The sequence below is a fragment of the Triticum aestivum genome, chromosome 7A (genome assembly GCF_018294505.1).
Source record: "Triticum aestivum cultivar Chinese Spring chromosome 7A, IWGSC CS RefSeq v2.1, whole genome shotgun sequence".
NCBI lineage: Eukaryota > Viridiplantae > Streptophyta > Magnoliopsida > Poales > Poaceae > Triticum > Triticum aestivum.
Window position 1 is genome coordinate 552,481,611 of NC_057812.1, and position 71,927 is coordinate 552,553,537.

The 71,927-nt window shown below is 43.4% G+C and overlaps 3 protein-coding genes across 5 annotated transcripts; 1 reads left to right on the forward strand and 2 right to left on the reverse strand.

Annotated features, from left to right (window-relative positions):
• Positions 1-27,747: 27,747 nt before the first annotated feature.
• Positions 27,748-31,081, forward strand: LOC123148168 (nudix hydrolase 15, mitochondrial). The gene is made up of 4 exons (XM_044567533.1): positions 27,748-28,063; positions 28,993-29,135; positions 29,972-30,091; positions 30,432-31,081. The coding sequence occupies exons 1-4, from the start codon at positions 27,838-27,840 to the stop codon at positions 30,654-30,656; spliced, it is 714 nt and encodes a 237-aa protein (XP_044423468.1). The 5' UTR covers positions 27,748-27,837; the 3' UTR covers positions 30,657-31,081.
• A 248-nt stretch (positions 31,082-31,329) lies between these two features.
• Positions 31,330-36,245, reverse strand: LOC123148167 (uncharacterized). 3 transcript variants are annotated; one of them, XR_006473675.1, is made up of 8 exons: positions 35,921-36,240; positions 33,663-33,881; positions 32,902-32,988; positions 32,602-32,748; positions 32,487-32,513; positions 31,885-31,980; positions 31,515-31,781; positions 31,330-31,412 (listed from the first exon to the last, which is right to left on the reverse strand). XR_006473675.1 is itself a non-coding variant. In XM_044567532.1 (7 exons), exons 1-7 carry the CDS (start codon positions 36,167-36,169, stop codon positions 31,581-31,583), a joined length of 945 nt encoding a protein of 314 aa, XP_044423467.1. In that variant the 5' UTR covers positions 36,170-36,245; the 3' UTR covers positions 31,330-31,580. The 3 variants fall into 3 exon arrangements, 2 of the variants coding, with proteins under 2 accessions (XP_044423467.1, XP_044423466.1); XM_044567532.1 differs by having other exon boundaries at positions 31,330-31,781; positions 33,663-33,800; positions 35,921-36,245; XM_044567531.1 differs by having other exon boundaries at positions 31,330-31,781.
• A 13,155-nt stretch (positions 36,246-49,400) lies between these two features.
• LOC123148170 (UPF0481 protein At3g47200) lies at positions 49,401-52,068 on the reverse strand. Its single transcript, XM_044567534.1, has 2 exons — positions 51,200-52,068; positions 49,401-50,205 (listed from the first exon to the last, which is right to left on the reverse strand). Exons 1-2 carry the CDS (start codon positions 51,890-51,892, stop codon positions 49,501-49,503), a joined length of 1,398 nt encoding a protein of 465 aa, XP_044423469.1. The 5' UTR covers positions 51,893-52,068; the 3' UTR covers positions 49,401-49,500.
• Between the last annotated feature and the right edge of the window lie 19,859 nt (positions 52,069-71,927).

Sequence of the window (71,927 nt, forward strand, 5' to 3'; positions counted from 1 at the left end):
CGTTGTGCTGCATCATCCCCTCCTCCTGGGGGAAATACCGACGTAGCTTCAAGTGACATCAGCATGCATTATAGTACTTTGCTTCAAGGGATAATAAACTTTTGCAATAAGTATGTGAGTTCTTTATGACTAATGTGAGTCCATGGATTATATGCACGAGACCTTTCTGTAATTTGTTAGCCTCTCCGGTTCCGCGCATTACCCTTTCTCACTTTGACATGTGGTGCAAACTTCGCCGGTGCATCCAAACCCCATGATATGATACGCTCTATCACAGATAAGCCTCCGTATATCTTACTCAAAACAACCACCATACCTACCTATTATGGCATTTTCGTAGCCATTCCGAGATATATTGCCATGCAACTTCTACTGTTCCGTTTTTATGATACACATCATCATTGTCATATTGCTTTGCATGATCATATAGATGACATGGTATTTATGGCTCAGCCACCATTCATCATTTTTATATGTCTTACGCTAGATTAGTGCACATCTTGGTACACTGCCAGAGGCATTCATATAGAGTCATATTTTGTTCTAATATCGAGTTGTAATTTTGAGTTGTAAGTAAATAGAAGTGTGATGATCATCAAATTCATTATTAGAGCATTGTCCCAAGTGAGGAAATAAAAAAATAGGCCAAAAAGAGTCCACAAAAAAGAGGCAAAAAAGAGCCCAACAAAAAAACAAAAAAACAAAAAAAAAGAGAAAAAGAGAGAAGGGGCAATGTTACTATCATTTTCCACACTTGTGCTTCAAAGTAGCACCATGTTTTTCATACAGAGAGCCTCTTATGCTTTCACTTTCATATAACTAGTGAGAATTTTTCATTATAGAACTTGGCTTCTATATTCCAATGATGGGCTTCCTCAAATGCCCGAGGTCTTCATGATCAAGCAAGTTGGATGCACACCCACTTAGTTTTCTTTTTTGAACTTTCATACACTTATAGCTCTTAGTGCATCCGTTGCATGGCAATCCCTACTCCTTGCATTGACATCAAATGATTGCATCTCCATAGCGCTTTGATTAGCCTCATCGATGTGAGACTTTCTCCTTTTTTGTCTTCTTCATGTCTACCCCTATCATCATATTCTATTCCACCCATAGTGCTATATCCATGGCTTGCACTCATGTATTGCATGAGGGTTGAAAAAGCTGAAGCGCATTAAAAAATATGAACCAATTGCTCGGCTTGTCATCGGTGTTGTGCATGATAAATACTTTGTGTTAAGAATATGGAGCATGACAAGGCTATATGATTTTGTAGGGATAATGTTCTTTAGCCTTGATATTTTGAAAGGCATGATTGTTTGTTGGTATGCCTGAGTATTTATGTCTTTATGTCAATTTATAGACTATTGTTTTGAATCATTCGGATCTTAATATTCATGCCACAGAAGAAAGATTACATGATGAATATGATAGGTAGCATTCCACATTAAAATTTCTATTTTTATCATTTACCTACTCGAGGACGAGCAGGAATTAAGCTTGGGGATGCTTGATACGTCTCCAACGTATCTATAATTTTTTTATTGTTCCATGTTATTATAGTATTAATATTGGATGTTTTATATGCAATTACAAGCAACTATATATTATTTTTTGGGACTAACCTATTAACTTAGTGCCAAGTGCCAAGTGCCAATTGTTGTTTTTTTCTTCTATTTTTGGTTGTCCAGAATATGAGTACCAAACGAAGTCCAATTGCCATGAAACTTTTTGGAGATTTTTTCTGGACAAAAGAGGCCCTAGAAGCTTCAGGACGAGACCAGAATATGAAGGAGGAGCCCACGGGGCACCAGGGCGCGCCCAGGGGTGTAGGTGTGCCCTGGTGGCTTATGGGGCCCACATGCACCCTTTTAACCTAATTCCACCTCTATAAATTCTCTAAAACTAGGAAACCAATAGAGAGCCAATATAAACCCTTTTTCGCCGCCACAAGTTCCCGTTCTCGAGATATCCCATCTGGGGCCTTTTCTGGCTCTCTGCCAGAGAGGGGATCAACCACAGAGGGGCTCTACATCAACCTTGTTGCCTCTCAGATGATGTGTGAGTAGTTTACCATAGACCTACGGGTCCGTAGCTAGTAGTTGAATGGCTTCTTCTCTCTCTTTGATCTTCAATACGATGTTCTCCTTGATGTTCTTGGAGATCTATTCAATGTAATCACTTTTTGCGGTGTGTTTGTTGGGATCCGATGAATTGTGAGTTTATGATCATATTATCTATGAATATTATTTGAGTCTTCTTTGAACTCGTGCATGATTATTATAGCTTTGTATTTCTCTCCGACCTATTGATTTGGTTTGGCTAACTAGATTGATTTTTCTTGCAATGGGAGAGGTGCTTTGTGATGGGTTTGATCTTGCGGTGCTCAACCCAGTGACAGAAAGGGACATGCCACGTATTGTATCGTTGCCAATAAGGATAAAAAGATGGTGCTTATTTATATTAATTGAGTTTACTTTGTCTACATCATGTCATCTTGCTTAAGGCGTTACTCTGTTCTTTATGAACTTAATACTCTGGATGCATGTTGGATAGAAGTTGATGTGTGGAGTAATAGTAGTAGATGCAGGCATGAGTCGATCTACTTCTCTCAGACGTGATGCCTATATACATGATCATCGCCTTAGATAGTGTCATGATTATTCGCTTTTCTATCATTTGCCCAACAGTTATTTGTTTAACCACTGTATGATATCTTCAAAAGAGAAGCCCCTAGTGAAAACTATGGCCCCTGGGTCTATCTAAATCATATATTAAAATCCAAAAATATATTGTTGCACTTTTATTTATGTTATTTCATTTGTGTTTTATTTATCCATCTATCACTACGAGATTTAATCCTTGCAATTAACTGCCAAGGGATTGACAACCCCTTGTTTGCTTGGGTGCAAGTATTTGTTATTTTGTGTGTAGGTGTTGCTAACGAGTTGTTGCGTGGTTCTTTTAATGGACTGATAACCTTGGTTTCTAATCGAGGGAAATACTTATCTCTACTGCATCATCCCCTCCTCTTCGGGGAAATTCCAACACAACACACAAGTAGCAAGTTCCAGTGCGATGGCTATCGCTACTGGATTGGCACGTTGGACTCCGCCGACGAGGCTACGCGTGCGTACAACATCGCCACATGGCATTACGTCCAGTCGAGGCACAAGATGAACTTCCCGAAGTAGTGTTGGATGTTGAAGTAGACTTGGAGTAGTAGTACTTTGTGTGGTGTAGTTAGTGTCGGTGGGTGATACGTCTCCAACGTATCTATAATTTTTTATTGCTCCATGCTATATTATCTACTGTTTTGGACATTATTGGGCTTTATTATCCACTTTTATATTATTTTTGGGACTAACCTATTACCCGGAGGCCCATCCCAGAATTGTTGTTTTTTGCCTGTTTTAGGGTTTTGAAGAAAAGGAATATCAAACGGAGTCCAAACGGAATGAAACCTTCAGGAACGTGATTTTCTCAACGAACAAGACCCAGGAGACTTGGACCCCACGTCAAGACACGAAAGAGGAGGCCACGAGGTAGGGGGCGCGCCTACCCCCCCCCCCCCCCCAGGCGCACCCTCCACCCTCGTGGGCCCCCTATTGCTCCACCGACGTACTCCTTCCTCCTATATATACCTACGTACCCCCAAACGATCAGAGACGGAGCCAAAACCCTAATTCCACTGCCATAACTTTCCGTATCCATGAGATCCCATCTTGGGGCCTGTTCCGGAGCTCCACCGGAGGGGGCATCAATCATGGAGGGCTTCTACATCAACACCATAGCCCCTCCGATGAAGTGTGAGTAGTTCACCTCAGACCTACGGGTCCATAGTTAGTAGCTAGATGGCTTCTTCTCTCTTTTTGGATCTCAATACAATATTCTCCCCCTCTCTTGTGGAGATCTATTCGATGCAATCTTCTTTTTGTGGTGTGTTTGTTGAGACCGATGAATTGTGGGTTTATGATCAAGTCTATCTATGAACAATATTTGAATCTTCTCTGAATTCTTTTATGTATGATTGGTTATCTTTGCAAGTCTCTTCGAATTATCAGTTTGGTTTGGCCTACTAGATTGATCTTTCTTGCAATGGGAGAAGTTCTTAGCTTTGGGTTCAATCTTGCGGTGTCCTTTCCCAGTGACAGTAGGGGCAGCAATGCATGTATTGTATTGTTGCCATCGAGGATAACAAGATGGGGTTGTCATCATATTGCATGAGTTTATCCCTCTGCATCATGTCATCTTGCTTAAGGTGTTACTCTATTTTCATTAACTTAATACTCTAGATGCATGCTGGATAGCGGTCAATGAGTGGAGTAATAGTAGTAGATGGAGGCAGGAGTCGGTCTACTTGTCTCGGACGTGATGCCTATATACATGATCATACCTAGATATTCTCATAACTATGCTCAATTCTGTCAATTGCTCAACAGTAATTTGTTCACCCACCGTAGAATACTTATGCTCTCGAGATAAGCCACTAGTGAGACCTATGGCCCCAGGGTCTATCTTCATCATATTAATCTCCTACTACTTAGTTATTTCCTTTGCTTTTTTACTTTGCTTTTATTTTACTTTGCATCTTTATCACAAAAATAGCAAAAATATTATCTTATCATATCTATCAGATCTCACTCTCGTAAGTGGCCGTGTGGGGATTGACAACCCTTATCGCGTTGGTTGCGAGGATTTATTTGTTTTGTGCAGGTGGGAGGGACTCGCACGTAGCCTCCTACTGGATTGATACCTTGGTTCTCAAAAACTGAGGAAATACTTATGCTACTTTGCTGCATCATCCCTTCCTCTTCGGGGAAAACCAACGCAGTGCTCAAGAGGTAGCAAGAAGGATTTCTGGCACCGTTGCCGGGGAGGTCTACGCAAAAGTCAATATACCAAGTACCCATCACATACCCTTATCTCCTGCATTACATTATTTGCCATTTGCCTCTCGTTTTCCTCTCCCCCACTTCACCCTTGATGTTTTATTTGCCCTCTCTCTCTCTCTATCCTCCATCTCTTTCTCTATTTGCCTCTTTTTGCCCGCTTGCTTTTTGTTTGCTTGTGTGTTAGTTTGATTGTTTGTCACGATGGCTCAAGATAACACTAAATTGTGTGACTTCACCAATACCAACAACAATGATTTTATTAGCACTCCGATTGCTCCTCTTACCGATGCTGAATCTTGTGAAATTAATACTGCTTGGCTGAATCTTGTCATGAAAGATCCGTTTTTCGGCCTTCCTAGTGAAGATGCCGCTACCCATCTAAATAGCTTCGTTGATTTGTGTGATATGCAAAAGAAGAAAGATGTGGATAATGATATTGTTAAATTGAAGCTATTTCCTTTTTCGCTTAGAGATCATGCTAAAGATTGGTTTTCGTCTTTGCCTAAAAATAGTATTGATTCATGAAACAAGTGCAAAGATGCTTTTATCTCTAAGTATTTTCCTCCCGCTAAGATCATCTCTCTTAGAAACGATATTATGAATTTTAAGCAACTTGATCATGAACATGTTGCACAAGCTTGGGAGAGAATGAAACTAATGATACGTAATTGCCCTACTCTGTGTTTGAATTTGTGGATGATTATACAAAAATTTTATGCCGGATTGAATTTTTCTTCTAGAAATCTTTTAGATTCGGCCGCGGGAGGCACTTTTATGGAAATCACTTTAGGAGAAGCTACTAAACTCCTAGATAATATTATGGTTAATTATTCTCAATGGCATACTGAAAGATCTACTAATAAAAAGGTGCATGCGACAGAAGAAATTAATGTTTTGAGTGGAAAGATGGATGAACTTATGAAATTATTTGCTAGTAAGAGTGTTTCTTCTGATCCTAATGATATGCCCTTGTCTACTTTGATTGAGAATAATAATGAATCTATGGATGTGACTTTTGTTGGTAGGAACAATTTTGGTAACAACGCGTATAGAGGAAATTTCAATCCTAGGCCTTATCCTAGTAATCCCTCTAATAATTATGGTAATTCCTATAACAATTCTTATGGAAATTATAATAAGATGCCCTCTGATTTTGAATCTAATATTAAAGAATTTATTACTTCGCAAAAGAATTTTAATGCTTTGATTGAAGAAAAATTGCTTAAGATTGATGAGTTGGCTAGGAACGTTGATAGAATTTCTCTTGATGTGGATTCTTTGAAACTTAGATCTATTCCACCCAAGCATGATATCAATGAGTCTCTCAAAGCCATGAGAATTTCCATTGATGAGTGCAAAGAAAGAACCGCTAGGATGCATGCTAAGAAAGATGCCTTTATAAGAGCGTGTTCTTCTAGTTCCTATGAAAATAAAGATGAAGATCTAAAAGTTATTGATGTGTCCCCTATTAAATATTTGTTTTGCAATATGAATCTTGATAATGATGGGACTGAATATGATCCACCTTTACCTAGAAGGCGTTCCAAGAATTCAGAATTCTTTGATCTTGATGCTAAAATTGATAAAAGTGGGGTTGAAGAAATTAAAACCCTAGATGTTGCTAAACCAACTATTATGGATTTCAAGGAATTTAACTATGAAAATTGCTCTTTGATTCATTGTATTTCCTTGTTGCAATCCGTGCTAAATTCTCCTCACGCTTATAGTCAAAATAAAGCGTTTACTAAACATATCGTTGATGCCTTGATGCAATCTTATGAAGAAAAACTTGAATTGGAAGTTTCTATCCCTAGAAAACTTTATGATGAGTGGGAACCAACTATTAAAATTAAAATTAAAGATCATGAATGTTATGCTTTATGTGATTTGGGTGCTAGTGTTTCCACGATTCCAAAGACTTTGTGTGATTTGTTAGGTTTCCGTGATTTTGATGATTGCTCTCTAAACTTGCACCTTGCGGATTCCACTATTAATAAACATATGGGAAGAATTAATGATGTTCTTATTGTTGCAAATAGGAATTATGTGCCCGTAGATTTTATTGTTCTTGACATAGATTCCAATCCTTCATGTCCTATTATTCTTGGTAGACCTTTCCTTAGAACGATTGGTGCAATTATTGATATGAAGGAAGGAAATATTAGATTCCAATTTCCATTAAGGAAAGGCATGGAACACTTTCCTAGAAAGAAAATTAAATTACCTTATGAATCTATTATGAGAGCCACTTATGTATTGCCTACCAAAGATGGCAATACCTAGATTTATCCTTGCTTGTTATGCCTAGCTAGGGGCGTTAAACAATAGCGCTTGTTGGGAGGCAACCCAATTTTATTTTTGTTCCTTGCTTTTTGCTCCTTTTTAGTAATAAATAATTTATCTAGCCTCTGTTTTGGTTATGTTTTTTGTGTTTAATTAGTGTTTGTGCCAAGTAGAACCGTTGGGAAGACTTGGGGAAAGTCTTGTTACACTTGTTGTAAAAAACAGAAACTTTAGCGCTCAGGAGAACTGCTGCCATTTTTATTTGGAAAGTGCTATTTAGTTAATTATTTTTGCAGATGTTTAATAGAGAAATTCCTCACGTCCAGAAATTTATTTTAGAATTTTGGGGGTTACAGATCTTGCGCTAGCTACAGATTACTACAGACTGTTCTGTTTTTGACAGGTTCTGTTTTTCGTGTGTTGTTTGCTTATTTTGATGAATCTATGGCTAGTAAAATAGTTTATAAACCTTAGAGAAGTTGGAATAAAGTAGGTTTAACACCAATATAAATAAAGAATGAGTTCATTACAGTACCTTGAAGTGGTCTTTTGTTTTCTTTCGCTAACGGAGATCATGAGATTTTCTACTTTGAGTTTTGTGTTGTGAAGTTTTCAAGTTTTGGGTAAAGATTTGATGGATTATGGAACAAGGAGTGGCAAGAGTGTCCGTGTCAAAACCGGCGGATCTCGGGTAGGGAGTCCCGAACTGTGCGTCTAGGCCGGATGGTAACAGGAGGCAAGGAACACGATGTTTTACCCAGGTTCGGGCCCTCTTGATGGAGGTAAAACCCTACGTCCTGCTTGATTAATATTGATGATATGGGTAGTACAAGAGTAGATCTATCACGAGATCAAGGAGGCTAAACCCTAAAAGCTAGCCTATGGTATGGTCGTTGTATGATGAAGTTGTCCTACGGACTAAAACCCTCCGGTTTATATAGACACCGGAGAGGGTTAGGGTTATCAGTTACAATGGTAGGACATCTTGAATATCCGCATCACCAAGCTTGCCTTCCACGCCAAGGAAAGTCCCATCCGGACACGGGACGAAGTCTTCAATCTTGTATCTTCATAGTCCTGGAGTCCGGCTGAAGGTATAGTCCGGCTACCCGAACACCCCCTAATCCAGGACTCCCTCAGTAGCCCCTGAACCAGGCTTCAATGACGACGAGTCCAGCGCGTAGATTGTCTTCGGCATTGCAAGGCGGGTTCCTCCTCCAAATTCTTCATAAAAGTTTGTAAACACCAAGAGTAGTGTCCGACTCTGCAAAATAAGTTTCCACGTATTGCCATAGAGAGAATAATATTAACACAAATCTAATCTGCTGACGTATTCCGCAGCGTGACATCACACTATGGCCAAGCCTTTATTCGAATCCTTTTCACTTTTCCACCTCAGCATGTTTTGCGAGGCGGGTTCCTTGGCACGTCTTGTCAAAGCAGAGATCGTGTCCCCTTTATTTACGGGATTCTCATCAATATGGACGTGGGTAACCCAATCGTGCCTGTTAGCATGTCTTCTTGATTAAAGGCGAGTCCCAAACGGTTACGGGGAGGGCTCCTGGTATTCAACCTCTTATAAAGAGACCAAGGCCTTACTCCTTTTCTCCAATCTCAAAACAAGTTCGCCCGTCGCCTCGAGTTCCAACACCCTAGGCTCCAGATTCCAGGCGCTTCGGACCTTCGACAATGTCTGGTTCCGACCTTCAAGGCCGATGGATGCCCTCCTCCGTCACGGAGGAGGACGTGCTAAAGTTGAGAGAGGCTAAGTTCTTGACCGCCGAAATTTTGCATAGGCTGCCTGCTCAAAGGCAGGCTATTCCCAGTCCCCAGCCCGGTGAGAGCGTAGTGTTCATGTCTCACTTCCTTCGGGGGTTAGGCTTCCCGATGGATCCCTTCGTGAGGGGGCTAATGTTCTATTATGGGCTGGAATTTCATGACTTAGCTCCGGAGTCCATCCTCCACATTTCCTCATTCATCGTTGTGTGCGAAGCGTTCCTCCGTGTTACTCCTCACTTCGTATTATGGCTCAAGACTTTTGGAGTGGAGCCGAAGATGATCGAGGGACGGCACGCAGAGTGCGGAGGCGCTGTCATAAGTAAGAATGTTGATGCTCTATGGCCCGAGGGCTCCTTTCAAGAGGAGCTTAGCTTGTGGCAACGAGAGTGGTTCTATATCACCGCTCCCAGGAGCACCAAGTGGGTGGCGCCTCCTGCCTTTCGCTCGGGTCCCCCACCACGGCTAGCGTCATGGGTCAACAAAAGGATTAGATTGGGGGTTATCCAAAGACGTGCCCTTGTTGCAGGGCCGCATTAGGGATCTCTTAGAAAGAGACCTCAGCCTGGTCAAGGTGACGCAGATCATGCTGATTCGCCGAACACTGCCCGGCAAACGTCGCTCCCTTCGTCTGTGGGAGTTTAATCCGGAGGGACCACGAGCTCTCCAGCATTTTATGGGCGCAACGCCCGTGGAGATGTATAAAATGTTCTTCGGATCACAAGCAATGTGTCCGGATTTGACCGAGGACGCAGGTTTAAGCTGCAATCGCCTGGATACTCAAGTAAGTAACCTTGTGCCCGGACTCGCTATCCGTAAAATTGCCATAAATTCGCCCCTAAAAGAGTTGTCCTTTTAAACAGGAGTGGATAGAGAAGGCAAAGCTGATCCGGTGTCCGGCTCCCGTGCTAGTTAGGATGTTGAAGATCGTGCCTTTGGAGGGAAGTGAGGGGGAGGACAAGGAAACTATGGCCTCCTCGAAGGAGGCTGCTCCGAAGGGAAGAACCGACAATTCCTCTCCTAAGGGGAAGAAGAGGGCCGCCTCTGACGACCCGGAGACCATGGCCTCAAAGCAGGGGGAAAAGTCCTCGTCAGAGGGTCCGACGCCGGGGAGATCCTCGGCCGAACTATGCCCTCAAAGGGATCAGCCCTCCAGCGAGCCGTAAGTAGAGAAAGATTTTCCTTTAGAGGGATGAGAGAAATCCTTGCTTTTTATCTGAGAAGATTAACCGAAATTTTACGTTGTAGCTCGGACCTCAGCCCTTCTCAGCAGAGCTCGTCTTCGGGGGATCTTCTTCTGGAGATGATGGAGAGTGGAACGCCTCCCCCTGCCGTACCGCCTGGCGAGGCGGGCGACCCTGAGGTGTCATCGCGGAGGGTTTCTCCGAATCCAGCAGGGGTGGAAGGTAGCCATATGTCCCCCAAGGTTCTTCGCGTCCGTCCTTCGATGGAGGTCATAGGACGAGTCCGGCACTGTCCGATGCACGGTCGGAGGAGCTGATGATTCTGCTGGGCGAGCTTCTATCTCAGAGGAGCACCGTGCATTGATGGGTACGGTGATTGGAAGGATTTCGTCCGCGGGAAGCGGATTGCATGAGGCCGTCAGAAGTTTGCTGATGGGTTTTGAGGTACGTTTGATAATGTACTTCTTTGTCAGTTGCGCATAAACAAGATGCGCCCTGTGTAGATAGTAGCCCCTGAGACTCTGTGCGTTGTCAAAATTGACGGCGTGCAGAGGATCATAATCCCAGGTCTAAAATGTTGCCTTTGTATACAGGTGGCGAAGTGTCCGGAATCGAGCCGAACTAATGATTTTGCTGAACTAAAGCGGCAACTTGACGTGGCAGATGCCGACATCGCGCTCGTCAATGAGCGGCTTGATGAGGCTCAAGGTATGCAATTCTTCGGGCGGCATCTGGTAAGAGGAGCTTTATGCCAGTATCTTACAATGCGTGTGCTTGACGCAGATGGTGCGGCCGCCGTGGAGAGTCTTCGGGCGGAACTTGCCCGAGCTAAGGAACAAGCCAGGAAAAGTGATGCGGCTACCGAGAAGTCCCTTGAAGAGCTGAGAGCCGAACAGGCTGCTCACTGCCGAAGCAAGAAGGAGATGGCCGTGATGGTCGTGAAGTTAAAAAGTGATGCTGACCGTTGCAAGTTTCTTGAGAAAGAAGACCGGGCGAGACAGACGGACTTAGAGAAGGCCGTTGTTGATGCCAAGGACGCTCGCTCTACGATGAGAGCTGCGAAGGAGGAGCTGCGTCAGGCCGGACAGATTGCGGCTAGAAAGCCCTTTATGCTGCGGAGGAAGTTTTGCGATCCGAAGTTTGCTCCGTTGGACCGGATGTGGAGTGCGGAGGACACCTATCTGGATTTGGCAGCGAGTGTTGCTGATGCGACCGAATACTTTCGAGATCAAGAAGATCGCGAAGTGGAAAGGCTTTTCTGGTCGCAGTTCCAGAATCCAGAGTGTCCACTGGCAGTGGACGATCGTCTGGCTCAATGGGCCGAACTGAATAGATTGTCCGGACTCGCCATGAAGTACGTCATGGGTCATCTGTGGCCGGGGAGATCGGAGCCGAAGAGTTATTGCAGCTTGGTGCAGCAATTCCTTGACGCGGTGCCACGTATCAATGCGATGAAGAGGTCAGCATGCATAGAGGGCGCACAGATGGCTCTTGCCCGTGTCAAGACATACTGGGCAGAGATGGAGACCACCGTTGTTGCATCCCGAGATTCGGACAAAAGCCGAGTACCCTCCGAGCACTATTTTCAGGAAGTCCTTGAAGGCGCTCGTGTAATAGAGATGCAGTGCTCGAAGGATGCTATGTTCTGATAGCATATGTAATTATAAAGCAATATTTTGATGAATTGTAGTAGCCTTTTATACTTGTGCCTTCAAGTATTTGGAACACCTCCTGGGCGGCCGTTTTAAGATATATATATACAAAATCTAAAAGATTGCAGTCGTTGGCTTCAGCCCCCACGCACATAGTGCAGGGGTGCTCACAGAAGGCGCATTTTCACACTTAATCCAACGTCTTGGTCCTACAAAGGAGGTGATAGCGCAGCGAGCTAGGCAACCGGACTATAATGATTTAACACTTTCACTTAGCCATAGGAGCTTGACAATGGGACTATTTAGGTAGCCCCTGGTGGCGACTGCACTCGCTCGAATTCGGAGCGCGTATGTGCCTGGCCGGGAAACGGCCCTTCATTAATGCGGAGGAATCCTACAGATTCCGGAGAGTCATCGAGTGGTTGACCAGTCTCACGCCATATCATGGCAGTCGGTTTTCGGCTTTCTCTACTGAGGTGCTCGCCTGGCCGAACCAGGGCACAATCGCAGTAGTTCTCCTGGTGCCGCCTTAGCCGATAGAGCGAAACGTAAGGCGGCCGAGCACAGGAGCCGGGCAACCCAACATTTGACCAAAATCATGACTCGGAGCTGATGCATATAAGGCCAAACTCGCGATGCCGAACACTCCCTAAGGTATTCGGTCTTTATGAGAGCGGGCGAGGTAACGCTCTGAGGTATAAGCCCCTAGTGTCCAGGTACGCGCAAGAATTCTGACGTGGCCACATGCCAAGACGCCAGCCTCCTCCTTGGTCATAGAACCAGGGGATGTGTATCAACAAGAGACAGTAAAAAAGGTTTACGCAGGGTCTTAATCTGAAAAGAATCCTTGGAACGGGTCCCTACTGCACGTCTGCGCCTGTGTCTCTGTTGTGCCGTATCCTAGACGGGCGCAGCACGACGTTCATCCGTAAAAAGAGAGCAACTAAGTTGAAAAAGGGGCGTGCCGAACAAAAGTTATATGAAATAAACAAAGTGTAAAGTAAAAGATGAAAAATTGAGCTTTATTGTCTCTTATTTTATACGTGTGAAGCCCCTAGTGCAGGGGTATATGGCCACTAAGCCTTTATCAACAATACTTTTGTGCCGGACTCGTCTATCCGTGTCCGTGGTCTTAATGACCTGTTCTGATGTTCTGGCTGGTGAAGCCATTGTATTGTGGGGCTGTTAAAGCGGCCGCACAATCCTCCGCTTGGGGGAGGTGTTCTCACTGCTTCCCCTTTAAGGAGATGATGCCGCGTGGACCGGGCATCTTAAGCGTAAGAGATGCATAATGCGGTATTGCGTTAAAGCGGGCGAAAGCTTCGCGTCCCAGTAGTGCTTGAAAGCGGCTTGAGAATGGGACGATGTGGAAAGTCAGCTTTTCGCGATGGAAGTTATCCGATAGAGCCGAAAATAACCTCGAGCCAGAGAAAACCCATGCAATGGGTGTCCGGACCTGGCGTTACTCCTTGAAAGGAGGTTTTGCTGTGGCGAATTCTTTTTGGGTCGATCCCCATGTGGCGGATTGAGTCCTGATATATCAGGTTGAGTCCGCTGCCACCGTCCATAAGGACATTTGAAAACTGGAGTCCGCCAATTATTGGATCGAGTACCAGGGCAGTCTAGCCTGGGTTCCTGACACTTCTAGAATAATCCAGATGATCGAAGATGGTTGGTTTTGACAACCAGTGGCGGGATTCCTTTGGGATAGGCCATGGGGCGCGTACCTTTATGGGCGCCACACATTTTGTTATGTGGAGTAAGTTTACTATTTTTACTTCTTGTGGGAAATTCTTTTGTTTCCTGGTACTCTGCTTTTGGGGTTCGTCCTTGTCTTTGCTTGGTGTGTCGAGCCCCTTGTGTTCGGCGTTGAGTCTGCCAGATTGTTTGAAAACCCAACAATCTCTGTGGGTATGGTTAGCAGGCTTTCCGGGAGTGCTGTGTATTTGACATATCCTATCCAAGATTTTGTTTAGGTTGGATAGGTCGTCCCTGTTATCTTGGAGGGGCGGCTTTTTCTGATTCTGTCGTGAGCTTTTGAATCCAGCGTTGACTGTCGTGCTCTTCGGACTTTTTTCCTTAGTCCGGCGACGATCCTTATTGCGTCGCGGTTTTCCGTTTCCATCCCTAGTTTCGGATGTACTTGGGTCACTGGTGCTGCATCTTGCCAACCAGTTGTCCTCTCCTGCGCAAAAGCGGGTCATGAGGCTTGTTAGTGCGGCCATTGTTCTTGGCTTTTCTTGGCCGAGGTGTCTGGCGAGCCATTCGTCTCGGACATTATGCCTGAAAGCCGCTAAGGCTTCAGCGTCCGGACAGTCGACTATCTGATTCTTTTTAGTAATAAATCTATTCCAGAATTGTCGAGCTGACTCTCCGGGCTGTTGAGTTATGTGACTAAGATCGTCTGCATCCGGAGGGCGGACATAGGTCCCTTGAAAATTTGCTCGGAAAGCGTCCTCGAGCTCTTCCCAACTTCCGATTGTGTTTTCAGGAAGGCTTTTGAGCCAATGCCGGGCTGGCCCTTTAAGCTTGAGGGGTAAGTATTTTATGGCGTGGAGATCATCTCCTCTAGCCATATGTATGTGGAGGATATAATCCTCGATCCAGACTCCAGGGTCTGTTGTTCCATCATATGCCTCTATGTTTACGGGTTTGAATCCCGCTGGAAATTCATAATCCAGGACCTCATCGGTGAAACATAGGAGGGTGTGTGGCACCCCTGTATTTGGGTGTGCCTTATTCTGATAATGGCTTTATTGCATTGCTTACGAGAGCTTGCTTTCTTGGCCTGTAAATGGACCTGGCTGGGCCATGATGCGAATCCTTAAGTGGGTCGCATGCCGGCTTAAGTGCGGCGCTACTTGCCGCTTTATGCTGGCCATGGGGTCGTCTATCCGACCGTGTGGCTTTCTCACTTTTGGAATGCGAGGGCTCTAAGGCCTCCTCGTCGAATTCAGGCAGTAGCTTTCTCTTTGGATAGCTTTTAGTGCGGCGACTGTCGCCGTATTTGTCTGCGGTATTGATTACTTTACTCCATCTGATCCTGAGTGCATCTTCCGTAGTTTTTAGCTTCCACTTCTGCTTTTTCAGGTTGCGTGCGGTTGCAACGAGCCGTTTGTGGAGGTTCTTCTGCTTCGTGGGCTTGTCCGGTGTAGGGTCGTCCGGAATGCCATTTTCGCCGGGGGAGGGATGTTCGGTTTCTCTATCCGGGTTGTCCTGTTGGGACGGTTGCTCTAAGGCATGCTCGTCGTCTACCGGCTCATCCTGCTCTATGGTTGGGTCTTTATCGAGGCGGGGCTTGGGTCGGTGTTTACGCCGACGCTTTGATTGTTTTTTGAGAGATCGAACCCTCTTTCCATCCCCGCTTTCCTCGTTGTTGCTTCCTTTAGGGGTATCCACCATGTACACATCGTGAGATGAGGTGGTTGTCCAATGCCCTATAGGCGTTGGTTCTTGGTTGTCTCCTGCATCATCGTCCATACCGTCGATGTCTTCGGAGTCGAAGTCGAGCATGTTGGTTAAGTCGTCGACAGTGGCTATGAAGTGGGTGGTGGGTGGGTTTTGAATTTCTTCATCATCCGAATCCCATCCTTGCTGATCGTAGTCCGGCCAGGGCTCTCCTGATAAAGAGAGAGACTTTAGCGAATTTAGGATGTCGCCGAAGGGCGAGTGCTGAAAGATGTCTGCGGCGGTGAACTCCATTATCGGCGCCCAATCGGATTCGATCGGCAGGGGCGCGGGGGGCTCGGAGTTCGGAAAGGAATCTGGCTCCTCGGAGTCACGGGCCATGCGGAGTGCGGGGCTGGAGTTCGGCTCGATCGCCTCTGAGATCGTAGCCCCTGAGGCAACGTCCAACCGCTGATCCTCAATCGGCGCAGTAGGCTCCGAATCAATGGTCGGAACCGATGCGTGTGCGGCCTCCAAGGCGCTGTTCGGCGGCAGAGCTATATCATGCCCATCGAGACAGTGCGGCGCGCTTGGCTGTGGCTCGAATCTATCGAAGATCAAGTCCCCGCGGATGTCAGCCGTGTAGTTTAGGCTTCCAAACCCGACCTGATGGCCAGGGGCGTAGCTTTCGATCTGCTCAAGGTGGCCAAGCGACTTGGCCCGTAGTGCGAAGCCGCCGAAGACGAAGATCTGTCCGGGAAGAAAAGTCTCACCCTGGACTGCATCGTTGTTGATGATCGAAGGAGCCATCGGGCCTAAAAGCGACGGCACAGAGGAACTCTCAATGAAAGCACCAATGTCGGTGTCAAAACCGGCGGATCTTGGGTAGGGGGTCCCGAACTGTGCGTCTAGGACGGATGGTAACAGGAGGCAAGGAACACGATGTTTTACCCAGGTTTGGGCCCTCTTGATGGAGGTAAAACCCTATGTCATGCTTGATTAATATTGATGATATGGGTAGTACAAGAGTAGATCTATCACGAGATCAAGGAGGCTAAACCCTAAAAGCTAGCCTATGGTATGGTTGTTGTATGATGAAGTTGTCCTACGGACTAAAACCCTCCGGTTTATATAGACACCGGAGAGGGTTAGGGTTACACAAAGTCGGTTACAATGGTAGGACATCTTGAATATCCGCATCGCCAAGCTTGCCTTCCACGCCAAGGAAAGTCCCATCCGGACACGGGACGAAGTCTTCAATCTTGTATCTTCATAGTCCTGGAGTCCGGCTGAAGGTATAGTCCGGCTACCCGAACACCCCCTAATCCAGGACTCCCTCAAAGAGCCTAAGCTTGGGGATGCCCATGGCACCCCCAAGATAATCTAAGGACACCTAAAAGCCAAAGCTTGGGGATGCCCCGGAAGGCATCCCCTCTTTCATCTACTTCTATCGGTAACCTTACTTGGAGCTATATTTTTATTCGCCACATGATATGTGTTTTGCTTGGAGCGTCTTGTATGATTTGAGTATTTACTTTTTAGTTTACCACAATCATCCTTGCTGTACACACCTTTTGAGAGAGCCATACATGATTTGGAGTTTGTTAGAATACTCTATGTGCTTCGCTTATATCTTTTGAGTTATATAGTTTTGCTCTAGTACTTCACTTATATCTTTTAGAGCACGGTGGTGGATTTGTTTCATAGAAACTATTGATCTCTCATGTTTCACTTAGATTATTTTGAGAGTCTTAAATAGCATGGTAATTTACTTAAAATCCTATTATGCTAGGTATTCAAGATTTGTAAAATTTTCTTATGAGTGTTTTGAATACTAAGAGAAGTTTGATGCTTGATGGTTGTTTTGAGATATGGAGGTAATAATATCAAAGTCGTGCTAGTTGAGTAATTGTGAAATTGAGAAATGATTGTGTTGAAGTTTGCAAGTCCCGTAGCATGCACGTATGCTAAACGTTATGTAACAAATTTGAAACATGAGGTGTTATTTGATTGTCCTCCTTATGAGTGGCGGTCGGGGACGAGCGATGGTCTTTTCCTACCAATCTATCCCCCTAGGAGCATGCGCGTAGGGCCGAGGTTTTTGATGACTTGTAGATTTTTGCAATAAGTATGTGAGTTCTTTATGACTAATGTTGAGTCCATGGATTATACGCACTCTCACCCTTCCATCCTTGCTAGCCTCTTCGGTACCGTGCATTGCCCTTTCTCACATTGAGAGTTGGCGCAAACTTCGCCGGTGCATCCAAACCCCGTGATATGATACGCTCTTTCACACACAAACCTCCTTATATCTTCCTTAAAACAGCCACCATACCTACCTATTATGGCATTTCCATAGCCATTCCTAGATATATTGCCGTGCAACTTTCCGTTTATCATGACACATTCATTATTGTCATATTGCTTAGCATGATCATGTAGTTGAAATAGTATTTGTGGCAAAGCCACCGTTCATAATTCTTTCATACATGTCACTCCTGGTCCATTGCATATCCCGGTACACCGCCGGAGGCATTCATATAGAGTCATCTTTTGTTCTAGTATCGAGTTGTAATCATTGAGTTGTAAATAAATAGAAGTGTGATGATCATCATTTTCTAGAGCATTGTACCAAGTGAGGAATTATAAAAAAAGAGAAAAAAGAGAAAGGACATATATAAAATAGAGAAAGGCCAAATAAAAAAATGAAAAATGAGAGAAAAAGAGAGAAGGGACAATGTTACTATCCTTTGCCACACTTGTGCTTCAAAGTAGCACTGTAATCTTCATGATAGAGAGTCTCTTGTTTTGTCACTTTCATATACTAGTGGGAATTTTCATTATAGAACTTGGCTTGTATATTCCAACAATGGGCCTCCTCAAGTGCCCTAGGTCTTCGTGAGCAAGCAAGTTGGATGCACACCCACTTAGTTTCTTTTGTTGAGCTTTCATACATTTATAGCTCTAGTGCATCCATTGCATGGCAATCCCTACTCCTTGCATTAACATCAATCGGTGGGCATCTCCATAGCCCATTGATTAGCCTCGTTGATGTGAGACTTTCTCCTTTTTTGTCTTCTCCACATAACCCCCTCATTATATTCTATTCCACCCATAGTGCTATGTCCATGGCTCACGCTCATATATTGCGTGAAAGTTTATAGGTTTGAGATTACTAAGGTATGAAACAATTGCTTGGCTTGTCATCGGGGTTGTGCATGATGAGAGCATTCTTGTGTGACGAAAATGAAGCATGACTAAACTATATGATTTTGTAGGGATGAACTTTCTTTGGCCATGTTATTTTGAGAAGACATAATTGCTTAGTTAGTATGCTTGAAGTATTATTATTTCTATGTCAATATGAACTTTTGTCTTGAATCTTTCGGATCTGAATATTCATACCACATTAAGAAGAATTACATTAAAATTATGCCTAGTAGCACTCCGCATAAAAAAATTCTGTTTTTATCATTTACCTACTCGAGGACGAGCAGGAATTAAGCTTGGGGATGCTTGATACGTCTCCAACGTATCTATAATTTTTGATTGCTCCATGATACATTATCTACTATTTTGGACATTATTGGGATTTATTATCCACTTTTATATTATTTTTGGGACTAACCTATTAACCGGAGGCCCAGCCCAAAATTGCTGTTTTTTGCCTGTTTTAGGGTTTCGAAGAAAAGGAATATCAAATGGAGTCCAAACGGGAAGAAACCTTCGGGAAGGTGATTTTCTCAACAAACAAGACCCAGGAGACTTGGACCCTACGTCAAGACACGAAAGAGGAGGCCACGAGGTAGGGGCGCGCCTACCGCCCCAAGCGCACCCTCCACCCTCGTGGGCCCCCTGTTGCTCCACCGACGTACACCTTCCTCCTATATATACCTACGTACCCCCAAACGATCAGAGACGGAGCCAAAACCCTAATTCCACCGCGTAACTTTCTGTATCCACGAGATCCCATCTTGGGGCCTGTTCCGGAGCTCCGCAGGAGGGGGCATCAATCACGGAGGGCTTCTACATCAACACCATAGCCCCTCCGATGAAGTGTGAGTAGTTCACCTCAGACCTACGGCTCCATAGTTAGTAGCTAGATGGCTTCTTCTCTCTTTTTGGATCTCAATACAATGTTCTCCCCCTCTCTTGTGGAGATCTATTCGATGTAATCTTCTTTTTGCGGTGTGTTTGTTGAGACCGATGAATTGTGGGTTTATGATCAAGTCTGTCTATGAACAATATTTGAATCTTCTCTGAATTCTTTTATGTATGATTGGTTATCTTTGCAAGTCTCTTCGAATTATCAGTTTGGTTTGGCCTACTAGATTGATCTTTCTTGCAATGGGAGAAGTGCTTAGCTTTGGGTTCAATCTTGCGGTGTCCTTTCCCAATGACAGTAGGGGCAGCAAGGCACGTATTGTATTGTTTCCATCGAGGATAACAAGATGGGGTTTTCATCATATTGCATGAGTTTATCCCTCTACATCATGTCATCTTGCTTAAGGTGTTACTCTTTTTTTCATTAACTTAATACTCTAGATGCATACTGGATAGCGGTCGATGAGTGGAGTAATAGTAGTAGATGCAGGCAGGAGTCGGTCTACTTGTCTCGGACGTGATGCCTATATACATGGCCATACCTAGATATTCTCATAACTATGCTCAGTTTTGTCAATTGCTCAACAGTAATTTGTTCACCCACCGTAGAATACTTATGCTCTCGAGAGAAGCCACTAGTGAAACCTATGGCCCCCGGGTCTATCTTCATCATATTAATCTCCTACTACTTAGTTATTTCCTTTGCTTTTTACTTTGCTTTTATTTTACTTTGCATCTTTATCACAAAAATACCAAAAATATTATCTTATCATATCTATCAGATCTCACTCTCGTAAGTGGCCGTGTGGGGATTGACAACCCCTTATCGCGTTGGTTGCGAGACTTATTTGTTTTGTGCAGGTGCGAGGGACTCGCGCGTAGCCTCCTACTGGATTGATACCTTGGTTCTCAAAAATTGAGGGAAATACTTACGCTACTTTGCTGCATCATCCCTTCCTCTTTGGGGAAAACCAACGCAGTGCTCAAGAGGTAGCAGTGGGCACTAGCGAGCTGGCCGTGAGTGGGGGGCGTGGGCAGGAGGACAGTAACGCCCGCTCACATGCGATGGCCTCGAGCTTCTCGAGGGAAGGGCCCGGACAGGTGGTCCGCGGTGCCCTCTCTCCTCTGGAGGTTCAGAGGGGGCCGGGGGAGGGGCGCGGGCAGGAGGCCCGCGACTTCCCCTCTTCGCGGGACTCCACCGAGCAGCATGGACGGAGGCCACGCCGTTGTGATGGTGAGGGGGGAGTGGGACTATCAAGCAGGTGGCTCCATGATCTCCTTCCCCCATTACTACCGTGGGCGATACCCGCTCGATCGTGCCCTGCCCTTCTTCACCGACACTAAGGGAAGGGTGTGGGAGTCGGTGCATACGCCTCGGGAGAGGACGGCGGAGGAGCTTATCGCTTTCGGTGGGATCACGGATCCGGTGACGGTTAGCAGGCGCGTCAGCAACCGGATCCAGGGACAGTCGGATGCTGATGACCTGCAGCTTGCATGCGCCAAGAGGGCGGCCATGCTTTGTGATGTCGAGGCAACTACATGTATGTCGTTCGATAAGAGTTGTTCAATTATGCATTTCACAGAGCATGAACTAGTTGATAAGGCAAACGACTTAGGTATATCTTTGGGTTCAAATGAGAAGGAGGTTGCGAAATCCATAAATGATCTTTTAGACTTGGAAGCGGAGCGGGCTTCATAAATAATTCGAAATCTTGCATCTGTCAAACCTATGAATGACGATGACATGAAAAATTTAGGAATGGTTGCTCTTGAAAACATTTGTAATAATCTCTTGCCTAGTGCGGAGGCCGAAGATGAGGAGGGGCCAGAGACTACGAACACTTTAGAGCCTCTAATGATGGAGCGTACTGTCTCATGTTCTGCCGATCCAACGTTCCCGAAGGGTGATGGGGAGAAGCCCAAGCGACCCTGGAAACGGAAAATTTATCCTGCTTCGGCGGTTCGTAGAAGTGCTAGGGTTAAGCTTAAGAAAAAATTCCATGATGACTTATGAAAGGAATCTTTTGGAATAGCAGAGGTCTAGCTGACTTGGCTAAACGAAGGTCCTTGGCTGAGACAACGATAGAGTAACAATTAGATTTTATTGCGCTATTGGAAACACGACGATATAACTTTACCTCACCGTTCCTTGGAACTCTATCCGGAGGAATTGATTTTGACTGGCATGTCTTACCTCCTAGAGGAAGATCCGGTGGGATATTACTATGGGTTCAGTGTGAAACACTTGAGGTGCTTAACATGGTTTGGGGAGATTTAGCGGTCAAGTTTCGGGTGAGATCAAAATTGGATGGTTTCCGATGGTCTCTTGTGGCTATATATGGGGCAGCACAACCTAAACTCAAACCAGATTTTTTAGCCGAATCCGTGCGGATTTGTGGAGATGAAACTCTGCCAATCCTAGTCGGTGGGGACTTTAATATAATTTGGAGGAGAGATGAAAAGAATAATGACAATTTTGATGGATGTTGGTCTATGATGTTTAACATGATTATCGAGGGTCTTAATTTGAAAGAAATTGAGCTCACCGATAGACAATTTACATGGGCCAATTCGTTTCCCACTCCGACTTATGAGAAGTTGGATAGGGTACTCGATAGTGTGGAATGGGAACAAAAGTACCCTTTGGTGTCGGTTCATGTGATGCAGAGAGCGATCTCCGACCACACACCACTTCTTGTAGACTCGGGAGAGGCTACACATGTTGCGAACAAAAATACTTTCTCTTTCGAACTAGGTTGGTTCGAGAAAGAAAACTTTTTGGAGATCATTGCACACGAATGAGCGAAGCCTGTTAGTTGAAGAACTAGTATTGAGAGATGGCAAAATAAAATTAGACATCTCAGACAGTTTTTGCGAGGTTGGGCCAGAAACGAGAGTGGGATATACAAACAAAAAAAGAGCGACTCACTCAATTAATTGAAGCGCTAGATTTAAAAGCTAAAGGTAACCTTCTTATGGTTAATGAGCAAAGCTCCAAGTCCGGTGCTGAGTAAGGCTTACGAGCTCTCCTGAGAGAGGAGGAGCTCAAGTGGGCATTGCGTGCTAAAGTGCTTAAGGTTGTCCAAGGGGATGACAATACACAATTCTTCCATATGATTGCGAATGGTAAACATAGGAAGAAGAAAATCATACATCTTGAACAGGACGAGGGGACAATTGTGGGGCATCAGAATTTGAAAGCCTATATCTCTAATTACTATAAACAATTTTTTGGGCCTCCAGAAACAAGCACGGTGGCTCTAGATGAATCTGTTATTGGAGATATACCTCGAATACAGGCAGAGGAGAATGATATTCTATCTGCACCGTTTACTGAGAAAGAGGTTCTGGATGCAATCTCACAAATGAAATCAAATAAAGCATCGGGACCAGATGGGTTTCTATCTGAATTCTATAAGAAATGTTGGCATATTATTAAGGATGATCTTATGCCTATGTTTCATGATTTCTTTAACGGTCATTTAGAGTTGTTTCATCTTAACTTCAGTATGATTACGCTGTTGCCAAAGAAAGAAGAGGCAGTTCGGATCGAACAATTCAGGCCCATATGTCTTCTTAACGTGAGTTTCAAAATATTCACAAAGGTTGGTACCAACAGATTGACACAAATTGCTCATTCAGTGGTACAACCGAGCCAGACAACGTTCATGCCAGGGCGAGACATACTTGAAGAGGTGGTCATTTTGCATGAAACGCTACATGAGATTCACTCGAAGAAACTAGATGGGGTTATCTTCAAAGTGGATTTTGAGAAGGCATATGATAAAGTTAAGTGTCCTTTCCTCCAGCAGGCAATGCGCGTGAAAGGATTTAGTGAGGCCTGGCGGAACCAAGTGGGTTCCCAAATCCAGAAGGGTAGTGTCGGAATCAAGGTTAACGATGATATCGGTCATTACTTTCAGACACACAAGGGGTTGATACAAGGGGATTCCATGTCTCCTCTCTTGTTTAATATAGTGGCCGATATGTTGGCCATTCTTATTGGCAGGGCCAAGCAGCATGGTCATGTGGAGGGGTTAGTTCCTCACCTGGTCGATGGAGGAGTATCCATCTTACAGTATGCTGACGACACTATCTTATTCATGGAACATGACATTGCTAAGGTGCGTAATATGAAACTTATTTTATGTCTCTTCAAACTATTGTCTGGTTTAAAGATAAACTTTCACAAGAGCGAGTTGTTTTGCTTTGGGAAGGCCAAAGACGAGCAAGACACTTATAGACAATTATTCGGGTGTGAATTAGGTTCTCTACCATTTAGTTATTTGGGCATACCGATTCATGACCGTAAGTTATCCAATAAAGAATGGAAGTGTATCAAATATCGAATTGAAAAAAAGCTTAGCTGCTGGAAGGGCAAGCTTTTGTCATATGGAGGTCGGCTAGTGTTGATTAACTCGGTACTGACTAGTATGCCGATGTTCCTGCTATCATTCTTCGAAATTCCGAAAGGGGTTTGGAAGTGACTTGATTTCTTCAGATCTCGGTTCTTCTGGCAGTCTAATGAGGCCAAAAGGAAATACCATCTCGCGCGATGGGATATCCTTTGCCGACCAAAAGACTAGGGGGTCTTGGTATTGAGTGAAGGAAATATGCCCTAGAGGCAATAATAAAGTTGTTATTTATATTTCCTTATATCATGATAAATGTTTATTATTCATGCTAGAATTGTATTAACCGGAAACTTAGTACATGTGTGAATACATAGACAAACAGAGTGTCACTAGTATGTCTCTACTTGACTAGCTCGTTAATCAAATATGGTTAAGTTTCCTAGCCATGGACATGAGTTGTCATTTGATGAACATGATCACATCATTAGAGAATGATGTGATTGACTTGACCCATCCGTTAGCTTAGCACTATGATCGTTTAGTTTATTGCTATTGCTTTCTTCATAACTTATACATGTTCCTATGACTATGAGATTATGCAACTCCCGAATACCGGAGGAACACTTAGTGTGCTATCAAACGTCACAACGTAAATGGGTGATTATAAAGATGCTCTACAGGTGTCTCCAATGGTGTTTGTTGAGTTGGCATAGATCAAGATTAGGATTTGTCACTCCGAATATCGGAGAGGTATCTCTGGGCCCTCTCGGTAATGCACATCATTATAAGCCTTGCAAGCAATGTGACTAATGAGTTAGTTACGGGATGATGCATTACGGAACGAGTAAATAGACTTGCCGGTAACGAGATTGAACTAGGTATGATGATACCGACGATCGAATTTCGGGCAAGTAACATACCGATGACAAAGGAAACAACATGTGTTGTTATGCAGTTTGACCGATAAAGATCTTCGTAGAATATGTAGGAACCAATATGAGCATCCAGGTTCCGCTATTGGTTATTGACCGAGATGAGTCTCGGTCATGTCTACATAGTTCTCGAACCCATAGGGTCCGCACGCTTAACGTTCGATGACGATCTGTATTATGAGTTTATGTGTTTTGATGTACCGAAGGTAGTTCGGAGTCTCGGATGAGATCACGGACATGATGAGGAGTCTCGAAATGGTCAAGACATAAATATTGATATATTGGATGACTATATTCGGACACCGGAATAGTTTCGAGGGTCATCGGATAAATATCGGAGTGCCCGAAGGGTTATCGGAACCACCAGGGGAGTTATGGGCCTTATTGGGCCCTAAGGGAGAGAGAGGGAGCATCCAAGGGCTGCCCCCCCCATGGTCCTAGTCCAAATTGGACTAGGGGGAGGGGCGGCGCCCCCTCCTTCCTTCTCCTTCCCCTCTCCTTCCTTCTTCTCCTAGTAGGACTAGGAAAGGGGGGAATCCAACTCCTACTAGGAGTAGGATTGCCCCCCTTGGGCGCGCCCTATAGGGCCGGCCAGCCTCCCCCTTGCTCCTTTATATACGGGGACAGGGGCACCCTAAAACACACAAGTTGACAATTGTTTTAGCCGTGTGCGGTGCCCCCTCCACAGATTTTCACCTCGGTCATATTGTCGTAGTGCTTAGGCGAAGCCCTGCGTCGGTAACTTCATCATCACCATCAACACACCATCGTGCTGACGAAACTCTCCCTCGGCCTCAGCTGGATCTAGAGTTCGAGGGACGTCACCGAGCTGAATGTGTGCAGATCGCGGAGGTGCCGTGCGTTCGGTACTTGATCGGTTGGATCGCGAAGACGTTCGACTACATCAACCGCGTTACTTAACGCTTCCGCTTTCGGTCTACGAGGGTACGTAGACACACTCTCCCCTCTCGTTGCTATGCATCTCCTAGATAGATCTTGCATGATCGTAGGAAATTTTTTGAAATACTGTGTTCCCCAACATTGAGAACTTAGAAATTAAGAATAAATGCTTTATGAGCAAATGGCTCTACAGGTTAGAGATAGAGTCAGAGGGCATGTGGGCACAAATTCTGCGCAATAAGTATTTATAGTCGAAAACGGTCACCCAAATTACCATGAGACCAACTGACTCGCCATTTTGGAAGGGACTTATGAGAACGAAGGACTTGTTCTTTCGTAGGGTCAAATTCTTGGTTGGTAATGGGATGTCAACAAGATTTTGGAAGGATACGTGGTTAGGAGAGATGCCTCTGGCCGTACAATATCCCACCCTTTATAACATTGTGCAATGTAAGGAGGATTACGTAGGCGCAGTTTTTCAAATGACTCCCTTGAATATTCAGTTCAGACGTGCGTTAGTTGATGAGCGATGGACTGCCTGGATGCACTTGGTTCGGAGATTGATAGATGTTCAACTCTCCGACCAGCCCGATTCGACGCAATGAAAATTAGCCAAAAATGGGGTGTTTACGGTGAAATCTTTTTATATGGATTTGATTAATTCTGGTCCAATCTCAAGATCGTTGCATATTTGGAGGGTTAAGGTCTCCTTGCGTATTAAAATCTTTATGTGGTTCGTTCACAAGTAAGTAATACTCACCAAGGACAACTTAATCAAGAGGCGATGAGTAGGTAGTTCGCGGTGTTGTTTTTGTGATCATGATGAAACAATACAATATTTATTCCTTGAATGTCCACTCGCCAAATTGCTTTGGAGAACGATTCATATAGTCTTCAACATTAATCCTCCGGTTGACATTGAGTCGTTGTTTGGAACGTGGTTAGCTAGGGTTGAGCATACTACCGCCGCTTGTATTTGGATTGGAATATGTGCACTTATGTGGGTTATATGGAACTGTAGGAATGGTATGATTTTTAACAGACAACACACTTTAACTTTCTTGCAGGTTATCTTCAGAGCTACCGCATGGATCCGTGCGTGGTCCTTACTCCTATGGACTCCAGGGAGCCTTTGGTTACTGGATGCAACCAGTTGGAGATGGTAGCACGGGCTATATTCAACCGGTTCGGATGGCGGTCGCATAATAGGATAGGAGTCTAGGAAGATTATCCTTCATATTGCAGTATCAGTTGTGATTGTCAGCATGTACTTTTATTTTTTATTTTGTTTCGCTCCACTTGCGAGCTGTAATACTTTTATGACTTTATGCTACTTCGTGAATTATTAATAAGATTGTTGCATGCATCATTATGATGCAGAGGCCGAGGGTACGTCTCCATTTCCAAAACAAAAAAAATAGTTTAAACTGTGTTTGCTTCAAATGAATTTGCTATGTTTGAATTATGTTTGCAATGATGTAGTAGTTGAACTAGTTTTACATCATCTATTGGAGCACTAGTTTTTGGAGTTTGGTGTTTTTTAATGATGTATAATGATGTAAATTTTACATCTAGCAATTTTTTTCATGTGTGTTGGATTAGTGCTCGCTTGTGTTTCGTCAGCCTGTTTGTTTGGGGGGAGTTGGAGCTAGGGAATGGGAATTTAAGGTGGCTGGGTCTAAAAATCTCTTGATTGGTTCATGGACTTGGGAATTAACAAGGTAAGGGGAAGGGGAATTAGGAGGCCCAACTCCCATCAATCTCTTCCTTGGAGGGACCCTGGTAATTCCGCAAAGGAATGGGAGTTGGCGCCTGGAAGAAAATTGTTACAGATTTATTGGCCCACCTCCCACAAAGAAAGAAAAAAACTCCACGGAAATCCTACTTGCAGCGACATCATTTTTCCTCCAAATAAATCGGCCAGCTCTAACTGTTTACTAATCTGCAGATGCAATGCCAAGCACAAGCACATCTCATGCAAGAGGGGCAGCCAGCAGCGTGTAGCCCATCTGATTTTGCTACGTAATAAAGTTTGATTCGTTTATCTTTCCTTCACAAACCGATGCATATCTATTTCCCTTTTCTACTCTTTTTTTTGCCTTCACATGTTACGATTTTGTTTCAACATTTGTGTGTCTCCTTCTTTCTCCATTGTTCATTAGAATTATTCCCACATATAATTCTCACCCCACACCAAACGTGGGATTAGAACTAATAGTCCACTTGCCAAGCATAATCCCTCATACAACTCCCTCTCATAAATTCCCAATCCCTCCCTTAAACAACCAAACGCGCTGCGGGTTTTTGTGAGGAAAAAAAGCAGCAAGCTCAAGCGGCCCAACACCTCCGATCTATCCCTCAAAGCTTCCATGGAGAAGGAGCGCACGAGCATCGAGGCTCTCATCCGACGGCTTAGGCTCCACCAGGCGCCTCCCTCCCCTTACTCCGGCGATCCCTCCACAGCGGCGACCCCCGCCGCAGCCAACCTGTTTCAGCCGCGGAGAGCCGCCGTGCTGGTCTGCCTCTTCCACGACGCTGCCGGCGAGCTGCGTGTCCTCCTCACCAAGCGCGCTTCCTCACTCTCCACCCACTCCGGTGAGCAGCTCGCTCGCTTCTTCGTGGCAGCTTTTGATCGATCCGAATCGTGGCGCCCCGGTAAAAAAATTTAGGGGAATGTCGGTGTATGCGCAAGTTGGGGTTCAGGGGCTGAAGCATCCTACATTTCGCTTTCAGGTTCCATTTTACGGCCCATAGGTGTCTGAATTGCTATTTCGCTTTTGTACTTCTCCGAATTTTATCAAGGGGAATTCAAGTGAAGAATTCGGCTTCTGGTTGGAAGTTGAAGCAGAATCTAGTAGAAAGCGTTGGTGTTTAGCAGCATTCAGAATTCAGATGTTTGTACTGCTGAGCCCATACGGGTTTTAATATAGTAAACTGTGTGTAACGACTGTTGTTTATCATCAATCTTAATTCATTGGCTCCCGGTTCTTCTAGCAAGCTCTTAAAAATTATTCCTTGCGAGTAGGTATGCTACCATGGTGTTCAGTTAGTTTATGCTACCATGATGTTTTGTCTCTTATTAGACCAGGTAAGTACAGTGGCCTATATTCAGAACTTGTTATGTACATGGGCTAAGCACACGTATGCTGGTCTTGAGGTTTTGGTCAGCGCGGAGCGATTTGGAGAAATCCCTTGGTATATAAAATCTGATAGTCCCTTGGTAAATATGCATTCTACATCATTCTAATTTAATAGTCGCCATTTGATACATTTTAGTGTATATGAAAATTTTCCCCCAGAAAAGGCTACAAGTTCCATAATATACTGCAAAAATCTAAAGGTTCCTACGAATACCCAATATTCTTACAAGAAAATTTAGATTTTTAACCTAGCTCTCTGTTCAGCGCTGGTTTGGCTTGTCTTAGCTTTTATATTTGAACAATCAGGTTAACAAATGGATGCCAACCCAGACACGAGCTTGATAAACCCTGTCTGATTTTGTTTTCCCCAATTGAGATTTGCAGGGGAGGTTGCATTGCCCGGAGGAAAGGCAGAGGAGGGTGATGCTGATGATGCAGCAACGGCATTAAGGGAGGCAAAGGAGGAGATTGGGCTTGATCCAACCTTGGTCACTGTCGTCTCCTCGCTTGAGCACTTCTTGTCCAAGGTAAAATGTCTATGGGTTCTCGCTTATACCCCTACTAAAAAGATCACATCGTACAGCAGGACAGATTATTTAAGTGCATCACTGAAAGGCATGCTAGTTTTTTTCCTTCTTCTTAGACTTCGAAAAAACGCATGCATGCAGCTAAGATTTAGGATATGCTTATTACTTATAGATGTCTTGAGGGTCATGTAGCAGGCTGTTCTTTACAGTCCTCTTTTGTCAAATAGAATGTTATCTTTTTGTCCTTTTCATATCTCAAAATTAATGTCACGAGCTCTCTTGGAAAGTTGCATAGCAAGTGAAACATTAATCTGAAAGATGAAAAATTGACTAATTTGAAATGGACCAAAAGTGTACCACAATTTAACTTGGGGCTAGGCAGCTTGTTTAGGTCGTATATGTTATCTTTTGCTTTTCAAGGTGGTGCACGTGATCATTTTTGCATTCTTAATGGTCTTGTTTAGGAATTGATTGCACTAAGGATTGCGTTACAATCTAGGCACTGTTTTTGATGTTATGTAACACATGTTGCCTTTCACCGCACTTGTCACATGCCTCTGAAGATTACTTTAATTCTGCCATTTCATTACATGACGTTTATGTGAAATATATAGAAGAAAATAATGCTAATTTATCGATGAATAATATAGAATTGAAATGCATATCACCTGCTGCAGAGGAAGCCTGGTTTTATCACTGAATTCATTGTAGTAAAATGGCTAAGACATAGGCCTTAGGCCAGGAGCTCCCTTTGTTTTGTCTCGTGCCCTCTCACCGTTTTGGTGTTTTGAAGTGATAGACTTCCATCAGATTAATATTCTCCATTTCTTTGGCAGCATCTTCTGGTAGTTGTTCCTGTTGTTGGCATACTCTCAGATATACAGGCTTTCAAACCTGTCCTTAATGTTGATGAGGTGGACGACATTTTTGATGTACCCCTAGAGATGTTCCTCAAGGTCAGTGCTATCAGTATGTTTTCACATGCTAATTAATGGGCTATATACAATCTTTATTTAGGCTTTTAGGCTATGGTACTTATGTAAGCCTGGGTTGCATGTTCATGATATTTGCAATTTACCGTGAAAATGACCAGTCAACTGGAAAGAAGTGAACCACATGAATTACCATGCTGTGTGACGTATTGTGCTACAATAATATGTATACTGAAAAATACTTAGCCATAGTAGCTAACTATGATAGATCTTACGCAGCAGTAGTGGCACAAGAAATTTCTTATTTTTTTCTTGAAATCTTAGAATGTACTGAAAGCCGTTTTCCCTTGGATCCCTTTGTCAGGATGAGCGCAGGAGATCTGAGGAGCGAGAATGGATGGGGCAGGCGTTCACACTTCACCACTTTGATTATGAGAAAGGTGACAAGACGTATGTAATCTGGGGTCTGACTGCCGGCATCTTGATTCATGCGGCTTCAGTTGTATACCAGCGGCCACCAGACTTTGCGGAGCGAAGAGTACAATTCAACCTGCCGAAGTGCTCAAAGGAGCCTTCTCCAATGCCATGATCAGGATTAGGATGCATGCTCAGTTACGTACCTGATTCAGCATACAGAGACTACATACACCACAAGAAATGGTATAGAATCTAAAAGGTTTCCAAATCATGTGCTGTTATACAATTTATTCTTCGATGCGCCATGTCCCTGCGATTTATGTGAAGCGCGACGCCCTGGTGGTTCAGCTACAACAATGATCATGCAGGACGTGCCACATCAAGCAACAGATTACGGCGCATTTGATGGTGTGCAGCTTGCCACACAGCGACTAAAAACCGAACGTTCAACAAACATATTTCATGTCTATTCTTTGCATAATAATATAGGATAAGAACATTAACATTTAGAAATTTAGAAAATGATCATTGCTCCGCTGCTTCTGTACTATGGTTGCCCCTTTGTTGTACGTTATTATTTCCCCCATCTTCTGCTCACCAATCCGAAAATGGTGAGGCTAAGAGCACAAATTTTTGCCTACTATTTTTGTCACTGCAACACAGATACCCAAATTATTGTCTACTACTATTGTTGTCACTGCAACACAGTCTACACTGAAAACACCTTAAACCATAGATAAAATGGAATTCACCACCACCATTTTGCAGTCCCATGAGAAGTAGAATTGGCGATTAACTTCAATTCAAACATTTCCGGGTGTCAACGGAACTGTACTACATTAGAATTGTTATCTGAAAATCAAGTCCAACCTCCGTTTGGTTAATGCTTTGGGGGGTTACAGCGTCGCACCGATTACCAACTGTGTTTCTGCGTTGTAGTCGAGGCCAAAAAATTGTAGACTCAGCCTCCATTGTCAAATTACAAACTGAATATACAGTACAAAGACAAATACACCACAAAGGTTTATACCGCTGCAATCTGTATGGTCCAGCACCAGTGTGCACTGTCTTCAGTGTTCAGAGTTCCCACCAGCTATCAAATATCCTCGGGGTTTATGTTCTCTTCTATGACCTCGATGCAAGATCCAACTGACCTCCCAGAAGACATTGCCTCCTTAAGCTTCGATCTAGCTTTTTCATGGCGGCGCAGGATCAGAACGATGTTTAGCACAGCCCACCTCACCTGTGAATCAGCTTTGTTCTGGGTGAATCCCAGGCTCTTGAACAGTCCATCCAGCTGTTAATGGAAGAAACACGAAAGTGCAGAGCAGATAATTAGAGGATTGGGTTACATGATGTTTTGTCAACTTAGAACGTAAGTAAACTAAATGCCGGAAAACCTTGTTAACGTCATCTAGTCCTCCTTCGGCGTATCCATACAGAAGATACTCGGTTGCTACTCCGGCCAGTGCAATACATGAGAACTTGTTCAGCATCTGCCATTAGATCCAACTTATTGCCAGGTCAATCACAAATCTGAATTGCTATCGGGAGACAATAAATTGTGTAATACCTTGTGATTTTGTACATATCTATTCACTGAAGAAGCAGTAGTTCATGGGGTGGCAATAATTGCGCCCTTCCCAGAATATGCTAATTATGTGTTAAAATGGCAGTCAGTTTAGGTCGAAGTAAACCAAGCAGAGAGCTTTGGAATGGGGATTACTAGTTGCCTACTGTGTGTTTTTATATCAATAAAACTTATCCATATTTTCAATGATCCAACACTAGTTTAATTAGATCTCAGTTTAACTTCGGTGAAAGCATATAATCAGTATATTCATTGTGGCAGCTCTGAGTTCTGACGCCGATGCCGATTTTCAGTTGGAATTAGACCTTTATTTTTTGCCGGGATTTGAAACTAGACCATGACAAACAATGAATAACATATTACATCATTTTTGCGTGCTTTGCAAAAAAACAATAATTTAGAGACTCTCACCTTCGCAGACAATTTGCCTGTATTGATCTGAAAATGGAAATAACCATTAGACTGGTGCATACATAAGATACTTCAAAGATTATTACAATATTAAGAATTGAGTTAGAAAACTAACCTCTTCAACAAACTCAAAATCCACAAAAGCTGTCCCAGCTTGCACGTTCAGTGATCCTTGTTTCATAAGTGTATCTAAACATGTGATAGTATATTCCTTCGGAAGCACTCCAAGCAAGTATGCTATCAAGAAGTGACCAGCTTCATGCTTCACATATTCCATATATAGGATATTAATTGTTTAGAATTATGATTGCTCGCATTGTTCAAGAATGGCATATATTGAAAGTTTGTTCAAGAATGGAATATTATTGAAATTTTGTTCGAGTATGGAATATTATTGAAATTGTGGTTTGTATACCTCAATAACTCTGTTGTGGTACTTCTCGCTGAGACTGTGAGCAATTGTGTCAAGAACCAAGTTTCTCCCCCCTCCATTGTAATATATCTAGAAAGCTGTAGCCATGTAAGTTCAAGCAACAGATGGCTGACTCAAGTGATTATACCATTTCCGTGGGAAAATTTAGGACTAATGTTCTACTCCCTCTGTCTATAATGTAAGATGTTTTTTGACACTAGTGTGGTGTAAAAAAATGTCTTATATTATGGGACGGAGGGAGTACATTATTTTTATATGGATTTTTCTCTAAGTGATGGCTGCAAGTACGTATAAACTTAGCTGAATCAACCACACTTCCAAGAAACATACTAGGAAGCTATGATGTTGGATGTGTATGAATGCAAACTAATAGGACTGCTTATTCGAAATTGAACAAAAACTCAAGGTCATTGGCACCAAAGAAGCACACAACAAGATGATCAGATCGGTACTGCAGAGAATATCTATTCACTACCTTTGATAATTGAGTTTCCTCCAAGAGATGGAGATAAAAAGTTAAAGATTGTTGTTAAAAACTGCAAAAAGGTAGCCACAAAGCACACATGGCCCAAGCATATGCTTTGAAATAACAACACCACGCGAATAGTAACAGTTCAACAGCCAGTCAGCAACAAGACATGTAACAAATGATACGCAAGGCCGAGTAGTCAAGTAAATGGTTAGCAACAAGATATGTAACTGATGATCTACAAGGCCGAGTAGTCAAGTAAATAGTAACTCACCAAATCAACAGACCACACGAATAGTAGGCCGACAAAGGTAAGCAGAGCTTGGAGTTGAGAAAGCTCAAACGCAAATGAAACAGAAAGACCTCCAAGAAGCGCGGCAATTTGGAGATTTCTCTCAATTGATCCCAAAGTCTGATCCACAGGAGATAGGAAAGAAGAAGTATCAATCCCATTTAGCTTAAGCTCATCTAGTTTATAAAGCCTTTGAGGTACCTAATAGAGATTTTGGTATAAAACAGCAGAGTTAGTATGCTACATAACATTCTAAAAAAAGGATAAAGGTAAAGCTTCACTTTCTTCCTTATCAAAATGTAGCACATTCTAACAGGTGGAAATGACACAGCACAAAGGAGCAAAGTTGAAGTGTTTGCTTGTCAAATATGTGCACTGGCACTAAAGATCAACAACAGTTTTTCCATGTAATTGTTTTGAATATAACCTTCAACATAGAAATACTTGCAGTTGCCTGCCATGCAATGGTGGAGAATATTTCGAGCATTAGTTTGGATAAATGATAGCATGAAAATATTCTTATCGTACATTCATGCAGATTGTTCACATTGGTTTATCACCATTAAAGTAACTGTAACATTTTTTTAAAAGTTGCTCCGTTTGCTAGTAAATACTAGCAAAGCTGCATTGTCGTCAGTCAATTTAGTTTAAAGTTGCATTGTTTGCTAGCCAAATATGTAGCAGACTGGCACCAGACACCATCAATAGTTTTTCCATGTAATTTGAATATACTCTACGGTGTAGAAATATTCGCAAATGCCCTCCGTACAGTGATGGGAAAAAAATCTAGATCGGACTTTATAGGCGATGGGTAGGTGGTGTGGCCACGGCCCATGGAGTTGTGGTAGTTTTCACTCGGTTTTCTGTAATAAACCTAGCCTTGTGTGGTTTCTAGGTTCGGTTTCCCTCGTAAAAAAGGATCAGTTCTTTTTTTTTTTGGTATGCAGATGCAGGAGGCCCCTGCTACGTGACAAGGCTTCGGAATTTTTTCTGTAAGATTTGGAACCTCAAATTCCCATGCCCAATATCCAAATCATGGGCCGTAAAACCTCTTACTAATTCCGTCCAACAAAACAGCCCTATAGTACTCCACACATTTGTTTTAAGTTTGAAACTATCCAAAATCATGGTGGTTCTAAACTTAAAGCATATGCAACTGATCATTACGTCAACCAAACTACGAATAAACTGCACACTAAACATACTGGTAAGGTACACGTGCATTGTACGTCAGGCTTAGATAACCAAAGTATGATTAAATATTGACATATCACATTATAACAGGTAAACATGTAAATTTAGTCACATATGTATGAAGTATAAGATGCAGATTTAGTCCTTGTAGTCCATCCCAGTCAAAATTAAATTTATGGAAGTACTATGAGAGTCTTGAAGAAAAGATAAAATAAAGTAAAAAATGAATGGCAGTTCTTTTAGAGCCAAAAAAATACTTAGACAACTAAAATATGGAAGAATCTAAAATAAATGTGAAACACATGTGCTTAGAGAAAAGGAATGACAATTCATTTAGAAGAAAAGAGTTAGCAGAAAGTCCGGAAGATTCTAGAACAAAAGAGAGACGTCTATGTTTTTAGTTTTGTGTATATAGTGCATTGTGCTTAACCTTAGCCATGGAGTCATCTAGATAGTACACGTGTCAGAATCTAGTGTGGTGAAGAGGATATCCAATGGCCAACAATGCTCAGATTTGCCAATTCTCTACCGCAGGATTGCCTTCACCCAACAGCCAATATTCAAAGTTACTATATCTCTACTATACTATCTAAAAAGAACCTAAGGTTCCTTTTCCTGCCGACGGACCATATTCTGTCCACCTTCGTCCATCCACCCCATCTTTTTTCCCCGGTTCGCAAGTGACGGTTCGATTCAATCACCATAATTACATGACCAAATGGACGTCGCACCTTCCCTTTAAAAAATTGCAATCATCATAATTATATGCCCGAGACGTTACACCTTCCCTTAAAAATTGCAATCATCATAATTACAAGATTTGGCTCCCGTAGCAACGCACGGGCACATACCTAGTAGTGGTATAGACAAGTAAAATCATCTCTGAAAAAAATCATTAACATCTTTCACATCTATTGACTCACACCCTCTGTTCATCAGTTCATCCCCATTCTAATTCGGAGACGATCGGACGTGAACAATTGCGTTGAGAGCAAAGGCAAGACGAGGCCTCGAGGAATGATACGCAGCATCAGGAGAACACCAACCTGCCTCGCGGCGCCAAAGCACCGGAGCCCGCCGCCCTCCCCCTGCGAGCCGCGCACGAGGGACAGCGCGGCCTCGTCGTTCCCCTTCCGCAGCTCGTCGTCCACCTGCTCGAGCACCGCCCTCAGACGCGCGGCGGCCGGCTCGGAGGAGGTGTTCGCGGCGCGAGCCGGCGGCAAGCGCAGCCTGGCGGCGGTGGCGGCGGGATGCAGCTGGGTGAAGCAGCAGCAGGTCGATCCTCCCAGTATCATCTCTTCCACGCGGAGTCGAGCAGGTCCACAGACACGAAAAACGACGGATTTATGAGGAAGTGTTACGACCAACGGTTCAAGTGCTGGCTTCTTCTGCGCCTTTTTTTTAACAGGTGATAAGACTAGCCAGAGATGGGAGTAACTTCAGCAGTAACATTGAGTCTAACTCCGCTTTTCCAGGTTTGGGTGTGGGTGGATCTCATATCTTAGAGGACAGGGCGGGGCTTATTCCCAAGGTCAGGTCCCATGCCGGTGGACTTGAAATACGAAGATCTTAAGCTAAGCTACGGGGCCGGGAATATACTCCAGGTTGGGAGATCTGTCCTGCCATCGGGCATGCAAGAAGCTATGTGCGCAGGGCATCAGAGGCTTACTCAAATGGAATGAGTAACTTAGCTAGTTACTATAACATCACATGTAAAAATGCAATATAAGTCTATAACCTAATAAATGAAGTTTTGCATGACACCACACTTATGTTACTACTCATTATGAAGATAGTAATATAGTCTAGGGATATATGTATGTTATTAGCAGTGGCGGAGCTACGTTGGGACCAACCCGTGCTCCGGCCCGCCCATCTCAGGTGTAACACTGCCTAATTAGCCTAACAACTGACCTGGCCCATCTCTTTTCTATGCCTTTTTCTTTGGGCTGACCCACCCAACTAATTCAATGAAGCTCCGCCACAGGTTACTAGCGTAGGTTACTTTTCACTGTGGCTAGTCTAAGATGCAAGCCAAAATTTCGGTCGGTCGCCTTGCAGCCGTGCGATTGAAGGCAGCAAAGACCGCCGCTAGCCGCTCGCCACAATCATCGGATGGCCTTGCGGCTTGTCGTGTACCCACTGTAGTGCCCCTGTGTTGACAGCAGCTGTTGCCGTTGCCGTCACTATTGTCAGCTCATCATCCTCTCCTTCAAGCTTTTCAGAAGTTTGTTGAAGCTTTCTCGTTGTTGATTGTAGCTTTTCTCAGTTTCCGTCGTCGGTCACCGCAAAAAAAATGGCGGTAACAAATTATGTCGCTGATGTCATGTGTTCAGCATCATCATTAATGATGTAGCAAATGGACAATGGTAGTAGCAAAAATTTTACGTTGGTTGCAGCAAAAAAAATGTCTCGCCGTAGAACCAACGCAGCTCGCGCGCTACGGGTTGCAGCTTGTCGTGCTGCAAGTTTTAGCAATTCACAGCATGATTGAAGCAGGTCGTGACACCGATTGTAGCAAAAACCATGATGCCGGTTTTGTGTGATGTAGCAAAACGTAGTGCTGGTTGTAGCAATTTGTGACGCCGGTTGAAGCATGTAGAAAAAAAAACTGCGACATCGATTGTTCCTCGAAGCAACATTTGCCCTGTCCTTGCCGCCCTGTGGTCACCATGCTCACCCAGTTTCAAAGAGAGAGAGGGGGGGGGGGTCAAGCTGAAGAAAGCCCCTCGTAGCAGCACCTAGGGGAGCAATGGAGGTGTGCTCTCGATGGGAAGAAAAGAGGGAAGAACGAGTGCACGAGAGAGCTCTAGAGAAAAGATAAGGAGCGTACAAATAAGGTGGGCCTCACCTGGGCACATTACCAGTTGTTCCTCCTGAACGATGTGCTATCGCAACGCGACCGGACTAATGTTTGGTCGGCCGTCTGGAGGAAAACGTTTCCTTTTTTAAGAAGAAAAGATTGGAAAGAACTTTTGTTTTTTCGAGAGAGGTAAGAACTGATGCATATCTGAATTTCGGGATCACAGCCCAGTGAACCTTGCCACACTAACCGCATCGGAAGGCGCAAAAGCTTTATACAGCCGCGAGAAGCTCCTATTACGTGTGCAGGTCGTTGGGTAGCAACCTAGAGCGAGCACACCCCCCCCCCCCCCCCCCGCTCTGCCATCCCCTTCTTTTAGGCTGACTCATATTGGGGGCGAGCGAGGAGCCCCTATATTTTTGTTTCATTTTGTGTTTTTTTCCTTGTATAAAATTGTTCAGGGTTTAAAAACAGTTCTGAATTTAAAATAATGCTTGGGATTCCAAAACAAAAATCGAATTTCCAAAAAATATTCATGAGTTTGATTTTTTTGAATTCAAACAATGTTCTCAGGATTGATGTTTTTTCACATATTCAAACAATGTTCATGATTTCCCAAGATATCCACGAATTCAATAAAAATTCAAAAAATTGAACAAATGTTTGCAGATTCAAACATGTTCATGAATTTTTTAATGTTCAGAAAAATACTCATGAATTATAAAACAGTTCATCGATTCAAAATATGTTGGTTGATTCAAAAAATGTTCATCAATTCGAAAAAAATCATGCATTACCAAAAATGTCACCCTTTTTTTGACAATTCCAATTTTTTTTGCAGATTCTAAAAATTGTTCACAAATTTGAAAGAATCTTCACAATTTGAAAACAAAGTGTTCGGTAATTCAAAAAATGCCAATGATTTTAAAAAGGCTTCATGAATTTGTACAAAAATTTCGTGAATTTGAAAAATGTTCATGAATACATAAAAAATATTCACAAATTTGAAAAATATCCATGATTTCAAAGTGTATTAATGATTTCAGAAAAAATGTTCAGAAATTTAGAAAAAGATGTTCAAAAAAGAAAAGGAAAACAAGTTTTAAAAAAGAAATAAAAAAGACCATAAAGATATATAAAACGAAAACGAAAAATCAAGAAAATAACAAAAAAGGCAGAAAAAACACAATAAAAGTCATAAAACCTGGTCTGAGAACGTTTTAGAACCTTCTCAAAACCAGGAAAAAGACTAGGCCGGCTAAAAAATGTATATGTGGGAGCAGGGTGAGGGGAGGGGAGGGCGGTCACTAATGATCCCTGCGCCCAATAGGATTGGCCAGCTATATGCACCAATCCTATTTACTGTGTGTTGCGTCACTGGAAAGCATTTCAACAAAGCCGCGCACACTGGTAGCTAACTGGGCCGGTTCATCTATTTTCTTTACCGGTTTCTCGTTTTTTTCCATTTCCATTTCCATTACTTTTTTCTTTATCGTTTTTTGTTTTTCCTTCTTTTTTTGTTTTTTGTTTTATCAATTTCGCTGACTTTTCACAAATTCCGTGATCTTATTTCCACATTGAAAACTTTTTCAATATATCGTAAACTTTATATTTCTTAAATTCATGATTTATTTTCTCAAATTGCTAAACTTTCACATTACAAACTTTTTTCAAATAATTTGTGAACATTTGTTTTCAAATTCATGAGATTTTTTCATTTTTGTGAACTTTTTCCAAATTATGAAATGTCCATTTTTCTCAAATTTGTTATTTTCTTTCAGATTTCATGTACTTTCTTCAAATTTCTTGAACTTTTTCTTGAATTTGTTAGTCTTTTCTCAAATTTTCAAACTTTTTTTTTCATTTTTGAGAACTTTTTCCTTTTTGCTAAAGTCAATCCACGGTCAATGGTCAGTGGTCGTTGGTGGTCCGGTCAACAGTTGCGGGCCCACCTGTTAACCATTTTTGAAAGAAAAAAACTGAGCTGACCCATCTACTACTGCGTGAGCGCTACTTATCACGCCAAATTTGTCTCTAAGAAAAAGAAATTTAACACGCCAATTAGGAATTCTCAGCTTATAGCAAAACGGAAGCTCTCACATGGAGGATTTCCCTGTACGCTACAGTAATGTGCCAGCCCATTTGTTTGGTCACTCATGGTTGCTTAGCTGGTTCTTTTAAGGAAAAAGTTCAAAACAAACCTTGAATTGATAGGCGAAAGTTAAACCAAACCCTGAACTCTTAATCCCTTAAATTAACACACCAAACTCTTTAATCCCGGTCTATTTTAAGGGAGCAACTAGTTAACGAGCGCTCCTTCGGGAGCCTTGCAACGATCAGCGTCATTTGGCGCGCTCTCAATCATTCGCCACGTGTCGCACTCTGGACGCTCCCTCCGGACCTTTTTATTTATTTATTTTTTCGCACACGTTTTCGGCTTTTTAAACGTTTTTTTCGGGTTCTTTTGACGTTTTGGTTTTCCCCGGTCTTCCTTAGCTTTTCGATAGAAAAAAAAATTCGCACAAAAATTTCTTTTGTTTTCTTTCGCGAAAGTCATGGTTTTTTTCCGCGAGAGGCACGGTTGTGCTTTAGCGAAAGTCACGGTTGTGCTTTTCAGAAACGAAAAAAACGCGTTTTCGTTTTTTTTTTCTTTCGCGAGAGTCACGGTTTTGCTTCCGCGAGAGGCACGGTTGTGCTTCCGCGAGAGGCACAGTTGTGCTTTCGCGAGAGTCACGGCCGTGCCTCTCGAAAAGGGAAAACAAAACACGTTTTCTGTTTTTTTTTCTTTCGCGAGGGTCACGGTTTTGCTTTCGCGAGAGGCACGGTTGTGCTTTTGCGAAAGTCACGGCCGTGCCTCTCAGAAAGGGAAAAAATACGCGTTTTCTGTTTTTTTTCACGAGAGTCACGATTTTGCTTTCACGAGAGGCACGGTTGTGCTTTCGCGAGAGTCACGGCCGTGCCTCTCGGAAACGAAAAAAGACGTGATTTCTGTTTTTTTCCTTCCACGAGAGTTACGGTTTTGCTTCCACGAGAGGCACGCGCATGATTTCGCGAGAGGCACGGGCGTGCCTCTTTCGGAAAGGGAAAAAACCGTGCTTCTGGTTCGGTTTTTTTGTCCGGTTTTTTGTGAAAAAAAAGTTCATCAAAACCTATCAACATGGGATCTAGTTTTGAAGATCTCGATGCGAGAATCCAATGGTGAAAATAGTTCGAGATTTGAACGCACGGTTTAAAAGATAAAACGTTTTGAATAAACGGATCTATGAAAAAAGGCTCTCAGGTTGCGATAAGTGGCGCGCTGCATGTGCGCCACTTGTCGCGATCAGGAAAAATGGAGTGTTCTTTGCAACGAGTACTCCTTAATTAGTGATTTCACTATTTTAAACCTTCAAAGGACTTTGCCGGTATTTGCTGAATTGGGCCGGCCCAGTAGCGCAATCGCTCACGCGTGCGCACTAATTTGTTTTTTCTTTTATGTTGTCTTTTATTTTTTTTATTTTTTACAGATGTCTAATTTTCTAAGTACCGAATGTACATTTCTAATGCACACATTAAATATTTGATAAACTTTTGATATTTTCAAATACATTATGAACATTTTAAATTAAATGTTTTCAAAACATTTTTGAACACATGGTAATATTTTCCCAAATACATGTTTTACATTTTCTTACTGACAATAAACATTTTATAAAACTACACGATCACTCTTGTACATGGTTCAACATTTTTAAATTTGCATACACTTTTTTCCAACACATGTCACGTATATTTTGTTAAGGTTATGACACATTTTTTACAACACACAAACATTTTTCTACATTGTACAAAAAGTGTTCGCATTTTAAAATTTTGTTCAGGTTTTAGAAAAAAATTATGTTTCAGAAACATTTTACAAAAAATGTGTTCGCACTTTATTTTTTTAGATTGTTCAAAAAGTGTTCGTACTTTATGTCTAGTGGGCTGGCCCAGTCGTGTCCGCAGCCAACAATCTAAAACATTTTTTAAAAACATTATTTACAAAATAATTTATTAAATTCCAAAAACATTATTAAAAAACGTGACATAATTCTGAAAATCCGAAACAATTTTCATAGCATGTGAAAGACTGTTGGAATTCTGAACATTTTTTGACAAATGTGGTTTTTTTGAAATAGCGAGCAGTTTTTTAAAATGTAAATATAATTTCAGAATTTCAAATATTAATTTAGAAAAGGAAAAATGAATTTAATTTGTGCAAAAAATATAAAACAGGAACATGTTTTAACTTCTGAACAATTTTAGAAATGTGTGAACATTTTTTAAACTGTACAAATTCTTGTTGTGTTATAGTGGGCCGGCCCAAATTCTTGTGCGTGAGAGTAGCTGGTTATCCCGGCCGGGATTGTAGTGTTCCTGGTCTGGCAAACAGCTCTAGGGTCCAAATTAGACCGGGATTACAAGTTCAGAGTGCCAATTTTCGAGATTTAAAGTTCAGGGTTTGATTTAACTTTCGTCTACAACTTCAAGGTTTATTTTGGACCTTTTCCGTTCTTTAATTTAGTTCTCTTTAATTTTTCTTTCTTTCTATTTTTCATTTTCTTTTGCTTTTTCCTCGGGTTTCTTTATTTCTTCATCGGTCCTTCGCTTCTTCAGTATACTTCAATTTTCTATCCTTTTCATCGGTCTTTTGGGTTTTACCTCGTTAAACTTTGCAGTTTTCAAAAAAGCTGGTTATCCCGGCCGGGATTGTAGTGTTCCCGGTCTGGCAAACAGCTCTAGGGTCCAAATTAGACCGGGATTACAAGTTCAAAGTGTCGATTTCCGGGATTTAAAGTTCATGATTTGATCTAACTTTCATCTACAACTTCAAGGTTTATTTTGGACCTTTTCCGTTCTTTAATTTAGTTCTCTTTCATTTTTCTTTCTTTCTATTTTTCGTTTTCTTTTGCTTTTTCCTCGGGTTTCTTTATTTCTTCATCGGTCCTTCGCTTCTTCAGTATACTTCAATTTGCTATCCTTTTCATCGGTCTTCTGGGTTTTACCTTGTTAAACTTTGCAGTTTTCATTATTGTTCTCAATTTTCTTTGTTTTTTGATTTTCTTGCTTTTCAATGATTTTATTTTATTTATTATTCTATTTCTTTGTTTTTCAGTTTTCGGTTTTTGATGTCTATCTTTTTTGGTACACACTGTATATTTTCTATATGCATAAAAACATTTTATACACGTTTTACATTTGGAAACTTGTAGAAAAAAATTGTCTCCTACATCATGGCAAATTTATGAGAAAATGATCTATGGAACATGTCATTTCTGTGTAAAAATGATTGGACTGGTCGCATGGCAATTTTTACGAAATTGTCTTCTCTAAAACATGGCAAATTTTCAAAATGTTTTGAAAAGTAGAAAACCTTTAGTTTTACCACATCATGGCAAAAAAAAATTGGTCAGCTGATTCATTGCATGGTTATGTTTTCTTAGGCCTTCAAGTTTAACCTGAATATTATGGGGCACACTCTTTATTGAACACATGGCAAATTTTTCATCTATAGCATGGCAAAAATCCTAATTTTTTCATGTGGGAATGGCAAATTCCAATTGTTGCCATCTTTTTCAAAAATCAAATCTCCTAAATTTGCGATGTGCCCATGGTGATTTACTACATTGCCATCTTTGTTAAAAAAAATCTCCTAAATTTGCTATCTACCCATTTTAAATTTCAAAAACTTGCCATGTTTTTAGAGAACAAAATCAGTAAAAAAATGACATGCGCCCATGGCAAGTCCCTAAAGTTGCCATCTTTTCAAAGAAACAAATCCCTAACGTTTCCATGCACCCGTTACAAATTCGAAAAGTTGGCATGTCTTTTTAGATAACAAAATTCGTAACATTGTCACATGCAATTTTTATTACAGGTAGCATGCCAGCTATACTATTTAAACCATGTAAAATTTATTACCATGGTAGTTTTATTGTAGGTAGCATGGTAATTTATTATTCAGACCATGGAAATTTTATTATTTTGACAGTGTCAAATTATTAATTAGGCCATGGTAGTTTTATTGTACGCAGCATGGCAACTTTATTCTTCAGACCATGACAAATTTGTTAATTAGACCATGGTTGTTCTATTGTAGGTAGCATGACAATTTTATTATTTAGACCATGAAATTTCTATTAATTAGACCATGATAATTTTCTTTATCTTACAACTATTTGTTATTTTGGACCATGGAAAATTTGTTGGACTTACTATGGAAAATATGTTTAACATACCATGGTAAATTATTTTTTATGTACTATCAGATTTATTGACATGGCGAATTTCGACCTTCTGACGAGCACAAACTTTTTTTGCGAAACAGAATTTGCCATGTGAACACTATAATTTTTCTATGATTTTTAGAGAAGCCAATCTTTTCTTAGTTTGCCATGTTCATCACCCATAATTTTTATCTTTTTTGCATGATCTAGATAAACATTTTTTCTGTTAAATTTGCCATTGGACCATTATATTCCAATTGTTTATAAATTATGGCATGTCAAATTTACTTTTCCAGATAACATGGCACATTTATTTGGTTATACCATTATTAATTAAAAATTAGAGGATGATAATTTTATAAAGTATATCATGGCAATTTTTATAAATTAAAGCATGGTAATTGTAAATTTCATCTGTATAAGAAATAATTTCTTTGTTGATGGCAATTTTTCTTTTTGTAAACAAGCAGTTATCTAGGCCTCTGGGAAAGGGCTTCTCATTCGCTGGATTCCCGCTAAAGCGAACGCTCGGGAAAGGCGTCTCATTCGCTGGATCTTGTCTCAAAAAGAAATGAAATTGCTAGATCCCCCACTAAAGTGAATGCTCGAGAAAGAGCATCTCGTTCGGTGGATCGTTCCTCCCTAGCAAACAAATTGTTCGCCTGAGGGAACCTCCGAAACCGGCGTCAGTCTTTTTCTTTTGGAATATCACGCTTTATTGATCAAGAGAGGGAACCTCAATACAATCCAGGGTTACATGAAAAATAGAGTCACTAGTGGACTTAGAAGATCTGGTTAGAATATGTGCCGCGACATTCGACTAACGATTTATTACATGACTAAAGCAAACGGAGGAGAACGACGCCGTCTCCTTGATATCATTAGCGATGATCCTGATGCCGTGATGCATGATCAATCTGTCGATAAGCATCATTTTGCCCATGTAAAAGTTGGATTTGCGTTCGCATCACGTCGTCCATCCCTGCAGCCGCATGCGTCGCTGATCGTAGGCCGGCGACAGGAGCTAGAGTAGCCCTAGCTTTATACATCGGGGACGGCGGACGCCGGAGGAGAAGTCTCCCCTACCCCGATCTGTACGTACGTCTCACGGGAGCCTACAGTTAACCCCAAGAAGCAGACGATCATGTTTAATGCAGCGGCTAGCCCTAACAACAAGCCACTCGTGATGTAGGACTACTACTGTGTGCCCCGTGCCCGACAGTCCATGCCAAGACGCTGTACTATCATCGACCAGAGCAACAGGTAAACCAGTCTATCTACATGCAGCACTCGAGCAAGTTGCTATGGGGTAGGGGCTACTGCTCTTGTCACTACTCACTCGCGTTCTCGCCACGGAAGTGCGAGGGAACTTGAACCCACTCCGCTTTGAATCCGGCTAGTGGATCAAAATTGGCAGTTGGAGAAGATGAATCTATCTTTTCGCGACTAATAGTTTGATGTGACGACTCCTAGAATAAGTTCGGCACACCATGTTAGGCAGCAGCAAACAGCTCTACATGGAGTATACAGTACACCAAGTGGTAGGGTACGCGGATCCGAGAAGTGCATGGATGAACTCAGGTGCGTATGAAACCATTTTGGAAAACACATTTAAAAAAATCTGAAAAAAATTGCACGGGTACGTCTCTATGTTCTATGTGCGTGCATAAAGTTTCAACGAAAAATATATTTTTTTGTGGCCTGTGCAAAAAAGACAAAAAATTATGTCGTGGAACACTATTTAAAAGCACTGAAATTTGTCTTTTTTGCTGAGGCAAAACAAAAAGACATTTTTTTCATAAAACTTTGTGCCGCGTACACACATTTGCGAACATGTATGCGTGATATTTTCTTTTGAATTTTTGACATTTTAAAACATGCTTAAAATGCATTTTTTGAAAAGTGGGTGCATATGCCCATGGGTTCAGATGGTGCCCTCTCGCATGGATCCTATTGACCAACACGGGTAAGCTGATCTCCTTCCCCCCTTCCCCTCTCCTCCTCCTTCCTCACGGGCACCCGAGGGTGCGGCCGGGTGAAGCCCCGCCGTTGTCGGCGGCAGCGGGCACTCTGGGTCACCCCGCTCGAATGGGGTCCCCCCCCCGACCGGAACGTGGCGCAGGGCCGGGCGTCAAGACGGGTGGTTGCGGCGCTTCGGCGCTTCTGCTTCTCCGCGGCATGCGGCCGGTGGACTGGTATGCCTTGAATGCCAGGGACAGCGGCGGCACGGCCGGATCTGGGCCCTGGCGGCGCGAGATGTGGGCGTCCGTCCCTACCGTGGCAGTGGCTGGTGGTGGAGGAGGGGAGGAGGCGCATCGGCGATGGTCGGGGGGGGGGGGGGGGGCTGGCCAATCTCCAGGGGTTTTGGTGGTTGGACGGCGGCGCCGCCGCGGATGGGCTCCTCGGTGAGCTCTCTTTGCGATGGGTGGCGATCCTTGGGGTTCCTCTTGCCGTTGGACGAGTCTTTGTTGATGGCCTCGCGTGGTTCAGAACCGGCCACCATGTGGGACGACATAGGGGGCTTCCGGTGGAGAGGTTGGCTGGAGGGATGGGCGGCACTGACGTGCTCGGGCCACCCGTCATTGGCACGCGGGTGTGCCGGTCGTGGATGCGTCTGTTCCCTCACCTCTCCCTTTCCCCGATCGTGTGCGGGCGATTGCCGCTCCGGTGATGTTTCGAGGTGGGACGAATGCCGCGGTTTCGTCGGTTGAGTGTGTGTCCCCATTTGACCAAAGTCGACCTCTTTGGGATGGTCTTGAGGGTGTCTGGATGTTGGTCGGCCGCCATAGCGACGGGAGGCGTGCCGTCTGTGGGCGGAGCATGCCTGCATGCGTCTTAGGTGCGGGCGGACAGCCATGGCCGCGCGGGTGGCTTGGTTGCGGGTGGTTGTCGGAGCTAGGGTCCGATGGAGGAGTGTGCGCGCTAGGGTACATCACTTGCCCAATTCGTGTATTGGCCGACGGTGGCGGCATCCGTGGATGTCATATCCTTTCTAAAGGCCCCGTCGCGGTGTTCCCACTCATTTTGTCTTACACTGGGTGAAAACTTGACCTGCGTGATTGGACGGTGACGGATATCTGTGGCCGTACCCTTCTGGGAGGCACCGCTCTGGAGTCCTGGCTTTGTCGTTGTCCATTTCATCTCTCCATTTGTGGATTGTCATGATGAAGGTCTCTGATGGCTTGAAGCGGTCTTCTTCGCATATCTTTAGTTAGCTTGGTGGTCGGTGGGGTGGTGTGTCAGTGCCCGACACCTATGTACCTTGCCTTGGGTGTGTGTGTAGCGTGCGGAGGTGACGTGAGTTTGTATCGGTCTCTCGGATGTAATGCGATGATGGTTGGGGAACCCTTTTTCGTCTAAAATAGGGTGGGTTAACTCCCTCTATAACTTAATATAAAATGTTTTTGAACATTGTCATGTGCTCTAAAAACGTCTTATAAAAAGTTACAAGAATATATTTTTATGTCAAACCTTGTAAAATTTGACCATATTTATAGAGAAAATCATTAATGTCTATAATACCGAATCAATACCATTAGATTCAGCAGGTACTGTTGGTCAAAACTTGGGATGAACCCTGAACATCATCCCACACAGCTGACTTGGTTGGAAACAGCCAAACGCAATTGGCACAAACCCATGTTCATGGAGGCCTTTCTACAAGCATCTTGGAGCATATGGAAGGAGAGGAATGACAAGCTTTTCAGAAATATCAGCCCCTCCTACAATTCCTGGCTAGCTAGATTCAAAACAAATTTTGGCTTACTTCAGTATAGAGTGAAAGATAACATGAAGGATTTCATCTTCCTACTCCTAGACTCCCTACCTTCTGACTAGTCTTGCTTTCTAGTCTTTTCTCCCCCCAAAACCACAAAGTGGTAAGGGGTGCCCTATGTATACCTCTTGTACAATGTATTATGTAAATTTTGAAAAGTAATATATCACAGTGGGAGCCTCTCCCACTGTCACAGGTTTCAAAAAAATACCATTAGATTCGTCATGAAGTATGTTTTTAATATGGTATATGTTTGATGTTGTAAATATAGATAACTTATTCAGTAAACTTGTTCAAAGTTTGTGACCGTTGACTTTTGTGAAACCAATGCACGCTACAAGGAGTACTATTTTTATTTTCACTTTGCAGGCCACGGAGGTGAGAATCATCAGTAGGGCGAACAAGTGAAGAAAAACATCAATAACTCAAGTGGATGGAGTGGGTACATCTAGTCCATAGGTTGATGACGGCCAATTTATCGAAGGGGGACGACATTTTTCGATTGAAGTAGACTAATATTGGTATATCTTTTCCTGTAAATTCATGTACGTTGAGCGCTTTGTATGTGTCACTCTGGGAGAATATCAGGTGATACGAAGCTTGACGTCATTGGCGGAGCTAGGCAAGATGCGTTGGGGGTGCCAAACAGGAAATAAGGGTGTTTGCAGGGGGCAGAAGACAATATTTTTCTTAATCTAATCTTCCCTAAAAAATTCCCCATGTAGTTTTACCAAGGCTGGGGGGCCACGGCACCTGCAGGAACCAACGTAGCTCCGCCACTGCTTGGCGTGCTCCCATCATACATGCTTCCGAGAGCCCATGGATCTGAGATTCAACTGTCGCATATTGAGCTCCTGCATGATTGCGAAAATGTTCCCCGAAATCTAATATTTACGCACAAGTCCACATTCTTGGCCTCAGGTCCAAGGCTCTCGAGAGCCCGTATCATGGGAGCACTGGATGCCTCGTATCACCTAAAACTTTCACGTGTCACTCTATCTCTTCGGGTGTCATCCAATGAGCAGTCGAACTAGCCCACCGTATGCCTTGGGAACACAATGCGGTAGAAAGACTCAACCATGATCATTGAATGCAATTTAAACCACTTCAATGATCATATTTAGGGTATATTGAAGTCAAGTGACCAAGATGAGTTTTTTTGCAGGGACGAAGATGAGTTTAGGTCATGGGTTGTGTGTGTGTGTGTGTGTATTTCACTCGATCCATAGTGCCTTTGTTATCATGGCATATACTTTCTCCATCAGAAATAACTAAAACCACATCCCGTAGTGCCTTTGTTGTCGTGGCGTATACTTGTATACTTCCTCCGTAGAGAAATAAAACCTACGTCAGTTATTCCCGAACTAAACGTGTACTCTCTCTGTTTTTAAATATAAACATTTTTAGAGATTCTAATACCGACTACATACGGAGCAAAATGAATGAATCTAAACTATATTTATATACATCCGTATATAATGTTTATTGAAATCTTTAAAAAAGCTTATATTTAAAAACAAAGTACAAAGCCGCGTCAATTAATTTGGATCAAAGGGAGTAATATATTTTCTTTATGAGCAGCGGATAGGAGCTCTGCCTTTTCATACGAAAGACAGAAAATTGGCCAGTGGCCTGCATATGGCCACAGTTTATGCGACAAAGTACTCATAAACAAACCAGGCAGAGAGACTCCATGAACCAAGTAGGACAAAGCGTATGCATTAATCAATATTAGAAAAATTACAGTGTACATTCAAGTGGTACTAAGTGTTACCCGCAAAAAGAAAGAAAAAAGTGGTAGTACTAAGTGTTAGAGTAAAAAGGCAAAACGGTATACACAGTCTGCAAGAGGGTGGCCACGAGCAGGACGACGGCGGCGACGAGGGATATGAACACCCAGGGGTTCCTCAGGTACCTCTGAAAGAAGTTGGCCCGCCACCTGTTCCACCTCATCCGGCAATGGGCCTTGACCCGCCGCTGCACGTCGTGGAGCCTGCTGGACGGGCTCATCACCCCGCCCTTGTTCAGCGTGTTGTTGAGCAGCTTGGCCACCTCCTCGTCGCTGCCCAGCCCGCACTCGATGATGTTCTTGGACCGCAGCAGCGCCACGTCCTTGGCGGAGCTGATGATGTTGTCCATGAAGATCACGTACGCCGTCACGTCGTTGCCGGCGCCCGGGTGGAGCCTCTCGAACGCCATCAGGTTCAGGAACTTCTTCTCCGTCCGGTCGTCCACCCTGATCGCCGGCATGCTCAGCACGCCGTGCTCGAAGTGGACGTCCAGGAGGCTGTCGGTGTCGCTCACCTTGAAGTGGATCCCGGCCTCGTAGATCTCCATCGCCGACGGCATCACGTACGCCGTCGACCCGGTGCGCTCCTGGTGGTCGCCGTGGGTGAGGCTCGTGTACAGGATGTCGAGCGGGTGGAGGCCGAGGTGGTTGATGCCCACCAGGTGCCGCCGCCATGGGCAGAGAGAGTCCAGCACCAACCTGCTCACTCCTGAAGCATTCTATAGCAATCAGTTAGAACTAACATGGTTGCCTCGGTCTCCATTGACGATATATTTTCAATAAAGATTCACAGGTTCAATGTATATACTAGTTATCCCACCTCGAGGCCGGCTGTACTGTTATTATTTTTTTCCCCGATGAATACATGAATTTTCAACTTCTTAGAGCAAACATGCTGGCATTCCTATAAGCACTGAAAAAACAACTAGCCAAACTTTTAAAAAAAAAAGAGGATAACCCCCGGTCTCTTCATCTGGGAGATGCATGCAGCCATACAACTCGCCAAACTGAAATATGAATTTAACAGAACTGGTTTCTAAGTCAGTGTACTACGCACTAGTTAGTGTTTAGAATCAAGCTTGATGTACGGAAAACTCGCTGAGAAATGATAACAATCTAATCACAAAAGCGTCTTGTAAAATCGGCTAGAAAATTTAACTCGACAGGCAGTTATTTTCATTTCGTTCAGTCAATTGTTCTTACTGAAACTTTGTCATTTGCCTCCCCTTATTCACTCTATCCATCAGTGTGCGAGCTCGATGCCATAGGCATCGTCGCTGGAGGTGTAGTGGAGGCTGGCGCGTGGCGGAGCCGCCGTCGACGCTCCAACAGCAGCCGGGTGTCACTTTCACACGAAGTTTGCCGACAATCTATCATGTCTCTTTCATCTGTCGCCGTCGAGGTCGGCATGCAAGAACACTAGCTCAGCCATGCCTTGTACGCCAATTAAACTGAAGCCGGCGCCAATTCAGTGAAGCCAACCACTGAATCCAATTAAAATGGAGATATTATCTCCCCGCAAAAAAAGGCAGATAGTATCTGCAATGTACTCCTAAATCTATTACTGAAGTGATTATTGCCGGTTTGAATCTGGCCGATCGTAATTGATTGATAAACTACGGGCCCGGGGGAATTAAAGGGGGTGGGTTAGAGACCGAATGAGCGTTGAAAATTTATGGATCGATGAGATAAAGTGTAGTAGTAGCACGGTACCTGATATCTGTCATGGTCCATGACAACGAGGAGCCTCTGGAGGAGGAGCAGCGGCAGCTGGTTCTCCACGACGACCATGTCGGACTGGATGTAGTTCCAGAGGTAGAGGTAGCCGTACTTGCTGAAGACGGGGTCGTTGGGCGCGTAGTCCTCGTGCACCTTCCCCCGCAGCGCGTCCATCCGCATGGCCTCCACCAGGAAGCATCCGTCGGTGACCATGAGCTCCACGAAGCGCTCCCGGTTGTCGGCGCCGCGCCACTCGTCGCCGAGGTCCTTGTAGGCGTCGAGCAGCTGCGTGGCCACCTCGGCGACGGCGGCCACGAACTCCCGCAGCGGCTTCCCGGAGCGCTTGACGAGGTGCACGACGGCGCGGCGCTTGTGCTCCTCCATGGGGAGCAGCTCCGGGTCGCCGTGGTGGAAGGGCCCCAGCGAGACCAGCTCCGGCTGGTACGCCTTGCTGTTGTGCAGGTTCTTGATCCGCTCCGGGACGCGGTAGACGGAGTGGCGCTTCCAGCGCGCCATCTCCACCGCCGGGTCGACGTTCATGTCGCCGATCGTCTTCTCCATCTCCACCACCCAGCTGCCGCCGCCGCCGCCGCCGGTGCTCAGAGTGAAGGCCAAAGCCGCATCCGCCGCCTCCACCCTCGGGTACTCGACCTTGTTCAGGCCCAAGGACAAGGTTGCCTCCCCCATTAATCACGCGCGGTCGTCTGTGGGTCTGGAATGCATGGCGCTCGGCTCGGCTTCGCTGGCTTTGAAAGGTCCGACGGAACGGGGGGCCAGCGGCCAACTTGCACGTACCGCAATCAGCAGTGGCCGGACGGCGACGTGGTGATGCCCAGCCGAGTCGACTGACGGGAACGCGCAACTTGGCTGCGCCCCGTGCACCGATGTCTCTGGACTCATCCTGGCCACAAGTTGCTCGCTTGCACGGGCCCCGCCACACGCCCCTTTCTGCATTGCTCCCAACCTTCGTGTGTGAACCATGTATGGTATCGGCGGGAAAGCAGGCCCGATCACTGTGACAGCAGCAGAGCATATGCTAAATCGCTAATGCTGGTGGCCACCAATAATATAGCCGGCGACGTGTTGGTGTTGAGGCTTGGCCGACTGTTGCTACATCAAAAGCAGATACTGCTCTACAGGAGAGACTGTTTTTACCTTTGGTCCATTCAGCTTTTTTTCAGATGAGACCCTATCGTTTGCAACAACTCCATTGTCTCAACAGCTCACTTTCATCATCTGTGATGACTGTGTCACACGGACAGATCACGGTCTCCCCGTCGTTCTCCCTCTGTATCCTGCAGCCCTGTCCACCAGCATCGAGCATCCGATGCGTGGACGGCGAGGCGAGATCTGGCGGCGAGGCGAGGCGAGGCACTGCTCAGCGTATGACTTGCTAGGCTCCACCGGCGTCTGCTCTTTTCTGCGTTATACTAATCCGTAGGGGTCCAACCAGACCACCACCATCCGCCCATGTCCCCACTAGTTTAATCTCTCCAGGTCCTTGGGCCCGCCCTAACACTAGATGACGGAGCTCCCACCCAGGATACGCTCCCGACGCGAAAACTGGTTTGGCATGGACGAGTCACGTATGATTTATGTGTTTTGGGGGAAAGTGACCACGTCTACGGCACTAACTATCGAATTCGAATAAAGCATCAACAATCGCATAAAGCATCATCATTGACTTTGACAGCCTGTAGTAACAAAATTTCGGATCCACCGGCGCCATTTATCGGGGAAACCTTTCATTCTCACGGCTTGTTGAAAGATTGATCATTTGACCTTAGCATAAGCCTTTTCAAAGCCAATCTCCAAAATTACTCCATTCATGTGTTTTCGGGTGCATCTCGTGAACAATCTCATGTAGGATTACTACTCTGTCGAGTATATTTTTTACTTGTATGAAAGTTGTTTTAGATGGTTGGATGACATGGTTAGCCAACCGTGTTGAGCCAATTAGTATCCACGGGCCCGCGCTAACATGACGGAGCTCCCATCCACGATACGCTCCCGATGCGAAAACTGGTTTGATATAGACGAGTCACGTATGGTTTTATGTGTTTTGGGGGAAGTGACTACGTTGTGGCACTCCCTTTCGAATTCGAATAAAGCATAACAATTGGAACTTAAGTTCTGCATTGTTTTTCTTCAGAAAGTGTTGGGCAATCATCAAGGCGTATGGCATGGTTGTGTTTCAAAAGATTTATCATCTGGGGAGGGAAAATTTCACTGAGATTAACCAAGCACTCATTGCACTCCTGCCCAAGAAGGGTGGCGCCACCGAGCTCAACCACTTTAGGCCTATAAGTCTAATCCACTCTATTGCCAAGAAAATTTCTACGTTAGTGTTAATGCCCACACGTATGGCATGAAGCAACATGGTCCAAACGCCTCCATTATCATTCATTTTGCCACGTCAAAACAGATGACATCATTGAGGATCTTTTTGGTTTTCGGCTTAAAAATATTTTATCTCCTAATTAAAAAATTCAATTAAAAATCTGTTTTCACCATTAAATCCGTCTCGATGAGATCTTCAAAACTAGATCACATGTTGATATGTTTCGATGATTTTTTTTGGCCAAAAGTTGCCATGATGTTTACACTGTAGTTCCCGTAGTGTTTATACTAAAGTTGCCATGACATGTTTTATCTATTTTTTCTTCTAGATTTAGAGCTACCGTTGTATTTTCAACTACTTTTTATGACAATTTTTAGTAATTAACCACGGGAAATTTAATGCATGGATCATGGCAATTTTTAGTAATCCATCATGGCAAATTTAGTTTATAGATCATGGCAATTTCAGTATTTTGATCATGGCAATTCCAGTACTTTGACCATGGAAATTAGTTTTTTATGAACCATGGCAAATTTAAGTGCATGTAGTAATTCACCATGGCAATTTTAGTTTATGGCTCATGCCAAGTCTAGTTTCTTAATTCCCCATTTTATAATATGTCAAAATTTACTTTTAAAGATAGAAGAAAAAATAGCTGAAACATATCATGGCAACTTCAGTATAAACACCATGCCAATTCATGTGCAATATACATGGTAACTTTTAACCCCAAAAAAAGTCGTCGAAATATATTGATATGAGATCTAGTTTCGAAGATCTCGTCGCGATGAATTTAATGGTGAAAACGGATCTTCAATCGGACTTTTCATTTAAGAGATTAAGTAGTGTAAAAATTGGAAATCCAAAAAGATTCCCACATGCATGCATGCGGTGACGTGGCGCAAGTGTGTTATAGGGCATGTGGGCAGGTGTTGCTCCCACCACATGTGTAGACGTTATTAGCGTCCAATTTCTAAGGTGATGTCCATGAGGTTAGCTGCGGTAATTGGCGAAGTCGTTTCCCCGGTTCAAAGTGCATTTAAGAAGACCAAATATATCCATAATAATTTCATCTATGTTCAAGGCTGCGTCCGATATTTTCATAGGAATGAGAAACTGGCCCTGCTGTTCAAATTAGATATAGCCAAAGCCTTCAATTCGATATGCTGGGAATGTATTTTAGAGATGTCGCAGGCCCTGGGCTTCAGCACACGTTGGAGAGACCGGATAGCAATGCTACCGTCCACAGCCTCATCTTCATGCTTGCTAAACGGGGTAGATAGACAGAAATTCAGATATTGCAGAGGGCTCGGACCGGGACCCAATTTTGCCCCTGTTGTTCATATTGGCCATCAACCCCCTTCACCACTTGTTGGCCAGGGCAACCGATAATGGCGAGCTCAAAACACTGCCTGGCAGAGATATCAGGATGAGGACTACTTTATATGCAGATGACATGGTGATCTTCGCAAACCCAACAAGAGAGGAAGTGCAAGCACTAACGAATATATTGCAGCTGTTTGGACATGCAACATGGCTCCTGCTCAACATAGAAAAAAGTTTAGTGGCACTGATCAAGTGTGAAGACGTAGATTTGCAAGACGCGATGGCCAGTTTTGATGGAAAGATCGTTGGTTTCCCAATTACTTGGGATTACCAATCACAACATCGCGACTACGCCTAGCTGCAGTTCGTGTTGGGTCGCATTAAAGCTTACTTGGCTGGTTGGAAAGGGATGTTGTTATCAATGGCGGGCCGAAGGGTTCTGGTGCGTGCTCTTCGCGCTTACAACCTTTGTAATGACCGTGTTCCGCATGCCGAAGAAGTTCATTAAGGAGATTGATAAGTAACACTGGCGTTTCCCCTGGGTGCACGACGTGGAGCTCTCCGATAGATAGTGCAAGGTGAGCTGGAAATCTGTGTGCTCACTGCTAGAAAAGGGTGGTCTTGGCATCCCCGATTTGATCAAATTTGGGTGAGCACCACGACCTCGATGGTTGTGGCTGGCTTGGCAAGCTCCCCTGTGTGCATGGTGAAGGAAATATGCCCTAGAGGCAATAATAAAGTTGTTATTTATATTTCCTTATATCATGATAAATGTTTATTATTCATGCTAGAATTGTATTAACCGGAAACTTAATACATGTGTGAATACATAGACAAACAGAGTGTCACTAGTATGCCTCTACTTGACTAGCTCGTTGAATCAGTGATGGTTATGTTTCCTAACCATAGACATGAGTTGTCATTTGATTAACGGGATCACATCATTAGAGAATGATGTGATTGACTTGACCCATCCGTGAGCTTAGCATGATGATCGTTTAGTTTGTTGCTATTACTTTCTCCATAACTTATACATGTTCCTATGACTATGAGATCATGCAACTCCCGAATACCAGAGGAACACTTAGTGTGCTATCAAATGTCACAACATAACTGGGTGACTATAAAGATGCTCTACAGGTGTCTCCGATGGTGTTTGTTGAGTTGGCATAGATTGAGATTAGGATTTGTCACTTCGAGTATCGAAGAGGTATCTCTGGGCCCTCTCGGTAATGTACATCACTTAAGACTTGCAAGCAATGTAAATAATGAGTTAGTTACGGGATGTAGCATTACGAAACGAGTAAAGAGACTTGCCAGTAACGAGATTGAACTAGGTATTGAGATACCGACGATCTAATCTTGGGCAAGTAACATACCGATGACAAAGGGAACAACGTATGTTGTTATGCGGTTTGACCGATAAAGATCTTCGTAGAATATGTAGGAACCAATATGAGCATCCAGGTTCCGCTATTGGTTATTGACCGGAGATGAGTCTCGGTCATGTCTACATAGTTCTCGAACCCGTAGGGTCCGCACGCTTAACATTTGGTGACGATCGGTATTATGAGTTTATATGTTTTGATGAACCGAAGGTTGTTCGGAGTCCCGGATATGATCACGGACATGACGAGGAGTCTCGAAATGGTCGAGACATAAAGATTGATATATTGGACGGCTATATTCGGACACCGGAAGTGTTCTGGGTGATTTCGAAGAAACACCGGAGTGCCGGAGGGTTACCGGACCCCCCCCCCCCCGGGGGGAACTAATGGGCCACATGGGCCTTAGTGGAGAGAGGGAGAGAGGGCAGGCCAGGGTAGGTCGCGCGCCCCCACCCCCTCTGGTCCGAATTGGACTAGGGAAGGGGGGACGGCGCTGAAGGAAATATGCCCTAGAGGCAATAATAAAGTTATTATTTATTTCCTTATTTCATGATAAATGTTTATTATTCATGCTAGAATTGTATTAACCGGAAATATAATACATGTGTGAATACATAGACAAACAAAGTGTCACTAGTATGCCTCTACTTGACTAGCTCGTTAATCGAAGATGGTTATGTTTCCTAACCATAGACATGTGTTGTCATTTGATTAACGGGATCACATCATTAGGAGAATGATGTGATTGACATGACCCATTCCATTAGCTTAGCACCCGATCGTTTAGTATGTTGCTATTGCTTTCTTCATGACTTATACATGTTCCTATGACTATGAGATTATGCAACTCCCGTTTGCCGGAGGAACACTTTGTGTGCTACCAAACGTCACAATGTAACTGGGTGATTATAAAGGTGCTCTACAGGTGTCTCCAAAGGTACATGTTGGGTTGGCGTATTTCGAGATTAGGATTTATCACTCCGATTGTCGGAGAGGTATCTCTGGGACCTCTCGGTAATGCACATCACATAAGCCTTACAAGCATTGCAACTAATGAGTTAGTTGTGAGATGATGTATTACGGAATGAGTAAAGAGACTTGCCGGTAACAAGATTGAACCAGGTATTGAGATACCGACGATCGAATCTCGCGCAAGTAACATACCGATGACAAAGGGAACAACGTATGTTGTTATGCGGTCTGACCGATAAAGATCTTCGTAGAATATGTAGGAACCAATATGAGCATCCAGGTTCCGCTATTGGTTATTGACCGGAGACATGTCTCGGTCATGTCTACATTGTTCTCGAACCGTAGGGTCCGCACGCTTAACGTTACGATGTCAGTTTCATTATGAGTTTATGTATTTTGATGTACTGAAGGTTGTTCAGAGTCCCGGATGTGATCATGGACATGACGAGGAGTCTCGAAATGATCGAGCCATAAAGATCGATATATTGGAAGCCTATATTTGGATATCGGAATCGTTCCGGGTGAAATCGGGATTTTACCGGAGTACCGGGGGGTTACCGGAACCCCCCGGGGGTTATTGGGCCTACATGGGCCCTAAGGGAGAAGAGGAAAGGAGGCAAGAGGTGGTCGCGCGCCCCTCCCCTCCCTAGTCCGAATAGGACAAGGAGAGGGGGGCGGCGCCCCCCCTTTCCTTTCCCTCTTCCTCCTCTTTCCCACTTCTCCTTCTCCAACTAGGAAAGAAGGGAGTCCTACTCCCGGTGGGAGTAGGACTCCCCCTTGGCGCGCCCTCCTTGGCCGGCCGCCCCCTCCCCTTGGCTCCTTTATATACGGGGGCAGGGGGCACCCTAGTACACACAATTTGATCTTCGTGATTGTTCCTTAGCCATGTGCGGTGCCCCCCTCCACCATATTCCACCTCGGTCATATTGTAGCGGTGCTTAGGCGAAGCCCTGCGACGGTTGAACATTAAGATCGTCACCGCGCCATCGTGCTGACAGAACTCCTCACGAAGCTTTGCTGGATCGGAGCCCGGGGAGCGTCATCGAGATGAACGTGTGCCAAGAACTCGGAGGTGCCGGAGTAACGGTGCTTGGATCGGTTGGACCGGGAAGACGTACAACTACTTCCTCTATGTTGCGTCAACGCTTCCGCTTCGGTCTACGAGGGTACGTAGACAACACTCTCCCCTCTCGTTGCTATGCATCACCATGATCTTGCGTGTGCGTAGGAATTTTTTTAAAATTACTACGTTCCCCAACAGTGGGATCAGAGCCTAGGTTTTGTGGTTTGATGTTATATGCACGAGTAGAACACAAGTGAGTTGTGGGCGATATAAGTCATACTGCTTACCAGCATGTCATACTTTGGTTCGGCAGTATTGTTGGATGAAGCGGCCCAGACCGACATTACGCGTACGCTTACGCGAGACTGGTTCTACCGCCGTGCTTTGCACACAGGTGGCTGACGGGTGTCAGTTTCTCTAACTTTAGTTGAACTGAGTGTGGCTACGCCCAGTCCTTGCGAAGGTTAAAACAACACCAACTTGACAAACTATCGTTGTGGTTTTGATGCGTAGGTAAGATTGGTTCTTGCTTAATCCCGTAGCAGCCACGTAAAACTTGCAACAAACAAAGTAGAGGGCGTATAACTTGTTTTTGTAGGGCATGTTGTGATGTGATATGGTCAAGGCATGATGCTAAATTTTATTGTATGAGATGATCATGTTTTGTAACCAAGTTATCGGCAACTGGCAGGAGCCATATGGTTGTCGCTTTATTGTATGCAATGCAATCGCCCTGTAATGCTTTACTTTATCACTAAGCGGTAGCGATAGTCGTAGAAGCATAAGATTGGCGAGACGACAACGATGCTACGATGGAGATCAAGGTGTCGCGCCGGTGACGATGGTGATCATGACGGTGCTTCGGAGATGGAGATCACAAGCACAAGATGATAATGGCCATATCATATCACTTATATTGATTGCATGTGATGTTTATCTTTTATGCATCTTATCTTGCTTTGATTGACGGTAGCATTATAAGATGATCTCTCACTAAATTTCAAGATAAAAAGTGTTCTCCCTGAGTATGCACCGTTGCCAAAGTTCGTCGTGCCCAGACACCACGTGATGATTGGGTGTGATAAGCTCTACGTCCATCTACAACGGGTGCAAGCCAGTTTTGCACACGCAGAATACTCTGGTTAAACTTGACGAGCCTAGCATATGCAGATATGGCCTCGGAACACTGAGACCGAAAGGTCGAGCGTGAATCATATAGTAGATATGATCAACATAGCAATGTTCACCATTGAAAACTACTCCATTTCACGTGATGATCGGTTATGGTTTAGTTGATTTGGATCACGTGATCACTTAGATGATTAGAGGGATGTCTATCTAAGTGGGAGTTCTTAAGTAATATGATTAACTGAACTTAAATTTATCATGAACTTAGTCCTGGTAGTATTTTGCAAATTATGTTGTAGATCAATAGCTCGCGTTGTTGTTTCCCTGTGTTTATTTTGATATGTTCCTAGAGAAAATTGTGTTGAAAGATGTTAGTAGCAATGATGCGGATTGGATCCGTGATCTGAGGTTTATCCTCATTGCTGCACAGAAGAATTATGTCCTTGATGCACCGCTAGGTGACAGACCTATTGCAGGAGCAGATGCAGACGTTATCAATGTTTGACTAGCTCAATATGATGACTACTTGATAGTTTAGTGCACCATGCTTAACGGCTTAGAATCGGGACTTCAAAGACATTTTGAACGTCATGGACCATATGAGATGTTCCAGGAGTTGAAGTTAATATTTCAAGCAAATACCCGAGTTGAGAGATATGAAGTCTCCAACAAGTTCTATAGCTAAAAGATGGAGGAGAATCGCTCAACTAGTGAGCATGTGCTCAGATTGTCTGGGTACTACAATCGCTTGAATCAAGTGGGAGTTAATCTTCCAGATAAGATAGTGATTGATAGAATTCTCTAGTCACCATCACCAAGTTAGTAGAACTTCGTGATGAACTATAATTTGCAAGGGATAACAGAAACGATTCCCAAGCTTTTCGTGATGCTGAAATCGACGAAGGTAGAAATCAAGAAAAATATCAAGTGTTGATGGTTGACGAAACCACTAGTTTCAAGAAAAAGGGCAAAGGGAAGAAGGGGAACTTCAAGAAGAACGGCAAGCAAGTTGCTGCTCAAGTGAAGAAGCCCAAGTCTGGTCCTGAGCCTGAGACTAAGTGCTTCTACTGCAAAGGAACTGGTCACTGGAAGCGGAACTACCCCAAGTATTTGGCGGATAAGAAGGATGGCAAAGTGAACATAGGTATATTTGATATACATGTTATTGATGTGTACTTTACTAGTGTTTATAGCAACCCCTCAGTATTTGATACTAGTTCAGTTGCTAAGAGTAGTAACTCGAAACGGGAGTTGCAGAATGAACAGAGACTAGTTAAGGGTGAAGTGACGATGTGTGTTGGAAGTGGTTCCAAGATTGATATGATCATCATCGCACACTCCCTATACTTTCGGGATTAGTATTGAACCTAAATAAGTGTTATTTGGTGTTTGCGTTGAGCATGAATATGATTTGATCATGTTTATTGCAATACGGTTATTCATTTAAGTAAGAGAATAAATTGTTGTTCTGTTTACATATATGGTTACACACCCAATGAAAATAGTTCATTGGATCTCGATCGTAGTGATACACATATTCATAATATTGAAACCAAAAGATGCAAAGTTAATGATGATAGTGCAACTTATTTGTGGCACTGCCGTTTAGGTCATATTGGTGTAAAGCGCATGAAGAAACTCCATGCTGATGGACTTTTGGAATAACTTGATTATGAATCAGTTGATGCTTACGAACCATGCCTCATGGGCACGATGACTAAAACTCCGTTCTCCGGAACAATGCAGCAAGCAACAGATTTGTTGGAAATCATGCATACTGATGTATGTGGACCGATGAATATTGAAGCTCGCAGCAGGTATCATTATTTTCTGATCTTCACAGATGATTTGAGCAGATATGAGTATATCTACTTGATGAAACACAAGTCTGAAATATTTGAAAAGTTCAAAGAATTTCAGAGTGAAGTGGAGAATCATCATAACAAAAATAAAAGTTTCTACGATATGATCGCAGAAGTAAAATATTTGAGTTACGAGTTTGGCCTTCAGTTAAAACAATGTGAAATAGTTTCACTACTCACGCCACCTGGAACACCACAGTGTAATGGTGTGTCCGAACGTCGTAATCGTACTTTACTTGATATGGTGCGATCTATGATGTCTCTTACAGATTTACCGCTATCATTTTGGGGTTATGCATTAGAGACAACTACATTCACGTTAAATAGGGCACCATCTAAATCCGTTGAGATTACACCGTGTGAACTATGGTTTGGCAAGAAACCTAAGTTGTCGTTTCTTAAGGTTTGGGACTGTGATTCTTATGTGAAAAAGTTTCAACATGATAAGCTCGAACCCAAATCGGAGAAGTAAATCTTCATAGGTTACCCAAAAGAAAATGTTGGGTACACCTTCTATCACAGATCCGAAGGCAAGTTATTCATTGCTGAGAATGGATCCTTTCTAGAGAAGGAGTTTCTCACGAAAGAAGTGAGTGGGAGGAAAGTAGAAAACTTGATAAGGTAATTGTACCTTCTCCCTTTTTGGAAAGTAGTTCATCACAGAAATCTGTTCTTGTGACTACTACACCAATTAGTGAGGAAGCTAATGATGATAATCATGTAACTTCAGATCAAGTTACTACCGAATCTCGTAGGTAAACCGGAGTGAGATCTGCACCAGAGTGGTACGGTAATCCTGTTCTGGAAGTCATGTTACTAGACCATGACGAACCTACGAACTATGAGGAAGCGATGATGAGCCCAGATTTCGCGAAATGGTTTGAGACCATGAAATCTGAGATATGATCCATGTATGAGAACAAAGTATGGACTTTGATGGATTTGCCCGTTGATCGGCAAGCCATAGAAAAGAAATGGATCTTGAAGAGGAAGACGGACGCTGATAGTAGTGTTACTATCTACAAAGCTAGAATTGTCGAAAAAGGTTTTCGACAAGTTCAAGGTGTTGACTACGATGAGAGTTTCTCACTCGTATCTATGCTTAAGTCTATCCGAATCATGTTAGCAATTGCCGCATTTTATGAAATCTGGCAAATGGATAAACAAAACTTCATCCCTTAATGGATTTATTAAAGAAGAGTTGTATACGATGCATCTAGAAGGTTTTGTCGATCCTAAAGGTGTTAACTAAATATGCAAGCTCCAGCGATCCATCTATGGACTGGTGCAAGCATCTCGGAGTTGGAATATACGCTTTGATAAGTTGATCAAAGCATATAGTTTTATACAGACTTGCGGTGAAGCCTGTATTTACAAGAAAGTGAGTGGGAGCACTACAACATTTCTGATAAGTATATGTATGACATATTGTTGATCGGAGATGATGTAGAATTATTCTACAAAGCATAAAGGAATGTTTGAAAATAGTTTTTTCAAAGAAAGACCTCGGTGAAGCTGCTTACATATTGAGCATCAAGATCTATAGAGATAGATCAAGACGCTTGATAAGTTTTTCAATGAGTACATACCTTGACAAGATTTTGAAGTAGTTCAAAATGGAACAGTCAAAGAAGGAGTTCTTGCCTGTGTTGCAAGGTGTGAAGTTGAGTAAGACTCAAAACCCGACCACGGCAGAAGATAGAGAGAGAATGAAAGTCATTCCCTATGCCTCAGCCATAGGTTCTATAAAGTATGCCATGCTGTGTACCAGACCTATTGTATACCCTGCCCTGAGTTTGGCAAGGGAGTACAATAGTGATCTAGGAGTAGATCACTGGACATTGGTCAAAATTATCCTTAGTGGAATAAGGATATGTTTCTCGATTATGGACATGAAAAAAAGGTTCGTCGTAAAGGGTTACGTCGATGCAAGTTTTGACACTGATCCAGATGACTCTAAGTCTTAATCTGGATACATATTGAAAGTGGGAGCAATTAGCCAGAGTAGCTCCGTGCAGAGCATTGTTGACATAGAAATTTGCAAAATACATACGGATCTGAATGTGGCAGACCCGTTGACTAAACTTCTCTCACAAGCAAAACATGATCACACCTTAGTACTCTTTGGGTGTTAATCACATAGCGATGTGAACTAGATTATTGACTCTAGTAAACCCTTTTGAGTGTTAATCACATGATGATGTGAACTATTGGTGTTAAATCACATAGCGATGTGAACTAGATTATTGACTCTAGTGCAAGTGAGAGACTGAAGGAAATATGCCCTAGAGGCAATAATAAAGTTATTATTTATTTCCTTATTTCATGATAAATGTTTATTATTCATGCTAGAATTGTATTAACCGAAAACATAATACATGTGTGAATACATAGACAAACAAAGTGTCACTAGTATGCCTCTACTTGACTAGCTCGTTAATCGAAGATGGTTATGTTTCCTAACCATAGACATATGTTGTCATTTGATTAATGGGACCACATCATTAGGAGAATGATGTGATTGACATGACCCATTCCATTAGCTTAGCACCCGATCGTTTAGTATGTTCCTATTGCTTTCTTCACGACTTATACATGTTCCTATGACTATGAGATTATGCAACTCCCGTTTGCCGGAGGAACACTTTGCGTGCTACCAAACGTCACAACGTAACTGGGTGATTATAAAGGTGCTCTACAGGTGTCTCCAAAGGTACATGTTGGGTTGGCGTATTTCGAGATTAGGATTTGTCACTCCGATTGTCGGAGAGGTATCTCTGGGCCCTCTCGGTAATGCACATCACATAAGCCTTGCAAGCATTGCAACTAATGAGTTAGTTGTGAGATGATGTATTACGGAATGAGTAAAGAGACTTGCCCGTAACGAGATTGAACTAGGTATTGAGATACCGACGATCGAATCTCGGGCAAGTAACATACCGATGACAAAGGGAACAACGTATGTTGTTATGCGGTCTGACCGATAAAGATCTTCGTAGAATATGTAGGAACCAATATGAGCATCCAGGTTCCGCTATTGGTTATTGACCGGAGACATGTCTCGGTCATGTCTACATTGTTCTCGAACCGTAGGGTCCGCACGCTTAACGTTACGATGACAGTTTCATTATGAGTTTATGTATTTTGATGTACCGAAGGTTGTTTGGAGTCCCGGATGTGATCATGGACATGACGAGGAGTCTCGAAATGATCGAGACATAAAGATCGATATATTGGAAGCCTATATTTGGATATCGGAATCGTTTCGGGTGAAATCGGGATTTTACCAGAGTACCGGGAGGTTACCGGAACCCCCCGGGGGTTATTGGGCCTACATGGGCCCTAAGGGAGAAGAGGAAAGGAGGCAAGAGGTGGCCGCGCGCCCCTCCCCTCCCTAGTCCGAATAGGACAAGGAGAGGGGGCGGCGCCCCCCCTTTCCTTTCCCTCTTCCTCCTCTCTCCCACTTCTCCTTCTCCAACTAGGAAAGAAGGGAGTCCTACTCCCGGTGGGAGTAGGACTCCCCCTTGGCGCACCCTCCTTGGCCGGCCGCCCCCTCCCCTTGGCTCCTTTATATACGGTGGCAGGGGGCACCCTAGTACACACAAGTTGATCTTCATGATCGTTCCTTAGCCATGTGCGGTGCCCCCCTCCACCATATTCCACCTCGGTCATATTGTAGCGGTGCTTAGGCGAAGCCCTGCGACGGTTGAACATCAAGATCGTCACCACGCCGTCGTGCTGGCAAAACTCCTCCCGAAGCTTTGCTGGATTGGAGCCCGGGGAGCGTCATCGAGCTGAACGTGTGCCAAGAACTCGGAGGTGCCGGAGTAACGGTGCTTGGATCGGTTGGACCGGGAAGACGTACGACTACTTCCTCTACGTTGTGTCAACGCTTCCGCTTTGGTCTACGAGGGTACATAGACAACACTCTCCCCTCTCCCTGCTATGCATCACCATGATCTTGCGTGTGCGTAGGAATTTTTTTGAAATTACTACATTCCCCAACAGGCGCCCCCTTTCCTTCTCCCTCTCCTCCTTCCTTTCCCCATCCTAGTAGGACTAGGAAACGGGAATCCTACTCCTACTAGGAGGAGGACTCCTCCTCTCCTGGCGCGCCCCAAGGTCCGTCCAGCCTCCCCACTTGCTCCTTTATATACGGGGGCAAGGGGCACCCTAGAACACACAAGTTGATCATTGAACTCTTATCTGTGTGCGGTGCCCCCCTCCACCATAATCGACCTCGGTCATATCGTCATAGTGCTTAGGCGAAGCCCTGCGTCGGTAGCTTCATCATCACCGTCATCACGCCGTCGTGCTAACGAAGCTCTCCCTCGACACTCAGCTGGATCAAGAGTTCGTGGGACGTCACCGAGCCGAACGTGTGCAGATCACGGAGGTGCCGTACTTTCGGTATTAGGATCGGTCGGATCGTGAAGACGTACGACTACATAAACCGCTTTGTCATAACGCTTCCTCTTACGGTCTACGAGGGTACGTGGACAACATTCTTCCGTCTCGTGGCTATGCATCGCCATGATAGATCTTGCGTGTGCGTAGGAAAATTTTGAAATTACTGCGTTCCCCAACACATGGCTGCCATTCCCGATGCCCTACGACGAAGCTGATCGCGCGCTCTTCGCCTTGGCCACGATAGTCATCATTGGCAATGGAAAGACGGCTATCTTCTGGAAATGCCCATGGTTAGGCACCCTCAGTGCACTCAGTTCCCCGCTTTATACAAACACTCGATGCGTAAGAACAGAACTGTTGTGGCGACGCTGGTTGGTGATCAGTGGATCAAGGACCAAAGCCATGGGAATAGGGATGACGTCATCACAGAGTATTTTAGGCTGCGCCTAATCAACACCATGCCGGGGGTTTGGATGACCAACAAGCAGACATGATTGTTTGGAAAAGCGGCAACAACGGATGTTACTCCACCATCTTAGCGTGCAAACTTCAGTTCAGGTTGCGCTGGCGACCGAATTCAAGAGCACGATCTAGCGTGCCTGGGCTCCTAGTAAAGTGAAGATCTTTAGCTAGTTGTTACAACTAAACCGTCTCTGATGCAATGATCGGTTGCATCGAAGAGGATGAACAAATGCTTATTTATGCCCCCACCCTACTCCGTCTGTGTAACTTGGAGACTTCAGTTCATGTCAAAAGAAATCTGGCAGAAGGTAGCAACCTGGGCAGGATGCAACTATATGGGTGCAATTCAAAACGGATACAACCAATTGACTAATGCAATCCAGGCCATCCTACGGGGGACAAGCAAGGAGTCCAAGAAGGAGATCAAAACCATGATTTCGATGATCACACGGAGATCTGAAAGGAAAGAAACAACTACATATTCCGTGGAAAACTGTCAAGAGTAAGTGATGTCATTCATACTATCAGGCAAAACAGGGAGTAGTGGAGGCTAGCCGGAGCGAAAGCAATTGAGACCCCTTTTGGGGATGTAACTGGGACATAAATCACTAGGGTTTTCGCCCCTCCCTTTCCTTTATTTTTCTCTCTCAAAACCCACTGATCACTTGATCAATGATACGTCTCCAACGTATCTATAATTTTTGATTGCTCCATGCTATATTATCTACTGTTTTGGACTATATTGGGCTTTATTTTCCACTTTTATATTATTTTTGGGACTAACCTATTAACCGGAGGCCCAGCCCATAATTGTTGTTTTTTTGCCTATTTCAGTGTTTCGAAGAAACGGAATATCAAACGGAGTCCAAACGGAATAAACCTTCCTAGAACGTGATTTTCTTCCCGGATATGACCCAGGAGACTTGGACCCTACGCCAAGAAAGCTTCGAGGTGGGCACGAGGTAGGGGGTGCGCCCTATACCCCCAGGCGCGCCCCCACCCTCGTGGGCCCACAGAAGCTCCACCGACGTACTTCTTCCTCCTATATATACCTACTTACCCCCAAACAAACAGAGAGGGAGCCAAAAACCTAATTCCACCGCCACAACTTTCTGTATCCACGAGATCCCATCTTGGGGCCTATTCCAGAGCTCCGCCGGAGAGGGCCGTCATCACGTAAGGCTTCTACATCATCATAGCCTCTCCGATGAAGTGTGAGTAGTTTACCTCAGACCTTCGGGTCCATAGTTATTAGTTAGATGGCTTCTTCTCTCTTTTCAGATCTCAATACAAAGTTCTCCCCCTCTCTCATGGAGAACTATTCGATGTAATCTTCTTCTTTTTTGCGGTGTGTTTGTTGAGACCGATGAATTGTGGGTTTATGATCAAGTCTATCTATGAATAATATTTGAATCTTCTCTGAATTCTTTTATGTATGATTGGTTATCTTTGCAAGTCTCTTCGAATTATCCGTTTGGTTTGGCCAACTAGATTGGTAGTTCTTGCCATGGGAGAAGTGCTTAGCTTTGGGTTCGATCTTGCGGTGTCCTTTCCAGTGACAGAAGGGGCAGCAAGGCACGTATTGTATCATTCCCATCGAGGATAACAAGAAGGGGTTTATTTCATATTGCATGAATTTATCTCTCTACATCATGTCATCTTGCTTAAAGCGTTACTCTGTTTTTAACTTAATACTCTAGATGCATGCTGGATAGCGGTCGATGAGTGGAGTAATAGTAGTAGATGCAGAATCGTTTCGGTCTACTTGTCACGGACGTGATGCCTATATACATGATCATGCCTAGATATTCTCATAACTATGCTCAATTCTGTCAATTGCTCAACAGTAATTTGTTCACCCACCGTAGAATACTTATGCTCTTGAGAGAAGCCACTAGTGAAACCTATGGCCCCCGGGTCTATTCTCATCATATCAATCTCCATCACTTTAATCTTGCTTTGCTTTTTACTTTGCCTTTTACTTTTCACTTTGCATCTCTATACCAAAAATACCAAAAATATTATATCTATCAGATCTCACTCTCGTAAGTGACTGTGAAGGGATTGACAACCCCTAATCGCGTTGGTTGCGAGTAGCTATCGTTTTGTGCAGGTACGAGGGACTTGAGCGTGGCCTCCGACTGGATTGATACCTTGGTTCTCAAAAACTGAGGGAAATACTTACGCTACTCTGCTGCATCATCCTTTCCTCTTCGAGGAAATCCAACGCAAGCTCAAGAGGTAGCAAGAAGAATTTCTGGCGCCATTGCCGGGGAGCCTACGCAAAAATTCAACATACCAAGTACCCATCACAATCCCTATCTCTCGCATTACATTTGTTGCCATTTTCTTCTCGTTTTCCTCTCCCCCACTTCACCCTTGCTGTTTTATTCCCCCTCTCTTTCTCAATCTCCTTTTCCTTCTCTTTCCACGTTTGCCTTTTTCTCGCTTGCCTTGTCGTCATGGCTAATCTTATCTCTTCTCTGTTATTTCCCAAGAATGAAGTCCTAAATTTTAAACAAAGGGAGGGAGAAAATCTGAAAGACGCTTGGTATAGAATTTGCAATGCTCAAAATAGATCTACCAGGAAGCAATCTACTTCAGTCCTTCCTCGCAATTTTTATGTAGGTGCTAGTCCTTGGTATAGATATATCCTTGATACCATTACCGGGGGGAATTTCTTGGGTAGCCACACTTTTGATTCTTATAATGCTATGATAGATTTATTTGGCTCACCACCTCTTTTGGTTAATGGAACTATGTTAACTTTGGAGCATGTTATGCCAAGGCTTGAAATTATTGAAAACAAAGTTGCTGCCATTGAATTAGTTGATAATCTAGATAAAAAGATCCATAATCAAATTACCCAATATGGATCTAAGGTAGGAATGACTTTGAAAAATATTAAGGAAAAGGAACCCATGGTTAATGAGAAAATAAATCTAGATTCCACTAGAATCGATAAACTTGAGGGTATCATTACCAACTTAGGAACCGCTTTTTCTTCCGTAAAGAATACTTCTAGTCCTCCCACTAAAATTACCAAGCTTATGTATGTTCCTAAGAATAAGGGTGAATCATCTAGTAAGGAAACTGCGGATCTTAAATCTATAAGCATTCATCCCGATATTTTTGCTATCATTAAGGAACCTTATGCTACGAATGAATTTTTTGATCTTGTGCCTAAAAGTTTGATAATTACTATAAAGGAAGAAATTTCTAAGAAAGATATATGCCTCATTGAAGAATTGCCTACCAAAGATGGCAATACCTAGATCTATCCTCGCTTTTATGCCTAGCTAGGGGCGTTAAACGATAGCGCTTGTTGGGAGGCAACCCAATTTTATTTTTATTCCTTGATTTTTGCTCCTGTTTAGTAATAAATAATTTATTTAGCCTCTGTTTTGGTCGTGTTTTTGTGTTTAATTAGTGTTTGTTCCAAGTAGAACCGTTGGGAAGACTCGGGGAAAGTCTTGTTGAACTTGCTGTAAAAAACAGAAACTTTAGCGCTCACGAGAACTGCTGTCATTTTTATTTGGAGAGGGCTATTTAGTTAATTATTTTTGCAGATGATTAATAGATAAATTCCTCACGTCCAGCAATATATTTTAGAATTTTTTGGGTTCCATATCTTGCGCTAGCTACAGATTACTACAGACTGTTCTGTTTTTGACAGATTCTGTTTTTCGTGTGTTGTTTGCTTATTTTGATGAATCTATGGCTAGTAAAATAGTTTATAATCCATAGAGAAGTTGGAATACAGTAGGTTTAACACCAATATAAATAAATAATGAGTTCATTACAGTACCTTGAAGTGGTCTTTTGTTTTTTTTCTCTAACGGAGCTCACGAGATTTCTATTGAGTTTTGTGTTGTGAAGTTTCCAAGTTTTGGGTGAATTCTTTTGACGGATTATGGAACAAGGAGTGGCAAGAGCCTAAGCTTGGGGGTGCCCATGGCACCCCCAAGATAATCTAAAGACACCAAAAATTCAAAGCTTGGGGATGCCCCGGAAGGCATCCCCTCTTTCGTCCACTTCCATCAGTAATTTACTTGGAGCTATATTTTTATTCACCAACATGATATGTGTTTTGCTTGGAGCGTCTTGAATTATTTGTGTCTTTGTGTTTTAGTGTGCCACAATAATCCTTGCTGTACACACCTTTTGAGAGAGCCATACATGAATTAGAATTTGATAGAATACTCTATGTGCTTCACTTATATCTTTTTGAGCTAAGTAGTTTTGCTCTATGTGCTTCACTTATATCTTTTTGAGCTAAGTAGTTTTGCTCTATGTGCTTCACTTATATCTTTTTGAGCTAAGTAGTTTTGCTCTTTGTGCTTCACTTATATCTTTTGAGCTATGTAGTTTTGCTCTGTGTGCTTCACTTATATCTTTTGAGCGTTATAATTTTGCTCTATGTGCTTCACTTAGATCTTTTAGAGCACGATGGTGGATTTGTTTTAAAGAAACTATTGATCTCTCATGCTTCACTTAAATTATTTTGAGAGTCTCTTAATAGCATGGTAATTTGCTTAATAATAACATGCTTGGTATTCAAGATTTGTGAAACTTTCTTTTGAGTGCATTGAATACTAAGAAAAGATTGAAGCATGATAATTGTTTTGAGATATGGAGGTGATAATATTAGAGTCATGCTAGTTGAGTAGTTGTGAATTTAAAGAATACTTGTGTTAAAGTTTGTGATTCCCGTAGCATGCATGTATGGTGAACCGTTATGTGATGAAGTCGGAGCATGATTTATTTATTTATTGTCTTCCTTATGAGTGGCGGTCAGGGACGAGCGATGGTCTTTTCCTACCAATCTATCCCCCCTAGGAGCATGCGCGTAATACTTTGCTTTGATAACTTCTAGATTTTTGTAATAAGTATATGAGTACTTTATGACTAATGTTGAGTCCATGGATTATATGCACTTTTTCCCATCCTTCCACCATTGCTAGCCTCTCTAATACTGCACACTTTTCACGGGTATCATACACCTACCATATACTTTCCTTAAAACAGCCACCATACCTACCTATCATGGCATTTCCATAGCCATTCCGAGATATATTGCCATGCAACTTTCCACCGTTCCGTTTATTATGGCACGCTCCATAATTGTCATATTGCTAGCATGATCATGTAGTTGACATCGTATTTGTGGCAAAGCCACCGTTCATAATTATTTCATACATGTCACTCTTGATTCATATAGAGTCATATTTTCTTCTAAGTATCGAGTTGTTGAGTTGTAAGAAAAATAGAAGTGTGATGATCATCATTTTTAGAGCATTGTCCCAAGTGAGGAAAGAATGATGGAGACTATGATTCCCCCATAAGTCGGGATGAGACTCCGGATGAAAAAAAAAGAAAAAAAGGGAGGCCATAAAAAAAGAGAAAAGGTCCAAATAAAAAAAGTGAGAGAAAAAGAGAGAAGGGACAATGTTACTATCCTTTTACCACACTTGTGCTTCAAAGTAGCACCATGATCTTCATGATAGAGAGTCTCTCGTTATGTCACTTTCATATACTAGTGGGAATTTTACATTATAGAACTTGGCTTGTATATTCCAATGATGGGCTTCCTCAAAATGCCCTAGGTCTTCATGAGCAAGCAAGTTGGATGCACACACACTTAGTTCCTTTTGACAAGCTTTCATATACTTATAGCTCTAATGCATCCGTTGCATGGCAATCCCTACTCACCCACATTGATATCTATTGATGGGCATCTCCATAGCCCGTTGATACACCTAGTTGATGT

Bases quoted from the DNA above. Each gene is read 5' to 3' on its own strand.
- LOC123148167 (XM_044567531.1), bottom strand. From the start codon at position 36,169: ATGATACTGGGAGGATCGACCTGCTGCTGCTTCACCCAGCTGCATCCC. The intron at 32,514-32,601 runs GTTAGTTTTCTA...TTCCATTTTCAG, and splicing joins ATTTTGAGTTTGTTGAAGAG to ATCAATACAGGCAAATTGTC. The intron at 31,981-32,486 runs GTGAGAGTCTCT...ATCTAATGGCAG, and splicing joins CAGGCAAATTGTCTGCGAAG to ATGCTGAACAAGTTCTCATG.
- LOC123148170 (XM_044567534.1), bottom strand. From the start codon at position 51,892: ATGGGGGAGGCAACCTTGTCCTTGGGCCTGAACAAGGTCGAGTACCCG. The intron at 50,206-51,199 runs GTACCGTGCTAC...TGATTGCTATAG, and splicing joins TGGACCATGACAGATATCAG to AATGCTTCAGGAGTGAGCAG.
- LOC123148168 (XM_044567533.1), top strand. From the start codon at position 27,838: ATGGAGAAGGAGCGCACGAGCATCGAGGCTCTCATCCGACGGCTTAGG. The intron at 29,136-29,971 runs GTAAAATGTCTA...TTTCTTTGGCAG, and splicing joins TTGAGCACTTCTTGTCCAAG to CATCTTCTGGTAGTTGTTCC. The intron at 30,092-30,431 runs GTCAGTGCTATC...TCCCTTTGTCAG, and splicing joins CCCTAGAGATGTTCCTCAAG to GATGAGCGCAGGAGATCTGA.